The sequence below is a fragment of the Lichenostomus cassidix genome, chromosome 1, assembly GCF_008360975.1.
Source record: "Lichenostomus cassidix isolate B80296 chromosome 1, HeHo_3.0, whole genome shotgun sequence".
Taxonomy (NCBI): Eukaryota; Metazoa; Chordata; class Aves; order Passeriformes; family Meliphagidae; genus Lichenostomus; species Lichenostomus cassidix.
Genome location: NC_139479.1, coordinates 15,764 through 76,711, shown reverse-complemented (window position 1 = coordinate 76,711; position 60,948 = coordinate 15,764). Strand labels below are relative to the sequence as shown.

General features: G+C 43.8%; 2 protein-coding genes and 3 long non-coding RNA genes across 5 annotated transcripts; 3 read left to right on the top strand and 2 right to left on the bottom strand.

Annotated features, from left to right (window-relative positions):
* Positions 1-999: 999 nt before the first annotated feature.
* On the bottom strand, positions 1,000-12,497 carry LOC146443971 (uncharacterized). The gene is made up of 2 exons (XR_014853147.1): positions 9,239-12,497; positions 1,000-4,759 (listed from the first exon to the last, which is right to left on the bottom strand). It is a non-coding gene; the product is annotated as an uncharacterized LOC146443971 (long non-coding RNA).
* Positions 12,498-12,626: 129 nt separating this feature from the next.
* LCMT2 (leucine carboxyl methyltransferase 2) lies at positions 12,627-31,622 on the top strand. The gene is made up of 14 exons (XM_085064505.1): positions 12,627-12,735; positions 13,038-13,162; positions 14,869-14,950; positions 15,282-15,462; positions 17,679-17,835; positions 18,250-18,439; positions 18,839-18,946; positions 21,066-21,156; positions 23,296-23,553; positions 25,585-25,815; positions 26,849-26,946; positions 28,684-28,871; positions 29,073-29,208; positions 31,198-31,622. The coding sequence occupies exons 1-14, from the start codon at positions 12,694-12,696 to the stop codon at positions 31,363-31,365; spliced, it is 2,055 nt and encodes a 684-aa protein (XP_084920631.1). The 5' UTR covers positions 12,627-12,693; the 3' UTR covers positions 31,366-31,622.
* A 122-nt stretch (positions 31,623-31,744) lies between these two features.
* On the top strand, positions 31,745-35,429 carry LOC146443969 (uncharacterized). The gene is made up of 2 exons (XM_085064612.1): positions 31,745-32,522; positions 32,668-35,429. Exons 1-2 carry the CDS (start codon positions 32,418-32,420, stop codon positions 33,379-33,381), a joined length of 819 nt encoding a protein of 272 aa, XP_084920738.1. The 5' UTR covers positions 31,745-32,417; the 3' UTR covers positions 33,382-35,429.
* A 2,946-nt stretch (positions 35,430-38,375) lies between these two features.
* Positions 38,376-42,695, top strand: LOC146443968 (uncharacterized). Its single transcript, XR_014853046.1, has 2 exons — positions 38,376-38,525; positions 38,623-42,695. It is a non-coding gene; the product is annotated as an uncharacterized LOC146443968 (long non-coding RNA).
* A 5,711-nt stretch (positions 42,696-48,406) lies between these two features.
* LOC146443967 (uncharacterized) lies at positions 48,407-50,249 on the bottom strand. Its single transcript, XR_014853036.1, has 3 exons — positions 50,169-50,249; positions 48,845-48,941; positions 48,407-48,747 (listed from the first exon to the last, which is right to left on the bottom strand). It is a non-coding gene; the product is annotated as an uncharacterized LOC146443967 (long non-coding RNA).
* Positions 50,250-60,948: the final 10,699 nt, after the last annotated feature.

Sequence of the window (60,948 nt, the reverse complement as noted above, 5' to 3'; positions counted from 1 at the left end):
GAAAACAATTTGAGGAATAGCCCTTCCTAAGAACATGGCTTTTGCTTTGGAGGAGTTTTCTATATATAGTGAGGTGATTATTTCAGAATGGAAAATGTTTGTTCAGGAAGGAAAGGCTCTGAGATCAGCAGAGTCAAATCTCACCCACATGCTGCCGACTCCATTGGACTCTTCTGCCCAGCAGCAGGGTCTCGGGAGAAGTCTGCAGGGACTCGGGTACTGTCCAGGAATCGCCCACTTATACCGAATTTCTCCATACTTAAGCCTGGGCTCAAGCTCTGGTCTGACATGGAGTGGCAGGTCTGAAGTAAGATCTGATGATTTCTCCAGGAAAAAGAAAAATGCAGATGGCGTGACCTTTTTTTCCCTCTGACAAACCATATTTACCATCCACAACTGCTGCGCACTGGGATGGAACAACATCCCACAAATACCCTGGACTGCAGATGCCAGCAGCAAATGGGAGCAGTGCCACACTGACCAGACAGTCTGTGCAGAATATGCTGTGTGCGTATATAAAATACAAGATCTGAACTTCATTAAATATACCTGCCACAAATAGGCACTGGAGCTGTCTGTGGAGAGGATCTCACACACACACACACACACACACACACACACACACACACACACACACACACACACACAAACCAACAGCCCAGAGAGAGGCATAATGAACTGGTGTGGTGCAGCTCCATCTCGTGGGAGTTTATGTCCATCACAGTCCTAGTCTCATGAATATTAGTTATCTGTGGCATAGCGTTGCTTTATGAGTTCCAGACACTGACCAGTATGCCTCCTAAACTTATTGTGTTTGAGCTATGTAAAAAAACAAGAAATAGTTACCTTGCAGTTTAAGCTGCCATGATGCACATAATTTGACAAACGTGACCATTAGGTAACATCACATGATGTAATCCAAATCACAATCCCAAAACATCCCATCGTTGCCTTAATTCGCTGTCTGTGGTGTTAATGAGCGACGCAGAGACTCCAGGAAGGTGCAAAGGAGAACTGTTTATTGGAAAACACTCGGTCTTTTTAAGCAGATAACTGGTTATCAGTTTACATAGCTTTAAGGCACAACAAGCCCAAGTCAACCAACCACCAAACACTACAAGGTGGACACGCAAATGACACGCAGCAGTCTCTCAGGTTCTCACACAGTAATCTCTCAGGTTCTCACATCCCTCTATTCCAGCTGAATCATTCTCCCATAGTTCCCTTCTACTTAGCCTAAGAGACAGGCTGGAGCCATGTTACAAGATCTTTTCCTTTACAAAGCCTTACCTATCAGTAATATCCCATGGGTTAAAAGTGCACATGTGAGCCTACCATTCACTTTAAAAGTTGCTCAGAGTTCCAGGTTAAGTCCCAGGTGTTGCTCCTCCAACAACAGAATCGGGCTACAAACCTTTACTTGGCTGATCCTGTTTTACATAACTTTAAGGGCCATAAGTGATGTTGGAGAAGGAAGAAAATTTGGTTTTTGAGTCAATTAATGATTCTTCAATATCCAGAAATAACTCAGGCCACTGAGAGGCACTGTGAGATGAGAGAAGGGACAGGTAATCCAGGAGGAATATGGAGGAGTTATCCAAACAAGCAGAAAAGGGATAGGGAAAACCAAAGCCCACCTGGAGTCCAATATAGAGAGGCTTATATAGAGCAATAAGAGAGGCTTCTGCAGGTATGTCTGTAGCAACAGAAAACTAAGGAAAACATGGACCCATGACCAAATGGGGCAAGCACCCCAGTGATGAAGGACATGGAATTGCAGCCTTCAGGCATTGCAGGCCTCTGAGCCCAAAGGAAAGCTTGAGAGCAAGGAATATTCACCTTCAGTGGAGCAGACTGAGATAGGAACCACTTTTGGCAGAAACCTGAAAGGATGCACCCATGGATAGTGAGGGAACTAGGTAACATCACTTCGCGGCCAGTGGTGATTGTCTTTGAGAGGGCCTGGTGATAGCAGGAGGTTCCTGAGGGCTGGAAGAAAACAAGTATCACTCATATCTTCAAGAAGGGCAAAAAGGAAGATTCAGGGAACTATAGGCTTGTCAGCCTCAGCTCTGTCCCTGGAAAGGTGATGAAGCAAACCTTCCTGGAAAGCACTTTCAAACTCAAGGAGGCACAAAGGTGATTTGGAGCAATTTGCAAAGATTTTAGCTCAGCTGGTTAGAGCATGGTGCTAATAACGCCAAGGTTCCATCTCTCTATGAATCATTCACATCAGAGGTGGACTTGGTGATCCTTGTGAGTCCTTTCCAGCTCAGAATATTCTGTGATTTATGAACAGAAAGTCATGCTCAAGTAACCCAATAGCCTTCTACAAAGCAATGATTTAGTATAGGAGAGGAGATCAGCAGATGTTGGTGGCTCAATTTTAGTAGTGCTCTAGTCATGAAGGACAACCACAGTCACACAATTCCTCAGTGATTTGGATCGAATGGAACTTAAAAATGATCTGGCTCCAACCCCCCCTGCCATGGACAGGGGCACTTTCCACTAGACCAGGTTGCTCCAAGTCCCATCCAAACTGGCCTTGAACTCTTCCAGTAACCAGATGGGTTAAACCCTTCTCAACATCACTTTTACGAACATCTGCATGGGATGTTTTTTTCTCCTTCCGTTTAAATTGCATGACACCTTAGGTAAGTGCTGAGAATGCCAGTCCCCACAGCTAGTGCATGGAGTCACTGATTTTAAAGCCAGTTAGTTCCCCTTTCTATTTTTTTTTTCCACAAGCCATAGTGTAATTTTTAATGTAACATTGCAAAGTTTGTGATACTCTTCTCCTCTATGATATTCTCTTTGATGACCAAGAACAGAAAAAGATCCTATCTATTACTGATGATGGAAGTCTTTGGCAGCCACTAATTTGCCACTGGGTCACAAGCTCCCAAAGGAGACAAAGTACAATTTCCAGTTTATAGCATTTATACTTGCCTTCCTTACAAAATTGAAACTCTTTCCAGAAGCTCATCAGGCAATATTATAAAACCACTCTGATGGGTTCTACTGGCAATGTCCATGAAGTGAGAGATACAGTAAGAAAGGTGTAAAAACTGGGGCATGTCTATAAATCAAATCTATGTAATGCTTCACTTATCTTCAAATCAGTAAATCTCCTTCCAAACATTAAATCTTCCTCATGTAGACTTTCTAAAAGAAGAGAGTATTGGACCCTGACAACTGACCAAAGAAACCAGAAATGGATTTTCTTAACTGATGGCTCAGTATAAAGAAGGGGAGATAGACAATATGGATGGATTGCATTTCATCCTGCAGTAGTAGCTTGAACTCTCATGAAAATAATTGGAATTTAATTTTAATTAGATTCTTACATTGTCTCTGCATTCCAGAATGGACAGAGGGGCATACATAACTGCAACAATTGATAATGGAAGCAATTTTTAATCAATTCTACCATATTAGAGGTGAAATATTTGGTAAATATCCAACGCAGTAGTTATATTTAGGAGAGATTTCTTAAAAAGTATTTTGAACAATTACAGGTCTGTTAGCTTGAATGCAATAGAATGCAATACTGTCCTGGAGGGAATCTTATAAAACAGACCAATTCAGTTTAAAAGCAAGATACATAATTTAACAGCCCAAGTAATTACAAATATGAACAATGTAACTAATGATGTTGTAAATTTATGGTCACAGTTAATTCCTGAATAAAAACATGTCTATGAAAGGCTTTGCTTTGGATCTCTTTTTTGTTTTGATTTTTTGTTTGTTAGTGTTTCGATGAGTTTTGTTTGTGATTTTGTTTTAGTTTTTTTTTTTTCCAAATATATGTTATTAAATCAAGGAAAAGATAATTCTGTGAACTTCTACGGCATATGTTTTACAAGATGACAGTCCAACTCACAGTATTCCTTTTGTTGGTCTGGGATTTATGACTGCTAGCAACTGTATCCCACAGTCATTTAAATCCTACTGTTCTGAAGATAAAACCCACAGTTACATGCAGGTTTAGAATGTAAATCTTACAACTGCAAGACATAATTAAACAAAAGGGTCAAGAAGATTCAAGGATTAGGGCTTTTCAAGGATAAGAATATTCAGTGTTACATTATCATGGATTGCAAACAAAAAAACCCCAACCTTATTATGTGAACCTGTCTCAGCTATGTCCAATCAAAATCTACCCTCTTTTAGTTTAAAACCATTATTCCATGTCCTGTCACTACAGGTTTTGGTAAAAAGTCCCCTTGTTTTTCTTACAAGCCCCCTTTTGAAAAGCCTCTGTTTTTCTTGTAAGCCCCCTTTAACTACTGAAAGGCTGTAACAAGGTGTCCTCAGAACCTCCTCCTCTCCTGGCTGAACACCCCCAGCTCTCCCAGCCTGTCTCCAGAGCAGAAGGGCTCCAGCCTTTGGACCATCTCTTGTGGCATGCTCTGGACTGCCACCAGCAATTCCACATCCTTCTGCTGTTGGTCCCCAGAGCTGGAGGCAGGTCTGCAGGTGGGGTCTCACCTGGGCAGAGAAGAAGGGGAGAATTGCTTCCCTGGACCCAGGCCTGGAGCCGATTGACTTTCTGGGCTGCCAGCACACACAGCTGGCTCATGTCCAGCATTTCCTTCACTGGTATCCCCCGTCTTGGCAGGACTGCTCTCAATCTCTCCATCCCCAGCCTCCATTGATGCTGGTGGTTGTCCCACTCCAGGTTCGGTGGTTCTTTAATTAATGCAAAATATGCTCTTCAACAACTGAAGACTCTCCATTCATCCTGGATGTGACAAACCTGAAAACATGTTCAAAGTAAAATCATGTGAGCAGGGAGCACAACAGTAGAGTAATCAGAAAAATATGGGCTGTTTTTTATTCTGAGTGGGGAGGTTCAGACTGGACATTATGAAGCATTTCTTTACAGAAAGGCTGGTCAAATACTGTAACAGTCTTTCTAGAGAGATGGTCAATGTCCCAGGCCTGTCAGTGTTTAAGAGGCACTTGGACTTTGCCCTTAATGCCTTAACTTTTGCTCAGCTCTGAAGTGGTCAAGCAATTGGACTAGATGATCCTTGCAGGTCCCTTCCAAGTGGAACTATTCTATTCTAATACAGAACAAGAATAGTATCTTCTGGTTTCATTACTGTCAAAGGTGAAAGACTCTTCTTAGCACTTTCCCAGGTCTGTTCCATCCAGTGTCCAGATCTGAACTTAGAGAGGCAACACATTCAACATCACTCACCTAAGAAACCCTCATACCTACAGTGGCTTTAGCACCCTCTGTCACAGCCATGGGACAGAATGAACAATATGCAGCTTTTAGAACTCTGTAATTCTGAGAAACATAATTCTTCACCTGTATTACACACAACTGCAGGTCCTCTGTTTTATTTGTACAGTTGATTCTTTATTTCTCAAACAAAGAAGCAAAACATAAGGATTAAATGTAGTTTACAGAAAACTAACACATCTCACAGCATTGACTTTGTGCCAGAGTGATTTTGTGCATCACATGTTTTTAGTTCACTCTCACTGTAGCCTGTAGCCTTGGAGACTGAGATACAGAGCCCACTATGCTGCAGTCACTACTTGTAAAAACACCACCTACAAACTTCGTCTTCACTTCTAGAGCAAATGATTAGTCACACAAATTCTTTGAAATGCTGCACTTGAAATCTTCAGAGTGTGTTACTTGGGATTACAATAACAAAATAGGTACGAAATTTCTGCATTAGTGATGGACAGAAGAAAGAGAAGAATGAAACAAGGCAAAGAGAAAAAAGAGGTTATTTCCTATTCCTTTCCTGTGGGAGGAAGCAGAGAGCTCTTACAAAGAAACAGCTGAAAGCAGGAGGAGGAGTTTGAGGAATGAGCTAAAACAGGTCAAATTCACCTGAAATGAAGGACAAGAGAATAAGCCAAACCCTGAACCATCCCATTTTAAATTAGGAAGATGGCAAGTGAAAGTGGGAGGAACCAGTGCAGGAGGTGAAGGAGATCCTAGAAGTATTTAAAGGCTGAGGACTTTCAGTGTTTAGATTGTAATGGAAGAGGAGAAAATGAATCAAAGGGTAGAGAACATCAGAGCATGAAGAGAATTAGCTGGTGGAGAAATGTGAGCCATGACTGAGCAGAAAGAGAAAGAGCCAGAAACTGAAAAAAGAAAGGCTGGCAGGGTGATCTGGTGACAGAAACACCAAAAGCTGAACACAGCACTGCTCTGAAGAGGAAAAGGTGAAAGGAAGCAGGGTGGGGGAAAGGCAGCAATGGAAAAGCAGCAGTGCAGCACTTTCCTGGAATTTGACTCAGTTCAAACAACATAAGTTATCAATTTAGACATGAGAAATGACAAATAAAGGCATTGAAGCCTCTAAAAGACTCAGGACATAGACAGGGAGACCATGAGGTGCCAGAGACAGATGCATTTCTTACAAAGCGCATTTCAGAAACTGCAGGAGAAAGCAAGGTGATACTAAAATCAGCAACCTGACCAGTTGAATAAGCAGAAGAGATGGAAGGAAATATTAATCAAATTAAGTGGGACAGAAAGAAGCAACAGCTTCTGCAAATGGATGCAGAATTTAGGTTTATACTTATCATGGCAGAGAAAGGATCTAGCAAAGGCAATGGGAACCACTAACAGATAAGGGTAACAAGACAGAGAAATAGCAACAGCAAGACAGGAAGAGTAAAAAAAAGTAAAAATGCCACATAAATAAGAACCCTCCCTCAAAGCATTTGAAAAATACTAAGCAGACAATTGTCATAGTATGATCCCAAGGTGCAGGACTGTACCAGAGGAAAAGAGCAGGATTGCAAGGGAGGCATAAAAATTAAGACTAAACAGAATTTCAATAATGTAATAATAAGGGTTTGTTAAACAATGGGAGAAGGCAAGAAAAGCACTAGAAGTTATAACTATGTATTAACCGTCTAAAAAGCTACAAATTTATGAAAAATGTATCAACAGCAAAAATCTTTCGGCATCACTCCAGCAAGGACCCCTTCCCACGGGATAAGAACATGCTTCATTCCTGCAGTCCTCCTCCCCGTGAGAGACTGGACCTGCACTGCACAGTTCATCAACCCCTGCAATGCTCAGGAAACTCTCTGCTCTGCACTGGTGGCAGATAATTAAAACCTTTCTTGGTGCTGCTTTCTCCACTCAGAATAGAAAGTGCCTTTCTCCCCATTATGAAACCCATTCCCAGCCCAGAACAAAGGCTGGAAGTTTCTGACAAATACAGATTTCACCACAAGAAAGCAGGGGCCAGCACAATTTACATTGTTGCCATCTATGTGTGGGGCCCCAAAGTGATGACATTGTGGCTCAGATACTATAAGGCCAAATTGACACACCAGAGACTCCCTGGAGACTGACTAGATGTCTGTGTCAGGTTAGTAGTTCCTGGAAGCAGAAATAATAGCAGCATGAAACTGAGAGAATGGGATGTTGCAGAACTGGGAGTCAGAACACTGAGGAGGGACTTTCCCTTTGCTAGTCCTGTTCATCAAAGCCTCCTGGGAATAAATTGGTATATGTGATTCTGGTTTAAACATCATGTGGATGGGGAATTCTAACTTGGGGAAAGCAGCACAATGTCTGCTGACAAACATGACAATACAATACTGGTGATCCTACATCAGGAAATCAGTAAGGAATAATGTCATCTGCCAGCAGAATAGAGGCATGTCACTGGGAGCTTGACAAAATCTGCTCGCAGAGCAAATACCGATTTGACTTAATTTTCTGAAAGTCCTGTTGTAGATCCATACTAGTCAATTTTACAACCATTTTACAACTGAAGGGACTCTGTGCCCTCAACCTCTGAATATAGGGGAGACCTCAAACCACAACTCCTTTGGACTGATAAGCAAGAGGGGTTTGAAATGCTGAGCACAGAACACTGACATTGTGCCAGTAATCACTATACTAATGAAATATACTTAAGTAATGTCAATCCTTCTTGCAGGTGAACTAGATGATTATTGGGCTCTTTCAACTGTTCTATTTTATTGTTTTTTTCATATACACTTCAAAACACCTTTTGGTCTGTTTCATTAAAGTGGAACCTCTGCTTTGTCAGTCATCTAATGCAATCACTAATTCCTTTAAGTTCTGCTTTCTAAAACACAGACATCAACCTTTACCCGTGAATTGTTCTGTGGGACTCTCCTAAAAACAGACCCACTGCTCACTATCATCCACTGGAAAACCAGCAAGAATTTAAGTCAAAAGTTGATTAATTACTCCTCAGTGTTTAATCGGCTCTTCATATACTACTGACAGATGTCTCACAGACATCCCTTACTTCTCTCCAATGTGCCAAAAAATCCCTTTTTGTCTTCATGCTTTTCCCCTTGGAGGTATGAAATCTGATCTTATCCCTATTTTATAGACAGGGAATTGAGACAGAGGTGAGGACGAAACAATGTAAGATCCAGACTTTTGAAGGCTTCCAAGTCACCAAAGAAACTGTGAAACAGTCTGTGTGTAACTTGTGCATTTGGAGAGAAGAACAAGGCAGGGTCTTTATGTCCTAAATACAAATGGAGCTCTGAGAGGCTCAAGTCTGCTGATCAAAGCAGCTGCAGGAACAGCACCCCAAACACCAGGTCCCTAAACACAGGCATAAAGGTTACTTTTGGAACTTTAACTTCCCACAGTGGAAGTTAAAGGCTTCTGTCTTGCTCAAAACTCTTTGAAAAAAAATCCACACTGTACAATAACTCAAACTGGAGCTCAGCCTGTTCAGACAGCAAAAGCAAATTGAGCCAGTGTCTCAAGGTGTTTGAACAGCACAGACGTGTAACATAGCAGCACATGCAGTTTTAGTTTATCAGGAGTGCCATGAGTACAATCCACGTTTATTCACAAAATGAAGAAAATCACTGAATGTAAATGCAACAGATACATTCGGTAATGTGTCCTTAAAATAGGGAAAGCAGCAGGTAGCACAGAAGCTCTGTAGTAGGTGAGGAGATGAAGAGTGCTCCTACTGAGCAAAAGGAAGGCAGGTGGATGTTGGTATCCCTTGATGTGGAGCTTGTGTGTGTCTTCTTGCATGGAAAAGACATCACTTTTCAAAGCTCTATTAATTTTTCCAAAATTACTGATTCTAGCAGTGCTTAAAGTCAAGCTCTTGCCCTTCAACATGAAATGGATACACACAACTTAATGAAGTTCTGAATTATTAACACAGAGATTTTAAAAGACCACAATATTGCATAAAAATAAAATAGAAAAGCAAAATACCCTAGGATATTAACATACCTCCACTTGCGGCATTTCAAATAGGCATAAATTACATTTCTTGGAAATGTATGTTGGTTGTATAGTTACCAGCAGTCATCGTTCTCTCTGACAGTATGGCCAACCCTTTCACTATTCTGTCCAGGGCTGATACTGCAGTATTGAACAATTTCACAAGACATGTCATTTTCATCCTACAAACATCGGCACACTGTTACTTCCCTCAGATCCTCTGGCCAAAGCTCTCTGCAGAAGAAAAACAAAAGAAAACAAAACCCCCACCTTCAAGGTTCTTGTTCCCCACATCTCCTCAATAGTTTTTTTTCACCGTCCCTATTGATTCACAAATCTACGTCCATTATAACACCAGTGCAAAACTTACCCCTCCAGGGTAGTATTTTAGCATATCCGTATCTCATTTCCCCCTTCTCTACTGCAGTCTCCACAAGGCAATAAAACAAATCACTTTTTAAAGACCTCACAACTGTTTCCTGCACTTCCTAACTTCTGTCACAAGATGATTGTTTCTTCTCTCCACTACTAACATCACTGTCATTATATCTAAGGATATCTTCTGAAATTCCTTCCCATCACTCTTTTTGAAGGAGAAAAGATTCCAATGAACATCAAAGAATGAGAAAATCACAGTATCTTCCTTAACAGTGATGGGTTTTTTTGGAGATGTTTACATTCTTAATAATGACCAGGAAGCACGTCTCCTGCGACCAGGTTCCTGTGATTGTATTCAATGCTCAAGGCCAGGTTGAATGGGACTTTAAGCAACCAGATCTAGTGAAAAATGTCCTTGCCTGTGGCAGAGGGGTGGACTAGATGATCCTTAAAAATCTCTTCCAACCCAAACTATTCTGTGAGTCTGTGATTGTATCTTGTTTTATTAATCACAGTCTTTTTGATGACACAGATGTATTTTGTGCAGTATTTATGTTGTACACTCACAACTTCCATGTGAATAACTGGTAAGTTGTGTTGTTTATCTCTACATTTTCCTGCATCGCCCTTAGCCTGACAAGGTCTTGCCCCATCACTGAGGCCTCTCTGTGGTATTACATTACAATAAACTGATTGAGATCTGAGGCTAAACCATATGTTCTCCCAGATCAAATTCTTACTGCATTGTCCTAGACTGGCAGATGAATCCAGCCCTCCATTCTTGCAGTGATGGGGAGCAACAGGACAATATCGGTAATGCTAGAACCAAATATTTTAGGTAGCAATGTTTTCAAGGCACAGCCCTCCTGCTTAGCAAAATGCAGATCTGTAACTTTCTTTTCACTCCTAGAACTATTTCCCAGGTGCAAGTTGATATAGACACCATGCTGATAATCAGTTTATAACCTTCAGTTTGCACCCAAGTGTTTAAGAAAGCAGAACACGTAAGGGAAAATGCTTATAGAGGATCAGAAGCACAGATCTTGTGTTGCTGAGTCAGCCCATAGAGAGACTCAAACCTCCTTGGTTCACCTGGAATTGAAGAGTCTTGATCCTTTGAATACAGAGTACCCATCTATGGGGACAGTTGTACCTCCCCTCTTCCTCAGTGGTGCTGGTGTGTCCCCTCCCAGGCTGGGCAGCCTGGCTGTGTCTCTCTCTGGAGCATTCCCTGTTCCTCACTGGGAGTTCTCTGACGTCAGCTCTGAGGTCAGGCAGGCAGGGCCTCCTCCCAAACACAACTGACTATACATAGCTGCTGCAGCAAATGCTTTTCATTATGTACCTCCCCCTCTCAACCCAGTGTGGGTGGGAGCAACATGGGCCCCCCCCGTGCTGCTCTGCTACATGTTTTCTGTTATTTGGGGTGAGCTGCACATTCCTCACATGCTTAGAATGTCATAAGGAGCCCTAGGGGAATCCTTAGAGGAGTGGGACATACCACAAGAAATCTGCAGGAGATTTCTAGCTATGACAGCAATCAGGCTCCAAAACACCCTTCCACACTAAGAAGGACACAGAAACAAAAATCCCATCTGTTTTCAAATGAAAGCCTGATAAAATTGTGAGTGATTACAGGATTTTATATCTGTGACAGCTATGGATCAGACACTCACAGACCCAAGAATGGCTGCATACTACCTTCTCATCCTTTACCATGGAAATCTGACCTACACTCCCTTCCTGGAGTGCAAATGTGGTACCTTGTACTAAGGACAGGAAAACAGCCTCCAAGGCTGCTCTGCCCCCACACCCTCAAAACAATTTGGTTCTGTGTTAAACCCAAGACGTCCAGTTCATGTTTCACAATCAGCTCAGAGTTTGCACAAAAGATTGTTATGGATATAGAAACATAGGACTTAAAGGACCTCCTGCAGTGGCTGGAGGCAGTGATCTCAGTGGCTATTCCCCAGCTTGCTGCCATGCACTACAATTTTTAGGCTGCCAGTATAATTGGAAATCCTGCAGGTTCTGAAGGGCCAGTAGGACAGGCTAGCATTCCATGTAAGTTTCAATCTGTAACTAAAGCAAAATACCATTTCCAGATCCCAGGGCTATGACAAGATCAACAAAATTATGAACAGTTAGGAAAGGGAACTTTTCCTAAAGGAAAGGGAAGCCTTCATGCCTGCAGGAACTGAGCACACATCTAGAACACGAATAGAAATACAGGAGTTCCCAATCTTAATGTTCTGTATCCCATGCTATAACTTGTGTATCCCATGCTGTGGCCGCTGGGCTGGCTACCTCAGGATCTGCCAGGAATCACCTGGAAGGCAACACTAATAAAATACATGTCAGAGAAACATTTTCACGTGGTTGTTGATTAAATGCTAGCAGTGGGCTGAGGACTACGCTTTATGGTCCCAATTAAATATATGCATACTGCCCATTCATTTTAAAACTAACATTTGACATTGTAACTTTGTTAAAGCACAATATACTAATTTGTGGAGTGCAAGATATGTAGATACTTTGAACAGAACATGTGCAACACCCATGGCATCTCGCACAGCTCAGACTACCACGGCTCCTCTATAATTCCCGTAAAAATCCTATAGAGCAATAGCATGCAACATCCATCAGGGTTGCCACAGATACTCCTCAGGCCCTGCCCATCTGTCCTCAGCACAGCCATCGTGGGAAGCGCAGTTCGGGTCCCCCACACAGCCACATCCCAAGGGGCGTGCCGTCATTATTGCCACCTCCCCTCTGAACGCAGCACAGGGGACAGAGCGTGGGCCGAACTACCAAGGGTCCCACCGCACAGGACCCTGCACCGCTGTGCAGAGCCTCGCACCGGCACGGAGCCGTGTAGAGAGCCCCGGAGCCGTGCGCCCCCGCAGCCCGCTCCCCCGCCGGCTGCCCGCTGCGCTCCGCGCTCCCTCCCGCGGCTCCGGCGGCGGCACGGCGCTGCGGGGCGGGCCCGCCAGGGGGCGCGCGCTCCGCTCAGCAGCCACGCGCGTGACGCCACCGTCCGCGCCCGGCGCTGCGCTCGCGCTTCCGGCCGGCACGGCGTGGGCGAGATGGGCCGTGCGCGTCCCCGTGCCGCCAGTGACCCCCGCGCCGTGAGTGATCCCCGAACTGCGAGCGAGCCGCGGGCCCCAAGTCACCCCCGGGGCCGCAGGCGATCCCGGAGGTCCGCTGCCCCGGAGAACGGCCCGGAGACCCTCGTCCCCGCTGCTTCGGAGAGCGAGGGGAAGCGGAGGCTGGGGCCGAGAGGGATTCGACGGCGGTGGGCACTGCCGTCCCCTCTTGTCGGAGCCCTCTCGGCGCTGCCCGGCCCCGCCATCCCGCGCCGAGGGGCCCGGGCGCTCCTCCGGCCTCGGTGTTGGTCGGAAGCGGCAGCGCCGTGTCGTTGTCCCGGCAGGTCCAGGGCACTGGCGGCAGCAGCGCAGTCAGCAAGTGCTCGGCGGCAGCGCGGGGCTATATCCAGGACCGGTTCCTGCGGCTTCTGGCGGGACGGCGGCGGCGGCGAGCGCCGCTTATCCACCGGTGAGGAGCGGGCGCTGCGCTGCCGAGCCCCGGTGCCCGCGGGGCGGTGAGGGGATCTCTGCCGCTAGGGCTGCGGTAGGGCCAGGATTGACAGGACAGGAGGAGGAATGGATTTAAGGTGAAAGAACGTAGGCTTAGGTTACATATTAGAAAGGAGTTTTTCCCTGTAAGAGTGGCGAGGCCCTGGCTCTCGGGTTGCCCAGAGAAGTTGTGGCTGCTTCATCCCTGGAATTGTCCAAGGCCAGGTTGAACGGGGCTTGGAGGAACCTGGTCTAGTAGGAGGTGTGCCTGCCCATGGCAGAGGGGTGGAACGAGATGAGCTTTAGGGTCCCTTCCACCACAAACCCCCATGCTCAGAGCTATCAGTTGTGCATGGCACAGCTTCTCAAACACATTTTGAGCAAAGTGCACAGAGCGGCAAGGTGCAGTGCACTGTCTCGCAGTAGTGTAACCTTGTTAGGCTGTTAGTATAAAGTTACGTGGCTTCTGGACCAAAACTGAATGCTTTGTCCTCAGTAAAATATGCCACCAGACTGGTTCCTAACTCCAGTGTTTAATGCTGATGAAAACTTCTTAATATTTGAAAACATACTAATAATGTAATAACATCAGCAGTTTTCTCATTAATTCTCCAGAATGTTACCGTTTCTGTAAGGTATTTGGTGGCTCTGGGAAGCAATGTCTTTTGAATCAGTGGTGTCTGACCAGGAGGTCTTCTCCAGAGCTGTGTAAGACACAAGAATGTTTCAATGTGTATTTGCAGAGGGTTCTAGGCTGATGTTGTTGTGAAATTTATATAATTCAAAGTGAATAGTTTAATGCAATTCAAATGACTGTGGATTGCCAAAGAAGTTTCATTCAGGGAAAAAAGTGGCATTCCAGTAGAAGCTTGCACCATATGAAGATGAGTGTGGCTCATCAGGAAACCTGCATTGACTTGTGACATAACATTGGAATGCCAAGCTGAATTTACAGGAAAGGTTGGGTATTGCATTTATCAATACTTCCATCAATTTTGGGACGTCTTGGACTATCATGTGAAAACTTTGTCCCTGTGAGGTGTGAAGATAGCATGCTTGTTAAAGGGGTGATAGGAGCTGGGATATAGCCAGGAGGATATATGATGAAACTAACTAAAAGAGAATGCTGAGGAACAAGAGGCATCAGTCCATGCCAGGGTAGGGAAATGGTAAATGCTTTCCTGGAGTTAGACCGACTTAGTTCCATTCATTCAAAAACCAGAGAATAGAATTCCTCTCCTGACTTTGCTTTTACTGCCTTTTTTGTTCCCTTCTCACTACATTAGCACACACTCATTCATTTTGTTGTTACGGCATCTGATTTGGGGCCAGGACTCAGGTATTGGCCATCTGCTTTGCAGGGGAGCATTCTCACTGTCTGGATTCATACATTGTAATTCAGCAAATATTTACTTATGCAAAACAGAGCAGGTCCAGCTAGGATATCTGCATGTTTTCTCTGGGTTATCCATAGTCTTGATGAGTAATACATACACTGAGTACAGGAGATCTGTATTCATTAGCAAGCTCTAAAGATGACAAAATCCTCTCCCAGTGCAGGTCTGTAAACAGGGGGTTTTTGGGTAGAAACGGAGAGAAAAAAATATTTTTTTTTTAAGTGGAAGTTGCTAGTGCTGGAGAAATCATGCTCGTGGACAATGATTACAGCTTAATTTCTTTCCACAGGGGTTATTACATCCGCGCCCGCGCTGTAGATCACTGTGTTCAGGACTTCCTGCTGAAGACACAAAGCCTACCTAGGACACAGGTGCATTTTCTCTGGGGCTACTGGCATGTCCCATTAAATGTGTGTAAAGTCTTCCTGACATCTGGGCAGTAACTTCTTAGTGCATCTGTTGGGATCCTTTCCCAGCAGGACACAGAAATCTGACTAGCAGTACTGTAGCTGTCCATGTGTCACTTTGGCAGAAGTGAGGGGGCACTCTGGGAGGGGGCAATATCCACATAAAATTCTTGTGCCTCTTGCAGGAAGTTGCCTGATTTTGTCACTCTACAGATAATATTTAATATTTTTCACACTTAGATGCTCAAGATGCTGCTAGAGTTGAGTATAACTTTTTCTGACACTTTCTCTGCAGATCCTGTCTTTAGGTGCTGGCTTTGATTCTTTATACTTCCGTTTGAAGGATATGGGTCTTCTGCATCATACTGTGGTATATGAGGTAGATTTCCCAAATGTGGCATGCCAAAAAGCTACTCTGATCAAAAGAATGAAAGAGTTATCAGCACTGGTGGGAGACACTGGAGAGGAAATATTAGGTATGATATTTATGGAAGATTTTTTTTGTACTGAGTGTTTAGAAGAAGTAAACATAGCTTAAGCCTTCAAAAAGTGAGAGACAATAGTAGGGGAACTGTGATGTTGTAGATGAAAAGTGTATTAATTTTATGAAAAATGTTGAAACCAATAATTTGTAAGCATTGAGAGATAATAAGAAGCCTGGATGGATTTGTCAGGAGCTGGTTATATCAAACCAACGTCAGGTTTTTTTAATACAGTTTCTGAAATCGTGTGTCCTATTTAGGCTCACTGGTGCAAAACTAGTGTAAAACTGTAGCATGTCCAGTGATAGATGATGAGGATGATGAAGTGATGGAGCAGATGATGTAAGAGGGCAGGCTGAGAGAACTGGGTTTGTTCAGCCTTGGGAGGGAGGTGGGTCTTACAGCAATCTTCAGCTACCCTTTGGGAGAGGGTAGAAAAAACAGAGCCACACTTTTATGGGAGGCATAAAGCAAATAGTCATGGGACAATGGTTACAAGTTGCAAAAAAGGAAATTCCAGTGATGTGTAATGAAAATGTTAGAGGCTACATGAGTAGTTAAAAATGGGAACAGGTTGCCTAGAAAGGTGATGGAATCTCCAGCCTTGGAGATAGTTAGAGCTTGACTGGAAAAAGCTTTGAGCAACCTGATATAGATGATTGCCGTGAGGAAGTATTTGGACAAGGCGACTTTTAAACATCCCTTTCAACCTAAATTATACAATTATTTATGGACTTGATGGGTAAGAAAGAAGGTTGGACTCTTAAGCATCTTCACTGTAATAAAACAGTAGTCATCATGTTTCCCTCTTTTTTTTTTTTTTGCCCTCCAAGGCAGGAAAAAATTAGCCTTGTGAAACTACTGCAGAGTATTGTACCAGCTGAGTGCTAAGGGGCAAAAGGAGAAATGTAAAGTATGTGGATCACTAGCGGTTTCTCCTGCATCTGTTTTCCTCCAGGATTTCTAGTAATGCTGTAGATGATATGCTGTAGAAGGTGAAATGTCATAAACCTGCAGGAAGCACGGGGACTTGGAATGAATGAGAGTAGGAGTTTGACAAAGTACACAAATGGTCTGGAAAACATGGAATGAAATGCAGTAGGGAAGTATGTAAGCCACAGTATTTAGATGGTATTAATCAATTTAAATACGGAGTTCCTGACTCCCAGGTCTTAGTGAGTAACTCCTCTTGAGCTTGTTCATTTTCTTCCTGAATCCATTCAGATTTTTAATATTGACAGAGTCGTGTGGCAAGGAATTCTGTTCATATCAAGCATATTCAAGTACTTAAAGGAAGATATATAGTTGGGAATACTCTTTTCTCTGTGTCCAGAGATCAGGAAGGGATAGATGGACAAGTTAGAAGAAATTAGAAGGGAACACTCCCATGGGCTTCTGAAAAGGGCCATTTTGCCTCCAGAAATGTATGCCTTTGAGAACAGCGTAGGTTAACTGTCCTCGGGACAGATACAGTTGTTGGGTTGCACTGGTACAGAGACAGAGTAGGTGGTTTCTAAAGGTACTTTACAGTTTGCTTTATTAATGATGTGGTTTTGGCTGAAAAGTCAACAGGCCATAGCTTATCCCATTCTGATGGAGTACAGGGGTATGATAATATTTGCAGATCATAAGCAGGAACTTACTTGTGAGGATGGTGATCTGTGAGTCAGGTCCTGGTGTTTGCCGAGAGCTAGCATGTGCAGTTTCAGGACTCAGTGCCGTTATACAGAAATGAAATCTCTTTAACGAACAAACCAGCCAAGCCTAAGAAACCTGAGAATGGTTTTCTGGTTGTGAGGGAAACCATTGAAATTCTATCAAAGCAGTAATGCTTTCTTAGCCTAAAGTGAAAGGTGAGAGCCCTTTAGGTTTGATTCTGAATTACAGTCATTCTAAAAACACTCTGAAAGTAAATACAATACAGTTTTGTTGTTATAGTAAGTGTAATAATTCTATGAGAAATCTGTAGGTGAAACTTGCATTAGGAATAATGGAGTTTTAGTCCTGCATTTAATGGATCATGTGGCACCATCATGTGGAACCATGGTTCATGTAGTGATGGGGTTTTTCTTGTACAGGTCCCAGAGAAGTATAGTTGATGGACGTAGCCTTGTGTGTGATTGCTTGTGGGTTTGATTGTCGTGTTTGTCCCTTTTGGTCTCAGTATTACAGCAGCACCATAGTGAGATTGTATCATTTTTGTCTCCCAGGAGCTGTTATGTTTTCTGGAGAGGATTATAAATTACTGGGAGCAGATTTATCAGAGCTGTCTGAGCTGGAGAGAGCCCTGGAGGAAGCAGGACTGGACAATGAAATCCCCACCCTCTTCATTGCAGAGGTGGTGCTCACCTACATGGAGAACACCAGGTTGGCTGGGTTCTCGTCTCTTACCCAGGTGGTAAAGGGAAAACAGGAAGCTTCTTTCTGAGTATGTGACTTTGGGCTGGGAGACCTGTTCTCTTGAAACTAAAGCCTCAGGAATTCTGTGGGTCCCAAATAGCTCTTTACATCATAATTATGATGATGTACTTGATATCCTAAAAGGAGGAAAAAAAAAATCTCAAATGAGCAATTTTAAAGTTCTTGTTCTTCTCATCTCCTGAATTGTCTGTGCAGGTGGAGAGACGTTCATGGGTCCCCAGCATGGCACTCTTCATTTGTGTACTGCCATTTGTCAGGATGCCTTAATAGCAGCTTTATGGTGGTGCAGGAAGATACACTGCATCTGTCGTGTGATGGGTGGACCCTCAATTTAATTTCTTATGCACAATCTCCCAACAGATCAGATGCCTTGATTCAGTGGGCAGCAGAGCATTTCCCTCAGGCATGCTTTCTGGTGTATGAGCAGGTGCACCCAGGGGACCCCTTTGGACGTGTCATGCAGCAGCATTTCAGCCAGCTGAACTCTGCACTTCACTCGCTGGCACAGTACCCTGACTGTGAGGCACAGCAGAGGCGCTTTCTGGGAAAGGTAAGCATGTGCAGCTCTAGGGTAGGCATGAAGCATGATTTACCTGAGGGAGACTGGAATACCAAGTGCTTGGTCACTTACAGACTGAAGCAAACAGGGCTGAGGCTGGCACTGCCTTTGCTGGTAGCATGACGTCGTTAGAAGGTTATTCCAACTGGCTTGCAGCCTACTGTCTCATACAGGATTAATGGGTTCCTCTGAGACTTTTGATTAAATAAGTTAAGTTTTTAAGAACTTTACAGATGAGAGATCTATTTTCACCAGTTTTTAGGCTGCTCTTGCTTCAGCTAGACAGTCGTAGTGGCTCTTGCAGGTGTATAATTTAGGGTCTTTGTTTTCTTTTGGGAAGTGAATTTCTGTCCTCCCAGAGGTAATAACTTTGAGGGATTTCTCTTTTAGGGGTGGACTGAGTGCAGTGTCATGGATATGAATGAGTTTTTCACCTGTTGTATTCCAGAAGACGAGCAGCAAAGAGTGCAGACTCTGGAGCCTTTTGATGAGTATGAGGTAACCTTCCTTTATTCTGAAGATCAGGGACTTGGCTTTGATATCATAAGGTATCTGCAATTTCTTGTGTTTGCAATTCTGTACAAAGCTGCTGAGGCAGAGGTGTTAATGGAGGCAGAAAGGACTTTGGATCAGCTGAGATAACACAGAGGCCACGGGGAGCTCCTGGTGAAGCAAGGAGCATGGGAAGGAGCAAGTAGCAATGGGAAGAATTTGGGGCAAGAAGCATGGGAAGAAGGCTCTCCTTGATCTTAGAAAAGCTGCATGTTCCTTCCTTCCTGTGAGCAGTCTCTCAAGGAGACAGTCTTGTCATAGCAAATTACCTGGTAGTATAAAAGAGGTTGTACATGCTAAAAGTTAATGTGGATTCAAGGGACAATTACTTTAATGAAAGAGAAATCCATTAAGGATTATTGAATACATAAAAGTACACCTGATGTCCTGTTCCTGACTGCAGTGGGTTGAGAACATCCCTGGGGAAAGCAGATGTGCTTGTCCTGCTCTTTTCTATTTCCCTAGACTAGTTTATAGTTTGTAATTGTTGGATACAGGTTACTAATTTCAGATTTTTTTTTGGTCTGACTGTGTACAGCCATTCCTGTATTAATGATTGAAACTCAACTATTACTCTGTTCTTTGCCATTTTTATGTTAACTGCTGGCAAAGTTTCTAACTATGTGAAGTCTAGAAGTGAAGATAAGTGCAAGATAGTGAGTAATGTTGAGCTGAATATGCTGTGGAATACTTCCTAAAAAGTTTCCCTTTTGATTTTATGGTTCTCTGTTTATAATTCTAGAAATCTTAATAGATGTAGTATGAAAACAATTTAATGTGGTTGAATTTATTTTGCCAATATGGTAAGATCTGCTCTGCTATATGAATGCCAAAGTGGTGACTGAAAGTGCTGGCAGATTTGCTAAGTGGTTCAGAAACATCTTCTAGAATTGTTGTAGATCAAGGCCGTTGCTCTTACAGTGGGAAGGTAAGGACTTGGTATTGTTTTCATGACAAAGGAGGCTAATGCGCGTGAGTCCAAGTTGGAAATGTGCACAGCAGTAATTGATGTGAGAGAGAGAGCTCTACAATTAGCCTTTGAGAGAAAGATTACATAAGATCCGGGTCTTACTGTAAAGAAGCTTGGTCAAATTAGGTAGGAAATGTAAAACAGACACCTGGTGCAGAGGGAGACTAATTTTTAGAATAATTTGCGTAGAGACTAATAGTGGATTCTGCCATTTTCAGTATTTATATTAATTTCTGGATGTGACTTTTCAAAATATGCTTTTCACTTCTAATATGGGTTGGGGCAATGAAGCTGATAACATGGGCTCTTGTGCCTTTTAAATTCATGTTTATGCTTGCTAGTCACATAGTTAGCTGAATATATCCCACCCCACGGGAATGAACACACTCAATTCCCTGATGTCCATTAACTCCACGGTGGACTCTCATTGCTGCTGGCTTCCTGTATGTACCTTTTGCTCATGTTTCTGCCTCAGAATGATTCCAAGGCCCGACTGAAAATTCTGTGTTATTGTCCAGCACAGACCATGTTGCACCTTTGAACATCTGTGATTTCTTTGGAATCACTTATATTCCATGAACTTCAAGAAACCTTAATCTCTCTGGCATAAAGCCCTCACTCTTTTTGTGATCAGAACTGTGAAGTCCAAAAGGAAGCTTATTTCAGAAAGAAAAACTTTGCCATGCAACATATAGTTAAGCTATGGGATGCTTGTTGGACATGTTAGAAATTTATGTGAGTTCAAAGAGCAACTGGATAGATTCATGGGTGGAAAATCCATCAAGGATTGTTCAGTACAAAGACACAGCTTCTTTCTTAGAAGATCCCCGAGCTGTAAATGTTTGAAGATTGGAGTGAGAAAGGTTTGTTTACATACCTGTTCTTTCTCTGATTCAGCTTTACACCTGTGATTTTGACCATTGCTGGAAATAGTGCTGGGCTGGGTTGGTCTTTGATTTGGTCACCCTGGCTGTTCTGAGATCCATACTACTGCTTGCTCTAAGATTTCGAGGGGTATTGGCTTTTGTTTGGTTCTTTCTTTCTTGGTTTGTTTGTTTGTTTATTTGTTTGTTTTTTCCTTTGGGCTTGCTACAGGAATGGCATCTGAAATGTTCTCATTATTTTGTGTTGGCTGCATCAAAGGGGATGGAACCTTCCTGGACTCCGTTGTTATCCAGTGTGACAGGTACACACCAAGTAGTTTTCACAGTATTCTTTTATCTCATGCAGGCTTCTCTGAGAGGTTTTAGGAGACAGTGAAACCCTGGAAGGGGCAGATGGGATGCTGCTGTCTGGTAGCTTTCTCCACTCTTCTAACAATGGTTCTGCTGAGCAAAGCAAGTCCAGGGCCACAGCCTAACGCTGCTGGTTCTGCTCACTTCCATTCTTTCAGTTTATTGAACCTCCCAGTCTGAACAGCTTGACATTTATTCATATGTGAGCCCCTCCAGTGCATGGCTGCAATGCCAGCCTACCCTGCTCCTCCACCTATTTTGGGATCTCCATTTTGAATTTATTCCTGCTTGCCTCTATACATGGCTCTTTGAGCCATTCTCTCCTTCTGGATCCCAAAAGGTTGTTCTGCTTTTTTTACTGCCCTGTCCAGCAGACCACTCAGGAGCCTGTCATGAAGCTGTGCTTTGCATTGTTATCCCTTGTGGGTGCAATTGTACCGGTAGTATTTCTGTTTCTGTAGTGCTTTTAAATCTGTATCTCACTTTTTTTAGATGGGAGAAAAGTGGTAAAGCTAAAAAAAAGCCAAGACCAAGACTGTTACCATGATAAAAAGGATTTGGTGGCAGCAGCAGTCCAAGAAATTCCTGCTTTTGACTGCTTGCTTCCTTTTTCAGGGAGGAAAGCAGAAGGTTATTTTTATATACTAGTTTTATATACTGGTCTTCACAGTGTAGCACCACAAGTAGTTCTAGCTTCAAGAGAGAGTTGAAATGTGTGTTCTAGGGAGCAAGAAAAGCATCTAGAAAGGGATAGGGCAGGATGTCATTCCTGAGGCCAACAAGGCCACTGAATCCATGTGTTGTATCTCAATTAGATTGGAAAATGTGGTAGAATTTAAGCTGAATGAATGTGGGTGTGGTTAAATGCACTGTGTGATTGTCACTCGTCCTTAAGTTAAATCCTTGAAGGGTCCTAAAGGCGTAGTATCTATCCTTTAAATTAAGAAAAAAGATCTGACATTTGCTTAATGGACTTTATTACAGTGAAGACACTTGAGAGACAGGAATAGTGTCTTTCTGCTGCTGTCTCTATAGTATTCAATACTGATAGCAAATGCCTTCAAAGTTTGGTAGATTGTCCATCCTCAGATATTTTTCACTGGGAATGAAAAAGGTATGTCTCTAACACCAATAAATGCCCCCAGTTATCCTCTCAGATAGACTTGGGTCCCTGTTCAAGAGAGTGCAAATACTAAATCTTCCAAAGAAATCATGGTAAGTATATTTTGTGACATGAAGAAACTCCTCCGTCTTTAAAAGATCAGTCTGTAAGAAGACATTTAAGCCCAAGGAGATGAAATTTCTCACTTCATCAAATGATAAATTAGGGTCTTGTCCAAAGCAACGTTCAAGACAGGCAATTTTTCTTAATATGGCATGTAAAGAATGGACTGCAAGCTACTTCTCCTTAACCTTGTCTTCTCTTACAAGACAAGAATAAAGCCCTTGATTAAAGCAATGAAGATGTGGATTCCTAACTGATTAAAAGAAAGAAATGTATACAATGTGTAGGTGAGCCAGAGTCCTGTGCTGAAAGTTTGTTTCGTGCCAAGGGATATAATATTTAGAGATAAGATAAATAAATAACTGGTAATACTCTCCTATAGGAAGACCATTGGAATTAACAGATTATTTACAGATTTTTCAGAATGAAGCATGAAATGACATTTCAGTGCTTTTGTGAAGGTAGAATCAAAATCTGGCAAGATACTTTAAAATCAGCTTCTAGGTGTTTGTCCTTCTGCTGTTCTTTGCTATTCATGTAGCCGAATACTGTCTTAATCAGACAAGTGCTCCTTTTGAAGGTACTGCAGTGATTCATGTCTTGCTGCAGCAGTTTAGGACACTGCACTCACTTGGCCAGTCTCAGAACTGCCAGGAGCTGAGTGAACAGAGTAGAAGTTACTGCTGGTAGAGTAGTAGTTTAAACCATTACAGCCTGATTTCTAGGGCATATCAGATTATCTGTGCACTGTCAATTTGCTTCTCAATTTTTTCTTCTTGAAAAGATGATGTGCTAATCTCTTACTTAAAATGTAGTCCTTGGTTTGTATTTGTGCATAAGTTCTTTGGTTCTCTTTGGCTTACAGTTCCTCGTCATGCTGGTCCTGTTGGGATGGCTGGGAGTGTCCCTGCAGCAGTATGTGCAGGGCTCTCAGGAATTCCTGGCCTGAGACGTTATGGTCACCACTCTCTTCTCATAAAACCCAACATGATTCTCACCACGGGAGGCTTTGGGGAGGAGTATGGACAGCACTGCCGCATGAGAAATTTCCATGTGCTCAGTAAGCATGCAGGCTACTGGAAAGCTGTCTGTGTGACACAGAATATTCCTGATAAAAGATGGGGTGAGTTCTCATACTGATTGCAAGTGAGAGGGGGATACCTTGGTGCTAAAAGTGAAAGGAAGTCTGATGAAGAAGTGATGTCATGGCACAGTGATGCTGGCAGTCACAGAGGTCGGAAGGTTCTGGTTGCTAGATGCTGGTCACCCTTTGGTCACCACAACTCTGTGCAGCACTCCAGGCTGGAGGCCGACTGACTAGAAAGCTGGAAAAGGAGCTGGGGGGGCTGGTTGACAGTGGCTTAACATGAGCCCAGGCGAGCAAAAAGGCAAGTGGCATGTGGCTGGTACCAGCCTAGGGTGGTCACAGGTCAAGGGCAGTGATTATCCCTCTCTTCTGGGTACTGCTGAGATGCCTGGAGTGCCACGTCCAGTTCTGGGCCTCTCACAGAAAGAGGAACATTGGAGTCATAGAATCATAGAATGGTTTGGGTTGGAAGGGATCTTAAAGATCATCTAGCTCCAACCCTCTGCCATGGGCAGGGACACTTTCCAGTAGACCAGGTTAATCAGAGCCCCATCCAGCCTGGTGTGGAACACTTCCACGAATGGGGCAGCCACAGCTTCTCTGGGCAACCTTTGTGAGGGCCCCACCACCTTCACAGAAAAGGATTTGTTCTCAATATCTCATCTAACGCTGCCCTCTGGCAGTGAGAAGCCATTCCCCCTTGTCCTGTCACTCCAGGCCCTTTTCCAAAATCCCTTTCCAGCTCTCTTGGAGCCTCTTTAGACACTGGAAGAGGCACTAAGTTCTCCCTGGAGCCTTCACTTCTCCATGCTGAACAGCCCAGACTCTGTCAGCCCGTCTCCAGAAGAGAGGGGCTTCAGCCCCGTGATCAACCTAGCACACTCTGAATTTGTTCCAACAGCTCTGTGTCTCTGTTATGCTGGGGGCACCAGACCTGGGTGCGGAACTCCAGATGGGGTCTCAGAAGAGCAGCATAGAGGGTGAGAGTCATCTTCTTCAGCCTGCTGGCTACACGTCTTTTGATGCAGCCTGGGACATGATTGACTTTCTGGCTGCAAGCAAATACTTCCAAGTCATACTGAACTTTCTGTCCACGAGCACCCCCATGTCCTTCTCCCCAGAGCTGCTTTTGATACATTCTCTGACCAGTCTGTATTTGTGCTGGGATTGCGCCAACCCAGGTACAGGACTTTGCCCTTGGTCCTGCTGAACTCCATGAGGTTGGCATGGTCCCACCTCTCCAGCCTGTCCAGGTGCCTCTGGATGCCTCTCCCTTTTCCTCCAGTGTGTGACCGCACCCCACAGCTCCTCATCATCAGCAAATGTGCTGGGGGTGCCCTTGATCCCGTGTCACCAACAAAGATGTAAAACAGTCCTTTTCCCTACAGAGACCTGAAGAACACCACTCATCACTGGTCTCCACTTAGACACATGAGCTGGTGACTGCGACTCTTTGAGTGAGACCATCCAGGCAATTCCTAATCCATTGAGTGGTCCATTTGTCAAATCCATGTCTCCAGTTTAGAGACTGGATGCTGGGCAGGACAGTGTCAAATGCTTTGCACGAGTCCAGGTAGATGACATCTTTTGCTCTTCCCTCATCCACCACTGCTGTAAGCCCATTGTAGTAGTGGATGAGGGAACTGCGGGGGCTGAGCCTGGAGAAAAAGAGGGTCACGGGGAAGCTTCTCACTCTTTACAACTCCCTGAAAGGAGGGTGTAGCCAGGTGGAGGTTGGCTTCTTCTCTCAGGAGACGAGGGATGGGGCAAGAGGAAATGACTTCAAGCTGTGCCAGGGAAGGCTTAGGTTGAATATTGAGAAAAATGTCTCCAAGAAAAGGGTTGTCAGTGCTTGGCACAGGCTGCCCAGGGTAGTGGTGATGTCCACATCCCTGGAAGGATGTAAAAGCCATGTGAAAGTTGCACTTAGGGACATGGTTTAGTTTTGACTTTGGCAGTGCTGGAGGAATGGCTGGACTTGATAATCTTAAGGGTCTTTTCCGACTTAAATTACTATAAATTTCTCAGAAAAAAAATCTGTGAACCATGACGTTTGTATCTCCACAGGTGAGAGGTTGTACCATACTGTGTCTTGTCTGTCGGACACTCTGGCCCTGGTGGTAGGAGGACGAACATCCCCATCGAGTGCAGGCTTGGGAATGCTGTGGCTAAAGTTCCCCAAAACCTGTAATACTTCAGACCCAGATCACATTGCTGTGGAGCCTGTAAGTCTGCAGCCTGCTGCTGAAGCAACAGCTTTGCGTTGGAGGCACAGTGTAACTGAAACAACATTCAAAGGTAAAAAGCATGGAAAGAGTGGAAACGGCTGTAGTTATGCAGGATCTTGCACTGTACCTTGTTGAACTTCATGAAGTTCATATTGACCACTTCTCAAGCCTGCCAGTAGGATAGAAATTAAGAGGCTTTGATATCTCTTCCTGACACTTGAAATGTAGTATTGTATTTTGTTATCTACATTATCCCCAGTGGCAAGTAAGATTGAAACCTACTGTAATCCATTGTGGAAGACTGATGCTTTGAGATCATCTATGGCTGAAGTTATTCATACTTGATCATACCAGAAATAAGTTTTACTCTCTCTGAAGGATATTTTTTGGGGAGCAGGATCCCTAGCTCTTTATCCAGAAGTGCTTCAGAAGAAATACTGCCTTTCGAGTAGCAATTGACAAATACTCAGTAGTTGTGAACAGCTCTAGAATCAGGTCCTGCAATAGCAAGCTGAAGGTTGGTGTAGTAAAAGATCCTGATTGTAAGGGGCAGAAACTTAAACAGTGGCATTCAGGAGCTGAAAGCTGTCCTTCCTAAGGTGTACCATTCCTGCAGCCAGCAGGGAGCTCTCCAAGGGGAGCAGAAGGGAATTGTTAAGCAGTTGTTAGTCTAGTCTGGAGCACACTGCCCATTTGTGCAGCAGTGTTGAATTAACACTGTACTGTAGTTTAGCATTCAGCCTTCCAGTCAGAATTTTGTACTAAAAAAGCAAATGCTAAGTGGGTAAATAAAATTTTATTACTATACATTGGGTTTTGTCTTTGTCAAACTGTATTGTTTCATCTTATTTTTGCCTTGATATTGCTTTGTAGCTAAAGAAAGTGACCAGCACTATGTGTTGTCTGCACAGTCCTGAATCAGTGAAAGTGTTCTGAATCAGTGAAAGGACAGGGCATAGTGCAATGAATGCATGTCCTTGACATCTACCCAAAGTACTATTGCACCCTTTTGGTCAGCTTCCCTTCTATGCAAACAGAAATTTTTGTTTTTGTGACATACCAGAATCTAACTTTGCTTACCACCTGACTGTGTGTTCCCATAGGTGAGCAGTACCTGTTTGTGTATGGTGGCCGCTCTGCTCTGGAGCCTGTGCTTGGGGATTGGTATTTCCTGCACACTCGAGAACTCTCCTACACTGTGGTAAGAATGTACTCCATGGTGATTAGAGTTGGAACTGACTTGTAAACGCCCAGCTTTTTAATGGAATACAGTCTTTACAGGATAGTGAAGGTTGGAGGGGACATCTGGAGGTCATCTAGTCCAGCACTGTTGCTTAAAACAGGTCTAAGGTAGAGCAGGTTGCTCAGTATATTGTCCAGGTGGGGTTATCTCCAAAGATGGAGATATCTCCACAATCTCTTTGGGCAATCTATTCCAGTGCTTGACCACCCTGATAGTACAATATGAGGGGGTTTTATGTTTAAGTGGATTTTTTTCTGTGTCAGTTTATGCCCATTGCCTCTTGTCCTGTTGCTGGATGATATTGAGAGCATACTGTCTCTGTCTTCTTTCACCTCTCCCATCATGGACTTGTCTAGCTGTATGCTGGACATTTTTGCAGAAGGATACTCTTAGAGACAGTATAAAAAGCTTTGCTAAAATCAAAACCACCTCCACATCTGCTGGTTTGCCTCAGTCAGATAGGTTGCTGCATGTTTCATAAAAGGCTGCTGAAGGTTGCTGCTGCTTTCATAAAAGGAAATTGAGTTAAAGAGGACTTACTCCCTCATGTGCTTACTGGCCATCAGCCTGATGTAACTATTTTACTACAACTCTTTGTGCCCAACCTTAGCACAATTATAGGGTGAGAGAGGCATAATTACAGGAGGTCACAAGCTAGACATGAGTAAGCAATATCCCACTCTTGTGGGAGGCCTACACTGTGTCTTCAGATATGTAACCAGAAATGTTATCTGTAAGACACAGGAATTGCTTTTATTTTCTTCAGTGTCCCTAATCTCAGCATAACTCCTGTAAAATACCAAAAGCTGATAGCTGAATAAGAGGTGGACAGGGTGCAGTACAGCTGTATAGAGGTACACAACAAGAGTGGCCAGGCCACATACCTAACGGGAAAGTTTTGAAGGACTTCTAACTATTGAATCTGGAGAAGATTCAAGATAGTAATAAATGTTCTAATGTCTAAAATACCACTGCAGAGAAGACAAAAATTGTTCTCCATTTTAACTTTCAGTAATACAGGGAATCAACTGGACACTAATGAAAGCTATTGGTTGTGAAGCTAGCTGAGTCTGCAGTAGTCTGCCTAAATTCTTGACACTGCAGACTTTTGGAAACTATTCTATGAACACTAACCAGATGATAACAGATATAGATTCTTTTATTCCAGGGGAAAGGTATGGACCAGGTGGCCTCCAAATTTTTCTCTACCACTTATTTGTTGTGATATTCCTTTAAATGCCTGATCTCACATATTTTCCTTTAGTGCTTGCACTAAAGGTTTTCTTTCTGGGTTTTAGTCCTACAGTTGAGGTTTTTATACTGCTCTGTGGTTTGAGCAACTAAACACCTCCTTTGCTGATCACTGTATTAGTCCATGTATTTGTAAACAAGCTTATAGTTCCCAGGTGTGTGTCTTGAGCAGAAAGCAGCATACAAGAATGCAGATAAAGTTACCTTTAATAAATGTGCAGAAATAAACCCTCTAAAGACTGATCATATTAAATGTACTGAGGGCCAGATAAATATTTGAGGTAGTATAAATGGTAGCACTTGTACTTAGCAGTCCCTAGAGGAATATGTGGACAAGTTTGAGTGTCAAAAAACCCAACGACACAGGAAAAGGTAGTTTAAATGCCTGGACATTAGCAGACACTTAGCTTGGCAAACTTCAGCCTTGGACTTGTGGTTTTTTAGATTGCTGTTGAGGGTCCAGTCCCAGAAAGCCGCCACTCTCACAGTGCCTGCAGCTGGGAAGGAGGAGTGCTGATCGCAGGAGGTCTGGGAGCAGCTGAGCAGCCCTTGGGTTCAGTTTTCCTTCTAAGAGAGCTTGAACATGGCTTTCAGTGGCAGACAATAGAGACACACCCTCCTCTTATCCCAAGGTAAGCAGAAGGCATTCATAATCTCTTTATATAGTTTGATTTGGAAGGGACCTCTTAAAGGCCAGCTAGTCCAACTTCCCTGCAATGAGTAAGGACATCTTCAACTAGACCGAGTTGCTTGGAGCATTCAGCAGAGAATTTTCAACCTGTCTCTACCAGCCTCCCTTGCTAATGGAGTTCAATCTCATTTTGAACTCACAGGTATTCACATACTGCACATGTGCATGATGGAAAGCTTCTGCTCGTTGGTGGGGTGTGGTTGCACGCATCCTCTGTGCCAGGCATCACTGTCATTGACTTAATGACTGGTCTCTGCTTGGACTATGTGATTAATGTGGTAAGTACTGAAATTTTTCTTTCAGGGTAAGCAGTGTCCTGTGAAGGAACGTGGTAACTTTATGTCGAGGTAGAATCTAATTCCAAAGTGCTGTTACCCACCACAGAGATGTTAATAGCAATAGCACATAGCAATGTTAAGAGAGAGAGAGAGAGATAGAATGTGCAGAAGACTGGAGCACATGCAGCTGCTCTGTTTCAGACAAGGGGCATAAGAACTGAAATGGGCACAAGCATAGTCACTTCAGGATGTCTGTGGAGGAAGGGAACAGATAAACCAGAGGCTAAGTTAGTGTTTATGGAGGTCTGTGGTACAATTTCATTGAGAACTTCTTGGTCGAAACTGCAGTGTGCTATAGCTGCTGCCTGAAATATGAGAAAAATCAGCACGGAAATACTGGAAACCAATTAAGTGTAAAAGCTTCCTGTGAGGGTGATTGAACACTGAACAGATTGCTCAGAGAGGCTGTTGTGTTTCCATTATTGGAGATATTTGGAACCTGACTGGGCAAAGTACTGAAAAGCCTGCTGCAATTAAGCCTGCTTTGAGCAGGGTGGTTGGACTGGATGGTGCTTGGAGGACCCTTCCAGCTTTAACTATTTGGTGATTTTCTTCTATGAATCACTGAAGAACAGTCATACAGGTGGTGTCACATAGCAGGATTTTGGCATACTCTGGGCAAAACTTGGTCTGCATCTGTGAGTAGCCCTCATCTCTGATAATACTGCCTGGAGTAAAAGACATAGATCTGTTGGAGTAAATCCATAGAAGGGCCACGAAGATCATCAGAGGGCTGGAGTTGATCTCCTGTGAGGATACGCTGAAAGAGTTGGGGTTGTTCAGCCTGAAGAGAGAGAGAGAGAGAGGGGACTCTGGGGAGACCTTAGAGCCCATTCCAGTACTTAAAGGGGACTTAAAAGAAAGATGGGGAGAGACCTTTTATCAGGGCCTGTAGTCACAGGACAAGGGGTGATGGGGTTTTCCTCTAGAGGATAGTATCTTCAAACTAGGTGTATAGAAGAATTTTTTTTATGAAGAGTATGGTGAGCCAGAGAAGCTGTGGCTGCCCCATCCCTGAAATGTTCAAGGCCAGGTTAGATGGGGCTTGGAGCAACCTGGTCTTGTAGAAGGTGTCTCTGCCCAGTGCAGGGGGGTGGAACAAGGTGACCTTTTTTAAGGTCCTTCCATCCCAAACCATTCTGTGATTCTATAAGAACATTTCTCTTGCACGACAAATTTTTATTTATCTTTTATCTAAAGAAGAAATTTTCCTTTAATAACTGTGCATATGGAACCTGTCCTTGGTGAAAATGTCCTTGGTGAAATGTCCTTGGTGACCCTTCACCCTTGTGAAGGGTCAGTTTTTTATAATTGACAGCATGTGTGCATCTGGTTGCCCTAGCAGCATTTTGTTGAGGGTATAAAGCATGAAACATGCTTAAATGTAGGTTAGTTTTCAGTTATTGTCTGTAGCAGAAATTGTAACTGGCCTCATACCCTTTACATAAAATAGGCTGTCCTTGTTGGACAGCAGTGAGGATGGGTACAGTGGTAATAAAGTTGTATCTAAAAGAATGTAACTTTTTTGTTTACATTGAATAAGGGGATGCAGATGAATTGGTAGCTGCCTTTGCTTATGAGGTGTTTGCTTTGACTGAGGTGAAACTCCAGGATTTTGAACCTACTAGTTACATAGGGAGGCTCTGGAACTGCTTGCCACAGGCCATGAATGCCAAAGGTTTACAGTGAATCAAAAAGTGACTGGCTACTTTCTTGGGAGGAAAAGCATTAAGGTTCAGGGAGTACTAAGATTTTTTTCTCATTAAAAAATAAGTGAACTGCAAGTTGGTGGGTGGGTGTAGTAGAGGAGTACACCTCAGGGGTTACTTGTTCCTGTATTCTCAAACTGTCTGTTTTTGCCCACATTCATGAGTGGTACGGTGGACTGTGAGAAGTCCTGTATGTTCAAAATCTCCTTTCCTTTTTCAGGAGCATCTGGAGTGGCCGTTAATGCTACATAATCATAGCAGTGTCTTTCTGCCAGATGAGAAGGAGTTGTTGGTTGTTGGTGGTGGTGGAAACTGCTTCTCCTTTGGGACACACTTGAACCCACAGCCTGTCTTGCTGAGCCTCAGCAGCATCCTGATCAGCCACTGAGTGGGACCAAGCAGGGCTGAACCATGGTACTGCACTGTGAGGTGACATCTATTCACTCTAGGTCCAAAAACAGCACAATGTTTCCACAAAGGTCTTTTATGTGATTTATATGTGATTCCATTGTGAGTGTCTGACTGACTGCACATTGGTCATTGGGTGAAGAGAAATTGTTAACATTTACTTTTTTTTTCTCTGTTTCTTTTTTCTCATCCAATATTTGTGGAATTTATTTCTATTTATTAAATTATTCCACCTTATGAGTTTCTTTCTCACTTTTTTCCTTACTGAATTGCCAGCTGGGGTTAAAGCACAAGACCCTTCCCCAGCTCCATTGCCCTTCTCTGGACACACTCCAGCACCTCTATGTCTTTACTGTTGTGCAGGCCCATAACTCAATATAGGATTTGAGGTCTGACCTCACCAGTGCCCAGCACAGGGGCATGATCACTGCCCTTGCATCACGGAGGCTCATGAAATTGAGACAAATCATCTGTTCAAAAGAGATTTATTTTATGAAACAGGTAATCTCCCCCCTCGCCCAGCAATTACAGATCCAACAACTCAAAACAGATTCATGATGTCTAATGAAATTGTTACGACCTGACTGGCTTAAAGAATCCTGAAGGTTCAGCAGGGCAACGTGGAATGCATGGTCATTGAGCCCCAGGCAGCGAGGGCTCTCCCTTGGGCTCCTGTGGGCTCCTGGCTATCCAAAAAGGGGTTCTGACTGCCCCAGGATGACACACAGGGGGCTCTGCCTGCCCCACGCAGTCACAAAGGGATTTCTGACTGCCCCATGCTGTCACAAAGAAGGTTCTGGCTGCCCTGTGATGTCACAGAGGGGCCTCTGCCTGTCTGCCAGGCTATAAAAGGAGCCCTGCAGGAGCAGGCAGTGATTCCTGGGCACAGCAGTCTGGCAGTGTCTTTGCATACAACAGCCTCAGCCTCTGCCACTGCACCAGGGTTGGATTCCCATCACTGGGACCCTGCAGGTCACTAGGGAACCTCTTCACCAGCCTGTGCTGCTGACCTGGAGTGCCAGGGACGGTGCCATGGGGTTCCTCAACATCTTCACCACGGGTGAGCTGGTGGCACTCATGATGGTGGTGCTGCAGCTCATCTTGGTCTCTGTCATGCTAAGAGACAAGTGTCTCTGGGTAGGTAGTCTCTGAACTGCTGTGTGGGCTGGGCTGGGCTGGGCTGGGCCAGGCTGGTTTGGGGTGAGTTGGTGCAGCATGCATGGCAGGACAATGCAGAGCATCCTGAGGAGCTGCTGGTCTCACCCATCTGTGGTTCTTGCAGAGGATCCGTCAGAACTCAGAGCATCCAGGCGCAGCGAGAGGCCGGCTGGAGGGGCAGAGCAACGTGGACAGAGTGTGGAGATCAGCAGACATGGAGCTGCCCCATAGCAGCTCCCCACGCAGCTCCATGAGCTCCAGGAGGCATTTCCCAAGGTTCATCCGGAGCTCCCGGGACTCCCAGGCGCTCTTCGAGGAGCACCGCAAGGAGCTGGAGGCACAGCTGGCCCAGTGGCAATGGGGCAGGGGGAGCTGCAGGGTGGTTCAAGCTGATGTGCAGGTGAAGCCAAGGCTGCTGGGGGCCAGAGAGTGTCCCCAGTGCGTTGGAGTGGAGTTGGTGAGGCCAGACGTGAACAAGGTGGTAGAAGAGAACAAACTTAAGAACACAAGACGATGCAGCAGCAACAGTTCCACGATGCTGCAACGCAGAAGATCTGTGGCCATAGCCAGGTTGCTCCCTAGGCTAGTGGTGATCATGAATCCCATTGTATTGGAAAGTAGCAGCAGCAGCAGCAGGAGCAGGAGCAGCAGCTCAATGGGGCTGGAATACAGCACCAGCATTTCTGATGGAAGGTTCCTGGGGCAACTCCATGCCCGGCTTCGGAGATACGTGGAAGCCTGGCAGACACGCTACGTTCAGCGCCGCCGGTGCTCCTGCATCCGCTTGAAGTCACAGTGGTGGTGGCGGTGCTGGACCCAGAAGAGAAAAAGGATGTAGTAATCATGAGTAGTCAGGGAGGGGTAGGGTAGTAGGGTGTTTTAGGAGCTGCCTAGGACAGTCCAATCCCTGGGCCTCTCCAGATCCCTCTGTAGAGCCTTCCTGTCCTCTGGCAGATCCACCAAACCTGCTGTCCTCTACAAGTTGGCTGAGGGTCCCCTCCTCCAGGTCATCAGCAGAAAGAGGACTGGTCTCAGTACTGCCTAGGGGAGCCCCACTGGTGACTAGGTACCAGCTGAATGAAACTATCCCCTACCACTCTCTGGCCTTGGCCATCCAGACCCTTTTTTACAGTGAACAGTGGACCTGCCCAAGCCACGAGCAGCCAGTTTCTCCACAAGAATGCTTTGGGGAATGGTGTCAAAGGCTTAACAAAAACCCAGGTACACACCATCCCCAGCCTTTCCTTCTCCCACCAAGCAGATCACCTTGTCATAGAAGGAAAGCTGTGAGCAGTCCAGGAATCTTCATTGCACCCTGATTTATGGGTAGAATGAAGGATCCTGGGAACTACCAGTCTGTCTCCCAACCTTCCTTCTGTGTCTGGGAAGATTCCCACTTTGATATCTGTTCTTCCCCCTGATTCTTACCCATGAACCCTCAACCCTTTCATCACCACTGTCAATTCCTAGTCAGTCAAAACACTCCCTAATATACAGGGCTATCCCACTGCTTCTCCTTCCTTGCTGAGCCTTTCTGAAGAGTTTATCTCCTCCCAACTCCTTGTGCAACACCACCCTATTTGCTGGCAGGGTGGTGTGAGGAGCAGCAAAGACCTTGATGCTCAGCTCTGATTGAAACATCTGGGGGTTATCAACAGTCTTTTCAGCACAAATCCAAACCACAGGCCTGTTGGAAGAAACTGAACTCTTCCTGCCCAACTCGGCACATTCTCCAGCCTTTATTATTCCACATTGTGTATGTCCTGCTCAGGTCCCACACCATCACAACACATACTCACCACTGTTTGGCCCATGAATTGTCTGGGAAATGTCCATAAATCTCCAGAGCTGGGCAGCAGCTGTCCTGTGGAACCAGTGAGGAAGAGGGTGATGAAAGTGGATGATCTTGCAGAGCCAGACAAGAGAAGCAGCTCCATTGGGCTGGGCAGCACCATCACCATTGCTCTGGGTAGAAGTGTTTCCCCAGGTCTTCTCCTTCCCCCTTTTTAAAAATGGGGGTTATATTTCCATTTTCCCAGTCATCAGGGACTCTACCTAACTGCCACGATTTTTAAAAAGATTATGGATAATGGCTTAGCAACTTCTGCTAGCTCCCTCAGGACCTGGGGATGTATCTCATCAGGTCCCATGGACTTAAGCACATTCAGGTTCCTTAGATGGTCTTGAATCTGATCCTCTCCTACAGTGGGTTCAGGGTCTTCATTCTCCCAGTCCCTGCCTTTCTCAACTTGGGCAGTGTGGCTGGAACACTTGCCGTTGAAGACTGAGGCACAGAAGTCCTTGAGAACCTCAGTCTTCTCCTTGTCCAGGGTAGTTAAGTCTCCTGTTTCCTTCCAGAGAGGGCCCACATCATCCCTACTCTTTTGCTTGCAAGATATCTATAGAAGTCCTTCCTGTTATCCTTAATATCCCTGTCCCTGCCCTCCCCTCCCCTTAATCTTCACCCACAAGCTCTCAGCTGGCTCCTCGTACTTCCCCAGGCAGAGTTCCATATCCATAGAGGGCTATATCCCCTCCTCCCTAGCCTATCTTTCCTAAAAAAGCCTCTTCCATTCCAATGCTCTAGTCACAGGAGCCATCCTACCATGTCTCTGTGATATTCTGCTTTCTTTTTCACTTGTTGCCAGTTGCCAGTGCTTGCTTTTATTCATATGAGAAAATTGCCAAGGCGTTTGGTTAAAAATGGCTTTCCCCAAGTATTTGGAGGAGATTAAAGAACCTGAAACTGCTTCTTCTTATAAATCCATAAGGGTGGGATGCTGTAGAAAGCTCACTGCTGTAATTTCAATGACTTCAGTGACTTCAGTGTCAGCCAGTAACTTCCACTGATATTGTAACTATTAAAAAATGTTACTTTTATCGTGATTGTGCGTGCGTGTGTCTGTGTATAAAATACAAAAAAACCAACTTGTTGAACTTTTTCCTTTCTGTGAACTTTTGTTGGCGTATCTACATCCCGGGGAGCCATTTGGCCCCACGCCTCCCCTTTGGCCCCAACCCCGGGTTTGTGGTCCCAGCTCCTCTCACGCAGCTCCGCCTCCCCATCATGGGAGTCTCCACCTCCTCTCACCCAGCAGCCTCAGGTGTGGGCAGGTAGCATGAGGTAGGGGCGGAGCTTGCTTTTGGGACCGTGTGTGTCACCTGAGCGCACCTGCTGTGAAGAGCTGCCGGAGGGTGATTCCAGAGACGGGGAGTCTCTCAAGGAATGATGGTGAGAGCATCTCACAGGGGCTGGGGAGTACCTGCAGCATTGCTCAAAGAAGGTGCCGAGGGACAAGCCCTGTGCCAAGGGGCAGTGCCCGAGGGGAGAGCAGTGCACCTAACCCGCCCGAGCAGGTGGGGCAGGGTGGGGGGCACAAGGATGATCTTTCTCCTTTCATCTTTTGATTTCATCTTCCCAGTCTCTCCCCAGTTCATCCCAGTGACCCCAGGAAATGGAGGTTTTGTGGGGAAAGGGGTTTAAATTGAGGTGAAAATCTCCTTTTTCATTTTCGTCTGTGTTTAAATTGAGGGGATCCCACCTTCAGCTGTGATTCCAAGAGTTTCAGTTGAAGGAAAATCTGCCTTTTCCATGATTCTAGAAGTTTCAATTGGCAGACAATGCCCATTTCCCTTCATTTTTTACTTTAAATGGAAGGGGAAAACCTTTAGGGTGCCATTGTATGCATTTGAAATAAAGGCAAACTCCCTCATTTAGGGTTCTGAAAGGGTTTTAGGAGTACTGGAGAGGTTACAGCCCAAAAATGCTTGAAAATTCATGGGGCGCATTTATGCGCAAAAAAAAAAAAAAAATTAAAACCGGTAAAATTTCTCATCTGTGTCTTATATAAAAATAATATTAATTTATATAAAATTGGTTTCAAAATACAGTCCCATACTTACTATAATGTATACAAGATCTTAAGAGTATAAGAAATCCTCTCTCTATATATATACAGGATTTGAAAATACAAATATAACTGTTGTATATAAAAATTAAACAACAAAGTGTGAAAAAAGATCTCTCAGTAGCAGTAGCAATAGCGCTGTGTCAGTTTTTTCCTGTTTCAGTGAAATAAACGAAATCTGCGATCTTGGCCGGGACTCAAGTGGCTGCTGCCACCTGGTGATAAACACGAGGTACTGCAGGAGCCCCCGAGGAAGAGGCGCGCGGACACTCTTTTCAATGACTCGTGGGTGTCACCTGCTGGCTACAAGTGGTACTGCAGCCAAGAAGTGCAGTGTCGTGAACGACTCCACCTCTCACCTGACAATGAAAGCTGAACGGAAACAATGAAAGCTGCGCATGCAGGGAAGGCTGTGCATAGGCAGTAGCTCTGGGACAGAGATGGGTGGGAGCGCGCGGCAGGGGCTACGCTGTGCCCGCCGCGCGGGGGTCCTGGTGTCCTGAAGCCAAGAAGGTGCGCTCATAGGGACAGGGCTTGCAGTTGCACGGCGAGGCGCCCCGGCCACGCTGTAGGGCAGCACGGAGGGCCGGTGGTGACAGAGGCTTTCCTGGGAAACAAAAACCCGAGTTTCTTCTACCCCGGCTCTGTGCCAAGGGGCAGTGCAGCAGAGGGGAGCAGCGACTGCGCAGCTAGGGCAGAGTTAGGGTCAGGGTTAGGGCTAGGTTTGGGGTTGGCATTAGGGGTGGCGGGCATACGGCTGAGGGGGTCCAACAGCTCAGCGTGGGGATGGAGTATGCTGTCTCACCATGGGAAAAGCTCCAGCCACTAAGCCGTAGGATGCAGGACAGCTGCGGTGCAGCATCCCGGAGCAGGGCGGCTTTTCGGAACAGGTATAGCCCATCCTCAGCCCTTTCATGGAGAGCATAAAACATGCGCACATACACGTGTTCACATGTTCTCATATCCGCGCCCCAGCCCCACGCACATGGCGCTGATGCTGGCGCTTAAAAACCCTGGCAAAAATTCCCACCAGAACCCACAGGCAGCATCTGCAGATGGGTGCAGTGATCCCACATCCCTGGAGGCATCAAGAGAGGACTCCAATGGATTTGAAGAGCCAAAAAGGAGAGAAGAACAAACACATTCAGGCTGAGGACTCACTAAAGGTGGGGTTTAAATGCAGTGAAAGTCCCCTGAGGCTCAGGAAGAGGGACCGGCTGATGGAGGTAGTGATCCAGACGGGTCTCATCCCTTTGGATAGCCCATGCTGCTGGGCAGGAGCATCCCAGTCGTCGGGTGCTAGGATGAGCTGCCAAGCAGCCTCCATCCGCTGCGCCATGGTCAGTTTAACTGCTGATGGCTCCTCCTCTGCCGAGCTGTGAGCTCGTAAGATTCAGGTGTTTTCCAAAATCCATTGAGCAGTGTGATTATCCCTGAAATTCCCGCAGCAGTGCAGCCCTATGGCTGCCAAAAACTGTGCTGCTTTGAGGGCTGCCCAACTTCCCAGGATTTTAAGGAAAAGGAGTTTTAAGTTTCTCTCCAGGGCATTGTTCTACCAGTTGAGATCTGATAAACTCAACATATCAACAGACTGGGAGAAACCCAAAAGATAAAGGGCTATAAACAGAACATCAGCAGGACATCACTGGCTGTCTACAAACATGGTTCCAACCCCCAGCTGCCCTGTCCCTGGAGGCAGATTGGACAGGGCTTGGAGCAACCTGTTTCATTGGAAAGCGTCCCTGCCCACGGCAAGGGGTGGAACTGGATGAGCTCAAAGGTTCCCTCCAATGCAAACCATTTGATTATTTTGTGATCCTGTTTTCCCAGTAAGCACACATTGTCCATTTGCTTTGAGCTTTGAGAACAGTTCTGAACATTTTTATGTGTAATGTAGATAAATTTTCACGCTGGGTAAATCTGAAAGTTTCTATATTTGGTAGAAGAGCTATGGTGAAAAATGTTTTTTTGTCACAGGTGATGACTGATGTGGTTGGAAACCCAGAGGAAGAAAGCAGAGGTGAATTTTATCACGAGGTCTCAAGAAGCTGTGAGCAGATATTTCTACTGCAAGGTATGAAAGAAATACCTGCAGTGTTGACTTACAAACACATCTCCTGTCAGTGAGTAATTGAATCTGCTGAACTGTACAGTGTGTCTTTTTCTTTCAGATCCAGCAGCGCCGACGGGAATCGGAACAATCTCTGGGAGTGCGTAACACATAAGTACTGCTCACAAGATTCCATTGGCACCATGACCACCAAACCAGTGGACTTTCCAGTGTCACTTAGCTCACTGTTACACATGGACCTGCTTCCTGACCGAATGAGAATGTACCATCAGCACACCAATCAGAACACCAGCTTTAGAGTGACCCTTGAAAATCTTGCCCATGATGGGCGTCTCAAACCATTCCAAGGCAGAGAGAGCACCATACAAGCATCAGTGTAAAAGATGTCTAAAGGTTCGCTCATCAACACACACTGTTAAGTTTTAGTGGAAAGTTAGACACTAAATCAGCAAATCCTAATGGGCTATCCTTAGTCATGGGTGGCACTGAATGGGGGAGGTTGAAATAGGTGTTCTAGGAGACTACAGATTTAGAGAAATAAATGCAGTTCTTACCCTATGGTACCCAAGAGTCTCAAATAGTAAATTCTCTGGAATTAGACTAGATAAGATAGTCTTTCTTATAAAGGTGGAATGCTTTATACTCCTGAATACTGTTTTTATTCCAGCCAGACCAATGCAAGAAGCTACCTCACCATCGGAAAGAACAAACTAGGAGGATTTTCCTGCTGAAATGCAGAGTCCATCTGGAAGAAAGACAAAGAGTCAGGACATCTCCTCTGCAGATGCAAACAATTTCTCTACCCTTTGTCCCGGCCGTGAAAGGTAGATTGAATCACTTATCACTAGATGGCTGTGATCCATGTACTGTACAGAGACAAAGAGAATCATCCCTGGGATAAGAGCTTCTTATACATCCTTAATATCTGTGGTATTAGCAACATATGAGGCATTCTGAGAAAATGAAAATAATGTGATGGTGCTTTGCTGATGCCTGCCTTTAACACAGCAGATATTAACAGTAAGTATGTATGTAAAATAGCAGATTACTTAAGTGTTTCTCCATGTGCCTGTAGGGTTTATCACTGGAAAGAACTTGCTAATTCTTGGTGCAGAATCCAATGAGCTTAATTTCATGTAACATGGTAGTTTTTTTTCTTTACTTCAGGATGTTAACAGAGTCTCTGCATTGGTCTCACATTTTGATCATAGGTGAGCTGCCCCTTCCTATGAATCATTTAGCTCTCCCATACACAATATGTGGTGGTTATGTTGGATACTGTTGAACCATAAAGCACTATCAGCCTTAAACAGCACAGAGAACATATCCCTTGGAAATCATCTTCTTTGTAAATGTACGACAAATTCAGACTACGGGAATTGATTGGACAATTACTTGGGAGCAGGGACATCTTCCTTAAATCCTTCCCCTCCTCATTTTTTGTAGTGCACAGATGAGATGTAATTAAAGGCCCAACATGATTTCTAGTCCAAAAAGCAGCTGCCAAGGTATATTTGATGTGGCACTCAGAATCCTTTTCACCTCCTTTCTTTCACTTCTTTTGAAAAAGAATCAAATTCACATGTGATTTAGAAGGAAGGCAGCTCTTCTGAATAGATGCTTTTTTTTCTCTAGTATTGTGTTTTCTGCTGTCTTTGCCAATTTCTGTCTTAGTTTAACTTGGAAGTCGTTTCTGTTCAGTCACAGAAGAGATAGTCTTCTCTTGACCCTTCTATTTAATATCTTTGTTTTCACATTAATAGTGTCATGGCTTTTACTCTGTCCATTGCATTCTGAGACGTCCATCTTGGAAAATTTACTTTTTATTGCATTTACGTGGTGATGGCAAAACTCCACGCAAAACCTGTCGGTGTGAGAAAAAGTAAGGCAGTACCTCATTGCCTGAGGAATGCCTTGTACTGGGAATGGCTTCATTAGGAATTTGTCCCTTTAGTGTAAAAACCTCTTTTCACAGAAAAATGTGAAATCCTGCAGTCTTAAACTGGTTGTACTGAGTGCTGTGAGGCTGCCACAGTGATTGAGTTGAACTGTGACTTAATTTAGGACTCCACTAATTGGACTAGAAAGCAAGCATTATGAGGAGAAAACAGTGGGGTCATCTGCTACTGTGCTTCCATCTTTGTTATGTTGCAGTGTCCCTTGTGTGCATGCTGCCCAGCATGTAAAACTCTTGTCTGTATGTGGCAAACAGAGCAGCTACATCCAGGGGGTATGTTCCGTCTGCAGAAATGCAGAGAAAGATACGCAAGGGTGTGAGAAGGGTACAGGACGGAGATAGATGCCTGCCAGAATGTCTGCCAGGGAATTCTGGGGTTTGAGAGCCTTCCTGCTGAGGTGTCAAATATTTGAGAGAAATACCAGTCCTTTACCACAGCTGGCAACATACTGGAGTCCAGCCTGGTTTTATAGGCTCTGTAGAATTAATTGGATGGATCTGGTTCCAGGGCTCTTTCAGAGCAAATTAACAAAACTAACATGGTGCCTAGTGTTCACAACTGCATCACTGAAAGCTGAAGCTGTGTTAAGCAGCAATGTTATGCTGAAATGTGTGCATGCATGAATCAGCCAGTGGAGACAGCAGTGCAGAATCTAAAATCTTACATCTCACTGTCTATAAAAACACACTGGTCACCAACAGTGAGTCTTAGGAAGAGCTGTCAGGTGTCTTTCCTTTGGTTAAGCTGGGGTTTGGGATTTTGATGCCTTTGTCCTGTAGTCAGGAGCAGTCAGTTGGGCCTTTTACTGAAGACACATAGAGAAAAAAATTGTCCTTTGTTCCATGGGTACAGCTAAGAGCGTGCTTGTTTGCAAAACAAAGAGAAATTTTATTTGAAGATAAATAACGGAGCAATACTGGAAGCAACTAGAACAAGCGTTGCTTGAGCATACAAAAATGAAAGGTAGTGACATTAAAAAGGCAGGCAATTACAATAGACTGTGAATGAGGAATTAATTTCAAGTTCGGGATGGTTGTCTTTTTGTGTGCATTAAAGATGTCCAGAAGATGTTTGAGAGTCTTCAGTTGCCACAGTACAATACAAATGTATGCATACTGCAAAAAAACCTCTCTGTGCATAGCAGTACTTAATGTCTGGATGATCATACAGATTGTTAGGAAATAGGGCATCAAACTAGGAAAGGGTTCAACAGAATTCTGTAGTACTAGTAGGAGGAAAATGTAGCTTGGAGCAGAAGTGTTGACATGGCAGGTTAGAAGGAGTATTTTTAGTCATTTGGGTTGTTTGCCATGAGGCAAGAATCAGATCAAATGTTTCTTAGAGATTGAAGGAGAAAGAAATGTTCTGTTATGGAATAAAGAGAAGAATACTACAGTGGGAAAGGAAATTTAAAAAATGGAGCAGAGTGCCACTAAAGCACCAGTAAGACACAGCACAATGTAACGTGCAGACTACTCTTGGAAAATAGCACAGCCCATGCGAGTCAGTGCATTCTGGGTCATGTGTGTATGTGTACATGGAGAAAGCACCTGGGAGAGACAGTGTCACTTGGTGTGTATCTTGGGAAATGGGGGTGAAGAACAGAACCGAAAGTTCTGCAAACAACTTTGAGACAGACTGTCAAAACATTTTCATTGTTACCGGCAGGGATTCAGTGATTTGACACAACAGGGTTGGTAGCTGCAGTGCAGACATCGTCTCAGCTGCCAGGTTTTTTACACCACATTGTTTAGAACTTATCCTGTGGAAGCCAAGGGAAAATACCAGTGTACAAATCAATGTTGGTACATATCCTTGGGCTCGTAATTTTGCCAGTATGCTTATCAGGTATTTGGGGTTTATTGGTCTGGTTTGGTGTGGAGAACCTTTTTATTGTGATGCAAAGAGATGTGGAGGAAAAGAAGGCTCTTTTTTCCTAAAGAAAGTGGTCTCCTTTCTGTAACTGCTCTGTTGTTTAATAGGATGTATCTGTTCTGCCAGGTCCTGTATTAAAAGCATCTTTTCCAAACTCATTGAGGAGAGGAACTCCATTTAAAAAATACAACTGTGGGTTTATGAGAGTGAGCAAAAACGTGTATAAAGAAAGGGGGGAAGGGAGAGAGAGCCTCCCTTACTCTGTAGCCACCATATCCATTGTATGATGCTGAGTGATTCCTAGAAAAGCTTTTAACAATAAACGCTTTGTTTCTTTGTATCTCTTGTACTAACCTTACGTGTCTTAACAGAGATGGATACGTTCGTTTCTTTCTGCTCCTGATAACTATTTCTAGTATTTGGTTTTCTCTTTAATTGAGAATGCACACACACACACACACACACACACACACACACACACACACACACATCAGCAATGGGACTTGACAAAGATGAGAACTGTTTCTCTTCAGACCCTTCTTACGTGAATTCCTTTTTTCACTGGATTCCACCTTCAGCCATTTCTATACTCAGTAAGTGAGAAATCCTTACAATTGGAGAGATGTGGCTCTCCTGGACAGCCTAGAGCTAGAGCTTGGATGCTGAGAGGTGGTGTAGGAATTACACAGTCACCATCTCCACTGTGGTAGCAATTAGGAGGATGCCACTTCAAAAGCACTTGTCCCTAGGTTCTGCTTAAATCAAAAAATCAAATGGAGTTTCTTCTACTATGTGTAATATGTTATTGTAGTTCCAGTTCAGGCCAGGAGCCTCTGAAGAGGAGACACCCCCTTCACCTGTCAATTGTCACTGGATTTTGTAGTCTCTGTAGATCGCTTGATATCCTGATGGTTCAGTTCATCCAGTCCTGTTCATGGAGAGCTCTGGCTGCACTTGGACTCCCAGAGCCTCCTCTGAGCTGCCGCCAAGACACGAGGGTGGAAATCTCTCCTTCCTGTGGAAAAGAACCACTGTTCCCAGCCAGGTGCCCACGGCCAAATGTGGGATTCCATCTCCTAAAATTGTGAACATCGCAAGATTTTTCCCAGAGAAAAGCTGCCAGGAAGTAGGGCTGTGTCTGGCCTTGGACTCCCAGGGCCATCTTCCAAACTGCCTGCTAGGCTCCAACATGGAAATATTTCCTACCTGTTGAAGGGAGACACCAGTTAAAGCCAAGTTCTGTTTTGGGATGAGTGTGTAGCAGGACGAGGGAGAGAGAACACACTGCTGATCCATCAGGGAAACCTTTCCAGGTAAGAGATGTCAGAGTCCTGTTTCAAAGAATAAATATACTGCCTGTTTCATATGTCAAATAAGAAAAATAGATCTGTGACATACTCCCACTAAATTTTAAACAAATGAGCAGTGAAGCTGCTGACATTTAAACTGAAGTGCTTTCAGCAGGCCTTGAGAAGGATCCCGTCAGACTGCAGTGTATTTGGATAACCTAATACCACAAGTGTGCTGACCAGAGATGTGCTAAATGCACCAAGGAAAGCAAAGTGTTGCTCAGGTGTTTTGGTCACAGCAACATGAGTTAAACCACACAGAACACTTCCAGCAGAAGCATGGCCTGGGCTTCTTGCACATTGAGACGGAATGATTACACAACCACTACCTCCAAACTCTTCCTTTGAGCCTCTTCCTTGCGTCCCTCTGACCTGGCTGACTGGAACAGCACGTGGAACAGATACTGACAAGCACCCACCATCTGAGCCGTGCAGCATTTCCTACTCAGGCTGAGCTAAACCCTCTGAACCATCTCGCAGTGTGTCACGTAGGGCACAGGGGAGGAAGGGGAATGCAGTCATCCTTCCCTCAGCAAAATGAGACATGTGCTTCCCTTAAGATGGCCTTTAAAGGATCAGTAAAGCTGTATTTATTTTTCTTAGGCCATTTGAAAGCCAAATTTCTGTATGTGGACATTTCAGGAGGTGCAATTCAGTACAGCTCTCAGAACTGAGCCACATGAATCAGGTTAAATGGTAAAGTGAATTTCAGTAGGCTGTGCATGTGTTAAGCATTCTACATACAGAAAATAACTATGTTCAGGTCTAAGGCTAAACACCTTATTTAGTGTCCAGTATTTAATTAAAAATTTGGAGAAGTGTTTTGATATCAGCAGAGCCAAATTTGTAATCTAAGAAGTGGTAGCACCATCATCCAACCCCCCTAAGTTTTTAACAGTTTAAAGTGATGTTGGATTGAAATGGATACAGGCTTGATGTGCCAATTTTTCTATCTATTCCGCTAGATTTTAAAAACATGGGAAATGTTCTCTAAGGGCAAGCACTTCATGAACTTTTTATTTCTACCCAGACCTGGAAGTTTGTACAGCTCCAGACTGGCATCTTCTGGCTGGATTCTGTGACATGATGACCAAGATGGAGAAGTAGCACTTTACAAGTCCTTCCTGAGCACTGGCAATTGCAGTCCTTTAAAGATGCATTAAAAAGAACAGATAGCAGTTGGGAAGAGCAAGTAGAAAAAGAGTAAAAAACATTTGCTTTTTTTTTTTGTCGTGCATTTATAATTTTATCTTCCAGCCAGTAAGAAAAGTATCAGGATGTAAGGAATGTAGGGAGTGAAAGGGAAATAAAATAGAAGGGGGATGAAAGCAAAGTGCCAGTGGTAAATATTCTGTGGGAAACTATGCCCACGTACGAGAGAGAAAGAAGCAGCAGTTTCCTGAATAAAGTTACAGAAAACAATCCTCAGTGCCTACTTCTAGTTGCGTGTGCAGAGCAACTAGAAAATGATGTAACAGAGCAATTGTAATTCCCAGGAGCCTGCTTTGCAAATTAACAGTAACCTATCAGAACCTAAAAAGGCTCTTTGGGTTCTTTTCCACTTTTTGCTAATATTTTTTGGGGTTCTTCACAAGTATCTCGATAGCTTTTCCTCAGCAATGTACAGCTTTCCCGGCTGTATGTTACCCTAAAACATCTACGGAATTAAAACTGCTCTTAATACATGAATGTATCTTTCCCTTCCCTCTGCTCTTTTGCCCCCTCAGCCAATTCTGTACCCAAGTTTTCTACATTGTACCCTCTACCCTCCAACTTTTCTACCCCCAAGTTTTTTTTCCCTGTTTTTTTTTCATTGCACTATAAGTAAAAAAAAAAAAAAAAAAAGCTCCATGGGTGTAATAGAATAAGGTTTGGGGTTTTTTTTTTTTGTCGCATTCTATAATAATTTTCTAAGCAAAAGGAATGAGGATCTGCTTTAATCAAAGCCTGATAAAAGCAGGTAGATGATGGAAATCACCAGTTTTGTCGGTTTTTTTTTTGCCTTGCTCCCTTTGCTGTTGGTGATGAAAAGCTGAGCTTTTCCCTCTGGACAGGTCACCTGCAGGGTGTTTTTTTGCTGCCTTCTGCACTGGGAATTGCACACCTCCTCCAGGCTGACGGCGTGACAAATGCAGAGCCCAAGGACCACAGGGAGCACATTGAGGTCCACAGTGTCAGGGATGGATTGTGTCAGCTTGTCTTGTGAAAGCTAAGTGTCAGGAGTGGTGGTCGGGACAAGGGAAAAACCTTTGTGATCACAGGAGGCAATTTGAAGTTAGCTTAGAGGAGAGGACTGTAGTGGGAGAGGTTTTCTCCTCAGCATCAGCTGAGCCTTTGCTGGGCAGGGCAGGGAAGCTCCGAGCCACGTCCCCGTTCTTGTGAGCTTTTTGTCTCAGCTTTCTTTGAGTCTGGATGTGATCCTTAGAGTCAGGAGCGATTGCCACAGTCATCTGGCGTTCACTGCCTCCTTCTCTAGGCCTGCTGAGCTTCTTGAGCATCCTTTTAATAGCTTTGGAAGTAATTTGGTGTCAGGATTTACTTTTCATTATCATGTGCTATTTCTGTGGAGGCTTCTTTCCTTAGGCATCACGAGCCTCTGGCTCATCTTGCACTAGGAATCTTGCTGGGCAGTTTCAGCCTGTGCCTGTTTTACGCTGTTTGCGTCCGCCTTACACTGGTAGTGCGGGGAAAAAAGTGAAAAAGAGAAAGGGGCTGGTGCGGGTAAAAAATTGGGAAAGATAGGAAGTGGGTAAAAAAAAAGCAGAGTAGATGGGAAGCTGTTAGTGCGGGTAAAAAGTCGACTACATAGGAAGATGGTATTGCGGGTCAAAAAGTGGTAAAGGTAGGAAGCTGCTAGTGCGGGTAAAAAGGGGAAAGAGAAAGCGGGTGGTGCGGGTAAAAAATTGGGGAAGATAAGAAGCGGGTAAAAAAAGCGGCGTAGATGGATGCCGCTAGTGCGGGTAAAAAAAAAAAGCAGAGTAGATGGGACGCCGCTAGTGCGGGTAAAAAGGCGGCGTAGATGGGACGCCGCTAGTGCAGGTAAAAAGGCGGCGTAGATGGGACGCTTTTTTACCTGCTCCCCATTTACTCGGCTTTTCTACCCGCTCCCCATCTACCCGACCTCACAGCACTCAGTACAACTTGTTTAAGACTGCAGGATTTCACGTTTTTCTGTGAAAAGAGGTTTTTACACTAAAGGGACAAATTCCTAATGAAGCCATTCCCAGTACAAGGCATTCCTCAGGCAATGAGGTACTGCCTTACTTTTTCTCACACCGACAGGTTTTGCGTGGAGTTTTGCCATCACCACGTAAATGCAATAAAAAGTAAATTTTCCAAGATGGACGTCTCAGAATGCAATGGACAGAGTAAAAGCCATGGCACTCTTAATGTGAAAACAAAGATATTAAATAGAGGGGGTAAGGAGAAGACTATCTCTGCTGTGACTGAACAGAAACAACTTCCAAGTTAAACAAAGACCAAAATTGGCAAAGACAGCAGAAAACACAATACTAGAGAAAAAAAAAGGCATTTATTCAGAAGAGCTGCCTTCCTTCTAAATCACATGTGAATTTGATTCTTTTTCGAAGGAAGTGAAAGAAAGGAGGTGAAAAGGATTCTGAGTGCCACATCAAATATACCTTGGCAGCTGCTTTTTGGACTAGAAATCACGTTGGGCCTTTAATTACATCTCATCTGTGCACTACAAAAAATGAGGAGGGGAAGGATTTAAGGAAGATGTCCCTGCTCCCAAGTAATTGTCCAATCAATTCCCGTAGTCTGAATTTGTCGTACATTTACAAAGAAGATGATTTCCAAGGGATATGTTCTCTGTGCTGTTTAAGGCTGATAGTGCTTTATGGTTCAACAGTATCCAACATAACCACCACATATCGTGTATGGGAGAGCTAAATGATTCATAGGAAGGGGCAGCTCACCTATGATCAAAATGTGAGACCAATGCAGAGACTCTGTTAACATCCTGAAGTAAAGAAACAAACTACCATGTTACGTGAAGTTAAGCTCATTGGATTCTGCACCAAGAATTAGCAAGTTCTTTCCAGTGATAAACCCTACAGGCACATGGAGAAACACTTAAGTAATCTGCTATTTTACATACGTGCTTACTGTTAATATCTGCTGTGTTAAAGGCAGGCATCAGCAAAGCACCATCACATTATTTTCATTTTCTCAGAATGCCTCATATGTTGCTAATACCACAGATATTAAGGATGTATAAGAAGCTCTTATCCCAGGGATGATTCTCTTTGTCTCTGTACAGTACATGGATCATAGCCATCTAGTGATAAGTGATTCAATCTACCTTTCACGGCTGGGACAAAGGGTAGAGAAATGGTTTGCATCTGCAGAGGAGATGTCCTGACTCTATGTCTTTCTTCCAGACGGGCTCTGCATTCCAGCAGGAAAATCTTCCTAGTTTGTTCTTTCCGATGGTGAGGTAGCTTCTTGGTCTGGCTGGAATAAAAACAGTATTCAGGAGTATAAAGCATTCCACCTTTATAAGAAAGACTATCTTATCTAGTCTAATTCCAGAGAACTTACTATTTGAGACTCTTGGGTACCATAGGGTAAGAACTGCATTTATTTCTCTAAATCTGTAGTCTCCTAGAACACCTATTTCAACCTTCCCCATTCAGTGCCACCCATGACTAAGGATAGCCCATTAGGATTTGCTGATTTAGTGTCTAACTTTCCACTAAAACTTAACAGTGTGTGTTGATGAGCGAACCTTTAGACATCTTTTACACTGATGCTTGTATGGTGCTCTCTCTGCCTTGGAATGGTTTGAGACGCCCATCATGGGCAAGATTTTCAAGGGTCACTCTAAAGCTGGTGTTCTGATTGGTGTGCTGATGGTACATTCTCATTCGGTCAGGAAGCAGGTCCATGTGTAACAGTGAGCTAAGTGACACTGGAAAGTCCACTGGTTTGGTGGTCATGGTGCCAATGGAATCTTGTGAGCAGTACTTATGTGTTACGCACTCCCAGAGATTGTTCCGATTCCCGTCGGCGCTGCTGGATCTGAAAGAAAAAGACACACTGTACAGTTCAGCAGATTCAATTACTCACTGACAGGAGATGTGTTTGTAAGTCAACACTGCAGGTATTTCTTTCATACCTTGCAGTAGAAATATCTGCTCACAGCTTCTTGAGACCTCGTGATAAAATTCACCTCTGCTTTCTTCCTCTGGGTTTCCAACCACATCAGTCATCACCTGTGACAAAAAAACGTTTTTCACCATAGCTCTTCTACCAAATATAGAAACTTTCAGATTTACCCAGCGTGAAAATTTATCTACATTACACATAAAAATGTTCAGAACTGTTCTCAAAGCTCAAAGCAAATGGACAATGTGTGCTTACTGGGAAAACAGGATCACAAAATAATCAAATGGTTTGCATTGGAGGGAACCTTTAAGCTCATCCAGTTCCACCCCTTGCCGTGGGCAGGGACGCTTTCCAATGAAACAGGTTGCTCCAAGCCCTGTCCAATCTGCCTCCAGGGACAGGGCAGCTGGGGGTTGGAACCATTCTATAAAAAAATAGAATTCTAATGACTATGTCTCCAGCATCACAGAAGCACAGGTAAATATAGTTATTGATATATTTAGCAAAGCAGTGACGTGGAATCACAACTCTGATGCCAGCAGGGCAGAACACTATAGAAAAGGCTTTTATGGGAGTAGTTGTCAGTCAGGGAAAACTCTGAACAACTACTCCATCTATATAGTTAGAGAAGCTCCACAACACCCTTGGTTATAAGTTGCTCAAGTCAAAGTCTGCTTTATTTAAACATTTTTCAGATGCCTGTCCTCTTTGAATACAATATAAAGAAGAATAACCGTAATCTTAACAGTAGATTTTTGGAAGACTGTTGACTTAAACTAGGCATTTATGTAAGAAACAAGCAATGATTTTATTAAAATAATTTCATGGATTCATTAATACAACTGATTTTGAGGCATCTCAGTTAAAGACAGAAAATGTGAAACTTTATGAAGAACAAATTATTCATTTTTGCTAGCAAACAACCGAGCTTCTTTATATTCCATTGCTTGCCTATCTCGAAGATAAGTTCAAGGACGGCAAATAAAATTCAATTACGAACCAACAAAACACAATCGTGTTCTTGTAGTGTGGGATGCTCCTGCTGGGTTTTACACAGCTTTGATTTTACAGAATACATCAGCAAACCCCTGCATTTCGATCTTACTGTCTGGCCACAAACTGACCTAGCACTGGCATGAAGCACCACTGCTCCACGGCAGCTGGAATACAGCCTAATCTGTCTTTCCTGCATACTGTCTACTCTGGATTACGGTAGTCCACTCAATGTCTGTCTTCCACCGATGATCCATCCTTGGCTGTCCACTCTATGTACGTTTAGATAAAATTATTCCATTGTGGTTCCACTATTCATTCTTTTCCAAACCTTTGCTCACCTTAAGATCCCTACTTTGGGACCAGAGGAGGTCTTGGATGTATCCTTTGGGATCCTTGGATAAACTCAGTGTGAAATCACGTATTTTTAGCTGATTTATGGACTCAATCGTCTCATGAATCTGACAGAAAAAACAAAGCAGATATTCTTTAATTTCTCCCATGCTCCACTGACCCTCAGGTCACCTCTGCTACTACCTTTGCCAGAACATTTACCGAACCATAACCAGTCAATGGAATATATTTCTTTTCCTGACCTCCATGATACAATTCAACTTCCCTGTTCGGCATCTCTAGTAATACAAATTCCTTGGATAATTTGCAATTTGATGCTTCTTTAAGTGTGTACTCTTACTCAAGTTTAGTGTTTGCCACATTATTAGGCAAGGATTACTCTGATGGGTGCCAGGTCACCCAAAGCTAGCTTTACAGCAAATCAAAATTTAAGGATCAAAGAACATCTATTTTAAAGCATAAATTTATAATAACGGTGAGCATAGCAAACATCATTCTATTGTCTTAACAGTAAAAATTCTCACTGCCTATATCAGTATTTCAGTTAGTCCATATGCTCCCTAAAATTAATAAATTTTCTCTTTGCTAACGGAGTGCTTTTATCCTGAATAGATGCTATTTGCGTGGAGGGGAAAGAAGGTGGCAGAGAACAAGTTCTTAAAGTTTTACCATCAAAATGCATCTGAGCCTGAACTGTCATAGGAAAGGGGGATCCCATCCACTTGCAGCAGTGCATTAACAGTTTCCTTAACGCAGCAACATTTCTTCCAGGGATGGTTTCAGTCAGATTAGTGAGCTCCACAACTGCAGTGTCCATCATTTGTACCAAGCTAAGGCTGCCACAGCTACACAGCTGGTTTTTTTTTGCTTTTACATTAGCAAAAGCTACTCCTTTGAAGTTTTTTAAAGAACCACACGCATAACTTGTGTGCAACTTATCTGACTATTCTCTAAGAAGCTGGAGAAGGAAATGCATATTTTTTCTGCAGGTGAGCAATAAAAATACTGATTACCATAATGTCAAGACTAATTTTTTGTGAGACTATATTAGAAACTCACTTGATTTGTCCCCTTTAAATTTTAAATGATGTCAGTTTGCTATCATTCCTAACTTCAACGGACCACGTGACATTGCAAGTCCAAGTATACTGGGTTTTGATGTATGTGACAAGATGAATTTGCTCTGTTGCACTAGGTGCCAATGGCTGTATTTTCCATGCTGAAAGCAGTGCACTGACCTGGCAGTCCAACGTGAGGAGTAATGTGCGTCGCACGCCGACATCCCCAGGTCTCTTCACCTGCAAGCCATCTCTTTCCTGGGTTGTGGCAGTTCTGTGCCACCGACAAAGGGAAAAGCAAAATGGTTGGTCATTTTTTCACTGATGTCCATGGAGGTGCAACTTGCACAGTACACCATGCCAGGATCAGACAAGTATAAGCTTTCTGAACATCTGGCAATTTAAAAAAGAGACCCGACAACAACCAAACGGAACCACAACACCCCTTCACACCCCCCAGTCATTTCAATTCAGCTTTAGTGAAGAATCTGCTCTGCTGCTAGCATGCTTTACTTGTTAGGAAAAATGTCCACAATTTTTCCATCTTTTCATACATTCTGTTCTAAGATGTGCACAACATCACTAATACATCTATTGTTTTTAGAGTAGATTTCTTTAGCAAACATTCTTAAGAAGAATGTAATTTTGAAAACTTTGAAAATACCATAAATTAGATAAGTAATGCAAGGTCCCTTAAACAAAGGAGGCAACAGGCACTGGGTGCTTATCTGTGCCAGTAACTGGTTTGTATGCAAAGGGTGCACAACCTTCTCACCTCCACAAGATGATTGTCAGGTCCATAAAGATCTTTGTCCAGTTCAATAACCAAACTCTTAAAAAAAGATGAAAACTTCCATTTCTGTTTGCTGAGCTGTGCAAGCAGAAGAATCAGACATGTACAAGGCTCCATATATAAGCTTGTGTCCTAGATTTCCTTCTCAGTCTCTCTGTCTTGAACGTTCAATCCCCTGTAAGCCACAAGTGTGACCAATCTAACTTGAGTTCTCCCTCTGACAAATGCAGGGTAAGATGCAAAAACCTCAACAGTGGTGGAACAGTGCATACTTTAGGGAAGATTTCCTTGACCCTTAATGTTGCTGGAAAGGACTGGCTTGTAAGGTGAATGTGGCACCCATGAGAAAGGTCCAGAGAACAGCCGTGAAAATCATCTGAGGACTGGAGCACCCCTCCTGTGAGGACAGGCTAAGAGAGCTGGAGTTGTTCAGCCCAGAGAAAAGCAGCCTCCAGGGAGTATTTAAAGGGGGCTTGTAAGAAAGATTGAGGGACACTTTTAACCAAGATCTGTAGTGACAAAGTGAGGAGCAATGGTTTTAAAATGAAAGACAGTAGTTTTGGACTGGTCATAAGAAAGACATTTTTTACTCAGAGGGGTGGTGAGGGCCTGGCACAGGCTGCCCACAGAAGCTGTGGCTACCCTATCCCTGAAAGCCATAGAAGCTGTGGCTACCCTATCCCTGAAAGGGTTCCAGGCCAGGTTGGGTGGGGCTTTGAGCAACCCAGGCAAGTGGAACGTGCCCCTGTCCATGGCAGTGGGATGGAACGAGATGGTCTTGAAGGTCCCTTCCAACCCAAACCATTCTCTGATCCTAAGGCCTCTACAGCTTTCATTTTAAGAGCCTGGAGCTTTTTGATGAATGCTAATTCATCACTAAATGAATGCTAAGTCCTACACTAAGTAGAACTATTTCATTTTACATTTTGTCCTTCCATGTAATTATCACTATTCGTTCTTTACTACACAGCTTATACTGTGTACATTAAAAACTGGAAGGTCTATGATTACCTAATCTGACTCTCCACAGAATATAGGCTATATGATTCCCATTTATTTCTTCGTATTTAATGCAGAAAGTATTTTATTTAAAAATGCTAATACTTGAAAAGCCATTTTGTTCCAATAAAGAATCTTTGGGGAAGAGATCAGTCATACATCATCCAGGAGCTTTCCCTCCACACGCAGCTCCCACGAAGCAATGCTGCCATCAGAGTCGTCAGCATCTGATTTCACAGGATTAAATGTGTTGGAGATGTAAAGTCTCAGTTTCTGCTTTTGCTGTTATAAACACAGAGAAGGGGAAAGTACATATCCAGTTTAAGTTCAAGATCTGAAGTAATGATGCACTTAGTAGAGAATCTCCATGTTCTGTACAGTTGCACCCAGTTATATTAGAATTTAAGATTCTGTTACATGTAAGAAAATACACTGAAGAGCTGAATCTAAAAATTCCTTTCAAAAATTCTTGGCTATATATGCTAAAATTCACTGTAAAGGGAGGAAGACGGGAGATTGCCAAGCCTGAGTGGTGATACATCTTGTATTTCTGGATTAGATATTAGAGAAATCACTATAAGAAAAGCAAGATATTATGTCCTTGCTGGCTTCAGCCTAGCTAGATTGCTAAAACTCAGCTACAAGTCTATTGCGACGTAAGTATTTTTCGTCGTTGCATCAGTTCAGATTTATAAATGGCAGTCAAAAATACAGCTCACGCTGCAAACTACCTGCCAGGCACATCTCTGCCCATCTGCATTCTACCATCATGCAGTACCTGGTAATAATCTCCTGCAGACACACCTCAACACACCGACACACACACACCGGCTGCCTTACGCTCCCGTTCGCCCCACCTGCCTTCACTCCCATCAAACATGCTGCAGCTCCACCTTGCTAGGAGAGCTGAGTGCAGGAGGGCACCCTGCTTCATTCCTGACCCAAGGTGCTCAAGTCTGTCAGAGATACAATTGTCATTTTTACAGAGCACGCGAGGTTTCCCAATCACTGCAGTGGCTCGTGGCTGTGTCATTTCTCAGCACCCTTCCTTCCGTGCACGATGTGGAAAACACAGCCTTTGAGTCTGATGCACGGATTCCAGAAAAGATTACTACCAAAAATTACTTTGGGACTCTAATCTCCAATACCTATGTATAATACAATGAAAAAAAGGCTACAGTCGTCAAGTTAATGCAGGCACAACAAAAAATAAAGAGCAGTCTTGTAAAGCTTTCACATTTACACAGAGGAGAGAAGGAAGTTACACACAGCAGGCTATAGAGCATAATCTGTCACAGAAGAATGGGGAAGGCAGAGATGTATGGCTGAAGAGGAACAGGAAAATTAGTACATTTTGCCAAATCTGGAGAAGACAGTGACAGAAAGGTTTGATAGAAATGAAGTGTCAATAGTAGGCTCTGACAGGGAACAGGATTTTCCAAAGTGCCATCAGTCCAGAAAATGACAGGTTTACACAGGTAAGAATAGGCAGATAGGCAGAAAATATTCCTGTGAATCCATGTTCTTTCTCCATCCTTTCCCACAGGATTTCTGTTGCCAAAGTGCTCTTTCATAATACAATTATTTTAATGACCCAAAATCTCTATATGGTGTGGCAGACTTGTGAAGGACTTCACATTTCTAAATTCACAACTCTTCTAATTACTCTGCACGTTTTATGCACCATCCCTAAATTTTATCCCCACCTGGATTACTTGCAGAATCATACCGACACACACAAGCAGGCTTTTACTTAATAGTTCCTCGTAGATACTCTCCTGAGATTTCAGGCTCGTATAACTGATTCCATTTCTTCTTCTTTCTATTTCCAAAGACAGTATCTTCATTCTCACATTTATCCCGGAAACTCCTTCTCTCCTCATATCTCCCCATATCCAGATAGGAAGTGCATCTGTTTCCTCAGAAGTCTGACACTTCGTCACTGAGATCATCCTCTGCGATAACATCCTCATTCAAATCTGAGTATTTTAGATGTCTCCCTTTCTCTCTTGTCCAGTCCACCTAAAACCAAGCCAGTAACAGCACCCAACTCAACTGTGAAGTATTGAGATTCTCCATGTTTTCATTCTTTCCCTTTGATAGCCCCTTAGCACTCCTCTTTCAAGTCATGCACAAGCTGGATGCAGCTTATGTTTCAGAACTGGTCTCCTGCTGGCTTCCCTATACTTTCCCTGCTCTGCCAAAGTCTAAGTCTGCAAATCATTTGGTTGTTTCCCCTGCATCTCTCTCTTCAATTTACAGTGTCTGGTTTTACACAACCAATTCTCTTTCTTGGATTTAATTCTTTCCTGACTGTGACGTCTTTAAATGATCTGACTTCCACATCAGAAAGGAACCTAGAATAACTGTGACTAAAAATGCCACGTAATGGCTATCTCTAAAATTATCTTTTATCTGACTTCTTATGTATCTTGCTTTTCCATCAAAAACCATTTAGCCTTAGACTCCAACATGACACAGACAGTACTGACAACCTGTCTGTACTGTGGCATGCTGTGCCTCCAGCCTCTGCTGGGCAGAGACATTCTATCTGACAACAAAATGTGCAACTTGCACCCTGGGGGCTCTCTTCAGATTTTGGCCCAAAAGAAAATTCGCTGAAATTTCGCAACTGAAAATTCGCAACACTATTAAGGCACTGAAAACCTCTTAAATGCAACCACAGAAAGATCCTTGCTTCTGACTCCTCAAGAAATCAGTCAGGTAGGGCAACTACACAGCTGCGAGAATACTCCAACACCAAATGGGCTTTAAGTCTAATCAAAATCTTTATTAGAACACCAAATAGAATAAGGGAACATAAAAAAGGGAAAACGACATCTGCTGGCTAACATAAAGTTTAAAAAAATTACGTAAAGCAAATTTTCTCTGCTCACATTCCTTGAAAATCGTTCATTTCTTCAGGTTTGCTCTTATTCCAGCAATTCTGTGACTTCCAGGGTTTAGGCATGACCTGCAGAGTCAGCCAGACCTGCCAGAGATGTTCTGGCAAGCAATATAAAAAATTGTGAAAGAGGCATCTGTCCATGACCACTGCTTCAACAGCCCAACATGCTCTGTACAGCACTGTACTGACCCAGACACATCCAAGCCTCAACTACCCTTCTGAAGCTGCTGCCATCACGTCCACATCTTGTTTGTTTCCTGCCGCTCCTCCATTTCTTCTGATGTTTCCCTGCTGCTGCTCCATTTTCCTTTTTTTCCCTGCCCTTTCCAGAATTACCACCACCTCTTCTTTACATGTCCAGTGTTGCCAGCACCCCTGGCTCCTTGTAAGAGCTCCCTGGGAATGGTTCTGCTCCCAGACATTTTGGGAGGCTGACTGTCTCCTCTCCCGGGTCCAGGAACTAGACAACAGCACTTGAACTTGTCCTACATACACTTATCACCAACAGTGGTAATGCACACTTTTGTGCAATAACATTTAAAGAAAATAAATTTAGAAATCCCTAGCAAAATTTCAGAACCATGGCTCTACAGACAGGAACAGTTACATTGGACTCTCAAGCTCCTTCTCTCCTACCATGACTATTCTCCTGGCAGCTGATCCAAACTACCATCGAGCCTGTGAAGCAAGACCCTGGCAGAGACCCAAGAGTATAGTCTGAATCCTACCTGAAGGGATCTATCCGGTGAGTAACAGCTCCAGCATGCACAGCTACACTGCTGTCATAAGGATGTCCAGTCTTGTAAGATGCCAGTTCAGAGATGAGATAGACAGTCAAAACTGAACTCAAGGAAGAAAAACACTAATATGGAGCTGGATGGGGTTTTAGAGTCACTATGCAGACGGTAAAGTCTCTTTGGCTGATGACACACACCCAAAATCACTGTATTTGGTTCCCTTTCAGTACCCCTGTATTCCACAATAATGTCAAGTTCATATCCTGAAGGCTCTTGGAATGACATAGCCTTCCATCTCCAGTTGAGGAACTCCGTCTCATCCAAGCAGAAACGATAAAAGTTATGTGCAACTTGATTGCTGTGCAGCTTAAATAAAGCAGTGGCAAGAAGCCACTGCCCCTTAATAAATTCTGCAAATTTTCAGCCATGCACTTTATCACACAGACCTCAAATCTGTTCTCCTCTCTGTATGGTAGATTCTCAGAGAACAGGTGAGCAACCAACCAAAGGATTCCCAGGAGCTGGGGGCAAAAACCGAAGAGATGACTTATACCTCTAGGACAAAGGGAAAGCATGACACTTCATCTCTTCCGACACACCGGAACTTTACCACCCACAAAGGTAAAGCTAAGAAGGGGGAACTTCACAGAGACTCGATCAACATTGCCGATCAAATAATCTCTTGTCCGAAAACCAGTAAGTGCTTGATCTCCTTGTTCCCCAAGAGTAAGATACAGGTCTTTGACTTGGCTTCAGCAAAAGGAACTTTAAATAGAAGTCGTATTAAAATGAAAAGCTTTCCCCTAAAACCATTGTCTTTCACTTACAATTTCTCCTTGAGAAAATGAAAAGGAAAAAAATAATCATATGGGACAGATGAGTGGTCATGTCAGCAATGAAGCCCTGCAAAGGTCTCAGCACAGCTGCTGGGAGACTTCATGTGAAATCAAATAGATCTGAATGGGAGGTTGACAGGAATGGTGGAGCAGCACAGCTACACCTTGCTCTTTCTCCAAGTTCTCCAATGTCACTTCACACAAATCAATACTGCTTTAAGTTCAAGTAAATGGGTGAAATGCTGGAAATCTGTCAAATCCTTCAGAAAACTTACCCTGGTTTACAGTGTTACTTTTTTTTTTTTTTTTTTTTTTTTTTAAAGTTTCCATTAGTATTGAATCCCTAACAAATCAAATCAGGAAGTAAGGAACTGATGATCCCAGGATCTGTGTGCTATCCCCCAGACAAATCTCCACCAACTGCTGAAGTTGAAGTTTCCTTCATTGAACTCTCAGGCTAGACACAAAACCTCCAGGATGCTTCCACGGAGGTTGTGCTCAGCATTTCAAAGAAAAGAACAAAGTTATTAGCAGATAGTCTATTGCTCACTGACTCAAGAAAATCTGTCAGCCATTCTTACAAGCAGTGTTGTGTTAAGACCTCTCTAAGTATATCTTAACAGTGAATTTCTGTGAACCTCAACACAGCATAAAAACCTCAAGCAGAAAGCACAGAAAAGATTAAAATCTGTGTTTCTGCCTTTGCATATAGAGTAACTGTTTCCTGGTCTCACAGAAAAAAAACTTTTTAGGAAGCAAAATGAACAGTGGTAGCATGGAGACTAAAAATCAGGAGACAGAAAAAACAATGACCACTGTCTGACCATGATAAAAGACTCAGAGTGCCTGTATCAGAACTGGAATACAGAGGCATCTGTAACTCAGAGCAGTAGCAAGATTTGTCAAAACTTGTAGAGGAAACAAAATTAGTAAGTAACTCCTGAAAAAAAAATGGACAAGAACTTTAAAATGGCCAACCCAAAGCAAAAAAATCAGTGGCTTGGTAGACTACACAAGTATCATGAATAAAAGGAACAAGACAATAATTAGTGAGTTCAAAATTGTACCGACACATGAAAAACGTTTGTAGAGAGTTCTAAAAAAGCATAAACAACAACAACAAAATTCAAAAAGAGGTGAAATGAATGCTACAGAGGAATAAAATGGACATTAGTATGCACAGTAGTTACCTAGGTTTAGCTCCATTTTGACAGGTCTGCTACCTATATGCTAGGACTACCTATACATGAATTTGAAAAACATCTGTTTGATCATTCTCTAGATGTTAACTGAGTAACTGATATTTAAAATGTGTTTCCTGAGCTCTAGATGGAAACAGAATGTTCTGTCTACAGTTTCTGTAGAGTGTTGTACCTCCTATACTATTCCCTATCCCAGACACTGAGTATCTCCATTGCACAGTTAAAGCTGGGACCTTGTGTACTTGTTAATTCCCTCATTAAAGAGTTTGCCACAGAACAAACAACTTCCTGCTGATTTATGAATGCAAGCCAAAGGCTTCAATCACTTTTAAACATGGCCAGGTTCCTAGCTAATTTAAAAGAATGCTGTTCTACCCATATGAAGAAGGTAAGACCAGTTATTCCTTCTGAGACTCCAATCTACAGTGTACAACATGTTTTAACAATAAACTCGTGATTTAGGCCATCCACAATTCAGTTTCCTATCTAACTAGGTATGTTAATGAAACCTAATTGTTTCTCCTTTTTTTTTTTTTTTTGGGGGGGAAGGGTTTGTTTGGTTGCTGTGTTTTTGGGTTTTTTGTTTGTATTTTGTATTTACATGTTTGCATTTATATGTTTACATTGGAGGTTTTTAATATTTGGGGGGGTGTTGGCATTTTTTGGTTTCTTTTTGGGGTTTTTGTTTATTTGGGGGGGTTATTTTTTCTTTTTGTGGGTTTTTTTGTTGTTTCTTTTCGGTTTTTCTGGGTTTTTTGGCTTTTGGGTTTTTAAATTTCTTTTTGGATTTTTGTCTCAATTTTTTCAGGGGGTTGGGGGGGTCGGGGAGGTTTCTGGGGGGCTTTTTTTTTGTTTGTTTGTTTGTTTGTTTGCGTTTTGTTTATGTTTTTGTGTGTGTTTGGTTCTGTGCATGGTGCTCTGTTGGTTTTTTGGGGTGGATTGGGGGCTTTTGGGCTTTTTTTGCTCATTGTTTTGGGGGGATGTGAGTTTTCGGTTTGCTTTCGGGGGGATTAAGAGTTTTTCTTTTTGGGGAGGTAGGTTTTTTGCAAGCTGTGGCTCAGCTCCAGTTGTACAGCCAGCTGTCAGTCAGGCGCTGCGGCTGCCCTGGGGCTCTGAGGGCTCGGAGGCTGAGAGGAGCGCGCTGAGAGAGGGGAAAAAGGGCGGGAAAATCCGGTCGGCGCCGGCTCGAGCTGAGCCCGCCTCTCCCCTCACAGCTGCCGGTGCGTGCTTGTGAGGGAGGCGCTGCGGGGCACACATAAGCCGCCCGGGAGTTCGCCCTCGGGCAGACCCCGACCTGTGGCACCGAGGAAGGAGGGGCGGCATCATCGCAGAACTCCAGAGCCTTCCATTTTGTGAGGGGAAAAGCGGAGGTGAGTGAGGGTACAGCGAGCAGTACATAGGGAGGGGAGTGCTGGAGGTCGAACCGGCTCTGCCCGCCCCTGTCGGCGAGGCACCGGGCAGGGGCGGGGTGGGGGGGGGAAATGGATAAGCGCTGTGGGGATCGCCAGGGCAGCCCCTGAGCTGAGACAACCACGGAGAAGAGACAGCTTCGATACAATGTTTCACTTCGTGAGGGGAAACTGTGGGACCTGTGAGGGCAGAGCACCAGCTTCATAGGCAGGAATGTTAGAGTTCCCTGGCTGTAGGCTGCGGGATGAGCATTTTGGAGCAAAATTGAGCAGTGGGGGAAAAAAAGCTGCAGTAATCTGTGGAGGACATGTAATGGACATTATTGGCGGGAAAACCTGAGGGAAACCCTGTAGCTGAGAAAAACGGGACAAGTCTGAGGTAATTTGTGGAGCAAAGACAGAGGAAAATTTGTGATAAAATCTGAGGTAATTTTTGCGGGGCAGAAGAAGCATCTTTGACAGAAAATCTGGGATAACAAGGGTGATGCCTGGAAAGCTAGGCTGAAAATAAAGCCCTATAGAGCAGGTATTTATTTATTTATTTATTGCGGCACTGGAGGTGAGGGGGATTTCTCCTCCTAACTCAGCTGCCTTTGTCAAGTGGTCTGCTTCATTTATACGGTCAATATTGCTTAATGTTACTATGTTATTATAGCATGTATTAAATATATAGTTATAGTATATAGTAAATATATAGTTACAGTATATATTGATGTTACTGTGTCCCTATATACCAGTGCTACGAATTTACATAAGATGATCTGATGGTTTTAGGTGCAGTTCTTTTGCACTCCACTTGCGCCTCCCCAGTTTGGTGGTCCTGAG

What these genes read in the sequence shown, in the direction of transcription:
- LCMT2 (XM_085064505.1), top strand. Translation starts at nt 12,694, where the DNA reads ATGGGCCGTGCGCGTCCCCGTGCCGCCAGTGACCCCCGCGCC. An exon ending in CGAGCGCCGCTTATCCACCG is followed by an intron (nt 13,163 to 14,868) that starts GTGAGGAGCGGG and finishes TTCTTTCCACAG; the next exon opens with GGGTTATTACATCCGCGCCC. An exon ending in AGAGGCGCTTTCTGGGAAAG is followed by an intron (nt 18,440 to 18,838) that starts GTAAGCATGTGC and finishes TTTCTCTTTTAG; the next exon opens with GGGTGGACTGAGTGCAGTGT.
- LOC146443969 (XM_085064612.1), top strand. Translation starts at nt 32,418, where the DNA reads ATGGGGTTCCTCAACATCTTCACCACGGGTGAGCTGGTGGCACTCATG. An exon ending in TAAGAGACAAGTGTCTCTGG is followed by an intron (nt 32,523 to 32,667) that starts GTAGGTAGTCTC and finishes TGGTTCTTGCAG; the next exon opens with AGGATCCGTCAGAACTCAGA.